Here is a 72,089-nt window from a genome sequence, read left to right on the forward strand (position 1 = left end):
TAGGAGATAAATGCAAAGCTCGTAGGATGTTTTAAATTTAGGATATGAGTAAGCGTGCACTTTGTGAAACATAGGCAGAATTGTGTTAAATATATGTAGTAAGTTAGTAAACTATAAGACATGCCAAAATTAAAATAAATAGAAAATATGATAGAACAGAGGGTCACTTGCAGTCAAAAACAGAATAGAAAACTGTTATGGAAAATCTTGGTAAGTCTAAACTGACAATTTTGTCAGCCTTTATTCAGTCACACTTTTGGAGATACCTAAAATAATCTCCTATGCTCTCTACCCAGTGCCAAGTGGGTTGCCCCTCTTCAAGTTGTTGGCCAGTCCAGGTCTTATAGACTTCCAAAACAACACAGCCATTTGGAATTAAGGGTGCAGTAAAACCACAGAACTGGACCAGTCTATAGATTAAAAAGAAGGGCTTATTGGTGATCACACTGACAAGGCTATTGGGGAAGGCGGAGCAACTAGAGTAAGGAATCTTTGAGCTGATGTAGGCTGTTCAGCTTCGATGGGAACTAGATACTCTTGCCCAAGGTAGTTGATGTTTGGGGCAGGGTAAGGGTGGCTCCTGAAGGATTGAAGGAGGTTCCTTGTTAAACAAAAACCTGCCTTTAGGCTTCTATGAACCTGGCCGGAGTCCTCCTGTTGAGGAAATTGTAACCAGCACTACCATATTGAGAGCCACTTTGGACCTAACAGGGAGGATCCCATGAAGTCCCACTCTTAGTTAAGGAGCTTTTGGTACTTGATGGCTACTGGGGAAGAAAGAGTCAGTTTTCTTCTGGAATGCAACTCCCAATAGTCTTCCATGAATGGTCCCACATGGCAAATACTGACAGCACTGATTGGGAGAAATGGTGAGAGGATTAGGGAGAAATTGGAGGGAAGGGCGTGGAATCTATGTCTTGGGGGCAGATATGTCCATGCTCCCTAAATCCAATGGGGCTGGTCAGACTGATTAGGAGACCTCTAGTGGGAAGGCAGATTCAGCTTAAGATAATGTGTTTTTCCTTCCCAGATTTCCAAACCCCTTGTGCAGCCCCTAAGAGCGGAGCCTTGGTTATGTTTGGCTGATCTGGTTTGTTCTGACCAACTTGCTGATGCCTGACTCTAAACTGCACAACTTTACTTTTCTTCCATCTGTGTTCAAATGCTGGCCAGAGATCCTTGGTTTAGCTTTGGACTCCCTTACTCTTTTTCCAAAGCTCTAGTCTTCCTCCCCAAGGCTGCCTGCCACGTTTATCTTCTCCATATTCTTGCTTGGGGCAACTTTGAGATTAACAATGTACCTGCCCTGGGTTTTTCCTTTTAAACTCTAGTAAGTTATCCTTGAGTTTCTGTTTGAGTCTATTCTTTATTCTTTTTTTAATAAAACTAAGATTCCCAGGAAGGGACCCAATTTCCCAGGAAATATGTTGACTGCAGGCACACCCTAAAACTTCTGGTACCGCTCTCCTCCCTTTTAATTCTTTAACTGGCAAAGGGAACAAACCCATTCATGAACGCCTAGAAGGCACCGAGGCATGTATCAGAATCTTAAATTACTCGTTCACAGGCGCATGGAGGCCCTGCAGAGTTCTAGGCTCCAGCCTCAACTATCTGGCTCAAAAAAACAAAAACAGAACAAACAAAAACCCACCGGACACCTCAAAACACAACGATAAAGTTTTACTTTCTTCCTTCTAACATTGTAAAGGTAATTCCTGGGGGGCCTACCTTTTACTCAAAGAACTAGCTATGTTTATAATGCATAATAAAAGCGATGGGTTTTAGGTGAAGCAACAGAATAAAATAAAATAATAAAATAAAATATGAGACTTTAAATAAAGGGTCCATCCCTAAGCTGCTTTTAAGTGACTCCCCTCCAGGATGAGGTGTATCTGTCTAGGTGCAGGAGTCTGGTATCCTGCTCAACAGATTTGCAAACCAAGCAAGGGAAACGTGTTCGCTAAGAGCCTCCCAATTCCCCAACCTCACAGGAGGCCCCGAACGCTCCAGGGCGAGCAACTGCAGATCTGCAAACCAAGCAAGGGAAAGTTGTGGTCGCTGAGGGCCTCCAAAAGCCTCCCAATTCCCCAACCTCAAGAGAGGCCCCGATCGCCCCAGGGTGAACACCTGAGGCAACTCTTGCTTTGGATTGAATCATCCCCTCTCGCCTTGCACGCAGCCCTTCCGCCTCCGGGGGCGCCCGCGCTGGCGTCTACTCTAGGCGGCTTCCGGCCGATCTTTATGGTACCCCCGGTTCCTCTAGCCGCACGCGCCGTCCTCTCGGTGTCGGCGCGGGGTAGGCGGTAGTGTGGAAAGCCGAGCTGGGCCTGGGGAGGTACCGCGCTTCCGGAGCGCCGGGGAGACCGGGGTGGCGGTTCATGCGGACCGGGCCGCACGGCTGTGAGTGGGAGGCCGCCGAGGACCGGAGGAGGCTTGGGAAAGGAGGTCTGCACGGCGGCGGGGTCTTGGGGTTCGCAGCAGCTGTGCCCAGAGCACGGTGGGGCCGCCACCGCTTCTGGGGCACAGCCTGCAGGGTTGGTTTTTTTTTTTTTTTTTTTTTTTTAGTTTGCAATAGAAGGATTGAACCCAGGACCTCGCGCTTCTGGGGCACAGCCTGCAGGGTTGGTTTTTTTTTTTTTTTTTTTTTTTTTTAGTTTGCAATAGAAGGATTGAACCCAGGACCTCGCGCAAGCTTCAAGGCTCCTCTGCTGAGCTGGATCCCCAGCTTCTTCAGATTGGGGGTCCCTAAGCGATCTTCCAATTCAGCACCCCCTTGAGTAGCTCAGATTACGGACATGAGTAACCAGGCTTAACTCTTTTAAGTTTTTTCGGTTTGGGTTGGGTGGGTTGGTTAGTTGGTTGGTTTTCCAAGGAAGTTTCTCTGTGTAGTCTGGACTGTTCTGTAATTCTCTGTGTAGCCGAGGCTGGACTCGAACTCACAGAGACCTGCCTGCCTCTGCGTCCTAAGTGCTGGGATTAAAGGCGTGCGCCACTTCGCCCGACTTTGAAAACAGTTTTTAAATTACTTAATTTTATATGTATGATTATTTTGCCTGAATGTATGTCTGTGCACCAGTGCCGGCCTGATACCCAGAGAGACCAGAACAGGGCGTCTGATCCCCTTGGACCTGGAGTTACAGGAGGTTATGATCCACTGTGTGGATGCTGGGAAATTGAATGCAGGTTTTCTGGAAGAGCATCAGCCGAATCACCTCTTAATCAGTCCCCTCTGTGAAATTCACAATCGTCTCAGCCCTGTCATTTGGTTAATCACTTTGGTGGATTGGAGTGTGTGTGTTTGAATTTTTCTACCCCAGTACCATGTGTGTAGTAGGCCTTTGTACCTGTCTGATGATTTGAGTCATACTGGTGTGGCTGTGAGTAGGGGCCTTAATGCCTGCATCCCGTAAAGTACTGGGGTGGGGATCGTTTGCAGAGAAGTGGGATCTGGTCACGTTGATTTCCAGGAGAGTGTGCCTACTTAGTTTGGGCTTCTGAACGGATGCTCATTCAAAAACAGTTCATAAGAGTAAAGTGCCGGGATTTGCTAATGAGAGAAGCCATGACTTCAGAGATCGGGTAGTTCCTTGCCTTTGGAGCTTCATATATAATAGAGATTAGCAAGCAGCGAAGTGTGTGATGTTTCTGTGAAGCAGAAAGATGTGAAGTTGTTCTTTTACATGGGTTGGTGGGAGACATGCTGTGTAGTGCCTGCCTTCACCCTGTGAGGTGAGGGAAGTGTTAGTGATGTTAGGAAAAACTGATGAGCAGTGGAATGTACAGATGTTTGGGTCAGATGGTAGCTGGAGAGCCCCGTAACCCCAGAGGCAGTATACTCTGAGGAAGTTTTGCTGAGATGGCCAAGCTTGATGGATCTAGAGACAGTGGGACTTAAACTTGGGTTAAGAAGTATTTTGTTCCAGTTGATCAGTGGGCATGAGCAGATCAGTAAATTATTCATAAATGGGTAAACAAACTAAATACTAGAAACTGAAGTCCCCAGGAATTCAGTTAATGGCTGGAAAGGAAAAAAAAAAAACAAAAAAACATGGAACAAGTTCTTTAGTTAAATAATTGTCAGAGGTATTTTTGCTGTTTGGAAAACAAAATCAATACATACAGTTAAGCACATATCCAAGAAGAGCTACATACCCACTGATCCATTCAGGAATTAATGTATAATGCATTACACATTAATTATCTCAGAACTTGTCAGTGAGCTTAGTATTTGTCAATAAGAATGTCTAGGTATGATTTTTGAAAGTATATGAACACTTGGCATTTTTTAGAACTGTTGGAAATGTTCCTTAAGTTTAGGGAATGTTAGTTCAAATCCATGAGATCCAAGTTAGCCAAAAGTTTTAGGGGAATGGGGTTTGTTACAGACTTGTATTGAAAACTGTATTTTTCTTGCATTGGGAATTCTATATGTTTATACCGATCAGAAAGAATGTCTGGAACATACTGGTTGGTCTTGTACGTTTTTATTTTTTGAGATAGTATCTCATAATGCAGTCCTGGAACTCACTGTGTAGACCAGGCTGGCCTGGAATTCAGAGATCTGACTTCGTCTGCCTCCAGTGGACTGGGATTGAAGGTGTGGGCCTTCAATCTTTTTTATTCACAAAATGGAAAAGCTAGTAAATTATTAGTGCCACACAAGTATATGTGATAAGTGTTTGCATTTATCAGCCAGGTAACTGGTTAGAAATCAATTTAAATGAAAAGGTGTTTTCACCGGTAAGTTCATGGTGAAATAAAGGTATAAATGGAGGCCGAACTGGCAGAATCTACAGTGAGTTAGGGAAGTCCACTGAATGCCATGGCCTGTTTACTGCATTTTTCATCAGAGGCTGTGGTTCTGGTGTCTGCTAGGTCTAGACCCCGGCAGTAAATGGTATATTTCTGTGTTGTCTTTGTGGTGCACGCCTTTAATCCCAGCCCTTGGGAGGCAGAGGCAGGTGGATTTCTGAGTTCCGGGACAGCCAGAGCTAGACAGTGAGACCCTGTTTGAGGGAACGAGGAAGGTTGTTTCTTACTGTTAGTTAAGGGAGGAGTTGCATCAACATAGCAGAAGAGCAGCTCCGTAGGTAAAGGGAGCAGCCTGAAGCTTTGGGGAAATGATCTAGTTGTCCATGTTCCCAGCATGCAAACCAGATGAGCAGAGAAGCAATTGCTGGGAAATCAGATGGAAAGGGCTGGGTAGACCATCTTGGAGGAGGGCAGAAGGAGCTAGCAGGGCCTGTGGGGATGGAGCAGAGAAGGACGTGTGAGCATCCGGAGGCAGAATGTGACCATACAAGATGGATGACTGCTTAAACGTCTGTGCCACCTGACTCTGGACAGTGCATGAGCAGACTGCCCAATCAGACAGCTCAGCTAGCCCCTGTGGCATTTCCTTGACTGCCAGACGTGTGCACTTGTACATACATGGTTCACCTAAGTGAATGGTATTGGCAGGTCACTGACTTTCAATGTTTGTGAATTTCAATTCTATTGCAACAGTTTGTGTTTTATCAGATTGTGTGTTTGTGTTTTCTTGAACTTTTACTCTTTCATGCAGGCCAACTTTTAAACCCCCACAAGATGGGGGAGAATTTTCAATTGCCTTTTGATTGAAATAACACTGAATTTATAGAATTCTGTAACAGTCCTTTGTATATTTTGTAACATTTGTATGTTATGTAAAGCAAACAGTGTTTTGGTTTCCAGTATCCTTATTAAATCCTACTAAGTCTGAGCAGTTTGTTGAATCTCTAATATTTCTCATATGAATGTTTCTTGCTTTTTCTGTTTCTCTCCATAAACAATGGGATGTGATCTTAAAGTTGTAGCTGTGATAACAAGGATTCTGGTATAGTGCTGACCGGGCAAGGACTGTTTCCCACATTCCGTGATTAAATACATTCTTACTTTTTGTAGGCTTTTAGTATCTCCTACTATTCCATGTTTGCTGTATTGTGCTTTTGTTTTCTAAAGAAGCTAGATTTTACTATATTCTGAGGTTTTCCAAATCAGAGTTTTCAATGCAAATCTTTCTTTACTGTTTTCTCTAGGTTGACCTACCAAAGATTTCTAGACAAAATAAAACAGGGGAAATGTGCTAGACTCAAGGATGATGGATCCGTGTTCAGTTGGAGTCCAGCTTCGTACCACCCATGACTGCCATAAAACCTTTTATACTCGGCACACAGGTTTTAAGACTTTGCAAGAATTGTCATCCAATGACATGCTTTTGCTTCAGCTTAGGACTGGAATGACACTTTCTGGGAATAATACAATTTGTTTCCATCATGTAAAAATTTATATTGACAGATTTGAGGATTTGCAGAAGTCATGCTGTGACCCATTTAACATACACAAAAAGCTAGCCAAAAAGAATCTGCATGTAATCGACTTAGATGATGCCACTTTTCTGAGTGCAAAGTTTGGAAGACAGCTTGTACCTGGTTGGAAGCTTTGCCCAAAATGTACCCAGATCATCAATGGAAGTGTGGATGTTGATCCAGAAGACCGCCAGAGACGGAAGCCTGAGTCAGATGTATGTATAGATGACATTGTGCTTTCTATAGTGTGGGACTTTAGCTGTACAGAGTAAGGAGTTCTCTTTACATTTTTATCACATTCATTAGCACATAACAGATTTAAAGTTGAGGCAAAATAAAATGATGCTGTGAAATGTTTCTGTGCACTCAAGGTCAAGAATGAGCAGAAACAAGGGCTTAGAAGAAAGAACATGATGTACCCAACTCCAGTGCTACAACTTCTATTCTTAGACCTTAGGAAGGAGAGTTTAGGCCTTTAGCACATTGGCAAAGGCTAACTTAGGGAACTTGGATCCTTTTCTGATGTTGAAGTAGCTAAATGGTATGTCACCTACTGGAGACTACACACCAGGAAGGATGTCTCTTTTACTACAGGACTAAAGCACTGCTTTAAAAAAGAATCAAAGAAGTAGCTTGTCATTGATTTTTATTTTGGTTTTGAGGTGGGGGCTTACTGTGTAGCAAATGGGCCAGGAACTCTAGCTAGTCAAGGCCAGACTTATTCTCATGACAGTGACTGCCCATCAGCCTCCCAGGAACTACAATTCCAGGCATGAGTCTCAGTGCCCAGGAGTCACAGAGTGTAACTTCTATTGTTTTGTTTTGTTTTTTTCCCCCTTTGAAAATATTCTTGTTTGAGATTTTTAAACATTTGTGACTTTTCATAATGCTTCTGCCTCCAAATTCTGAATAGAGTTAAGGTTAAATTTAGAGCTCCCTGTGCTCAAAGAACATGACTTTACACTGTGAAGTATGAAATGCTTGATACCGCTTCCCTGTAGACAAGCCTGTATACAGGTCATTTAACTATCAGGAGGATTGAGAGTCACTGTCTCACTTTCAAGAGCACTTGACAGAGTTTCTCTCTTTAAGCATTTTGTAATTCTTGCTGCCGGCATATTTTCTGTTTTCCTTTTTGTTGTGTTAATGAGCGAAATTAACATTTTAAGTTGTGTGTACCATGTTCCTCTCAGGCTTATCTCTAGGACCCAGCATCATGCGAAGCTCCTCATAGATACCTGAGGTTTCTAGCTCTCCACGTCCTCAGTACGCACCGCTCCATTGTCCTTCCATGACTACTTTCCTTATCACCTAATCTTGACTTTGGGTGTAGAAAAACATTTTGAAAGACTTAGTCTTACCTCCCCAAATAACAGACTTAAACCCTTATGAACCACAATTTTGTCAGAGCCAATATATTATATATATAATATATATAATATAATATATAAAGTATTAATATATAAATATGTAAGTACATATATAATGTATATTATATATATATTATATCAGAACATGGAGCCACATTACTTCTCATAAAGTTAGACATTCTGAAGGACTGTTAATTGTGTGGAACCTTTCTTCTATGCTGTCATTTCATATGACAGTTTTGCTGCCTTCTCTACTTTGGTGACAGACATTTCTGTCCTCAGTGTGCCAGGCTCCTGGACCTGCTGTCTAAGAGACTAAAGTAACGAAAAAAGTACAGATGTTTGAATATAGACTAGAAGAGTGTGGATTTTCCCACATTCCTTTCTGTATGTGCCCCAAATTGCCTTCTAGATTAGGGGAGGGGTTGGTACCCTGAGCTAATGCTAAGAAAAGTCCTATTGTTGGATGTTAAGGTTTCAATTTATAGTTTTCTTACTTTCCTTCAGGGAAGAACTGCTAAAGCTCTGAGGTCACTACAGTTTACAAACCCAGGAAAGCAAACTGAATTTGCACCAGAAACTGGCAAAAGGGAGAAAAGGAAGCTAACCAAAAATTCCAGCGGTGGTTCTGACAGGTAGGCTGCTGGTTCTGAAGCTGTAGGTTATTTGTTAAATTACTGGTTCACGTCTGCACTATCCCTTTTTTTCCCCCTATGTTCTTAACTTTCAATTTTCTTAACTGCTATTTTAAATTACATTCCAAATTAGTCTGGAAACCTTAACTGTTACTCATAGACAAGTAAAGCATCCACCGGAACACTAGAAGCTTCTTTCTGAGAAGGTAGCATGAAGTAAACAAGGTAATGTTTTGGAATAAGAGTTAAAATGGGGGCTGGAGAGATGGCTTAGCCATTAAGAGAACTGGCTGTTCTTCCAGAGATCCTGAGTTCAAGTCTCAGCAACTGCACGGTGGCTCACAATCATCTACAATGTGATTGATACCCTCTTCTGGCGTGCGTGCATTCATACACATTTATTAAATAACTCTTTAAAAAGAAAAAAAGTTAACTTGGACATGGTGGCGCATGTCTGTAATCACAGCACTGTGGGAGGCAGAGGCAGGTGGATCTATGGGAGTTCGAGGCCAGCCTGGTCTACAAAGTCCAGGACAGCCAGGGCTAAGCCCTGTCTCGAAAAAGCAACAAAGTTAAAATGGTTGAAGAAACACCTTAGGATTGTCCAAGATACTGTTTGCAAAGTTTGATATTGATGTTCTCTTCCTGGTTTATCTAATTTCTGGATGTCAGCTGACTGAAGCCATTGCACTTACGAGAACCCAAGAGTGCTTTCTGTTGTGCAGGTCCAAATTAGACACACGGCTTTAGTACACTCAACAGAAAAAAGAACTAAGTCATTTAAAATATGTCCTTACATTGAGTGTCTAAAAGATTTTGACAAATTTATAACAGGTTGAACTGTTTTCTTACTGGAATCAACATTTTTACCTTTACTCCATCGATTAAGTTTTCCATTGAGTGATTTGAAATATTTTCAGAACAGGTTTACCAGAAGTCATTAAGAAACAGGAAACAGATTGACTAGAGTGTAAGACCTGTAGAGGGTATGTCCTGAGTTTGCCCGCAGTGTCGGTTGCCAACTAATGGAGCACATCACTTCCAGCTACTCCTTCCTCTGTTAGTTTGTGTAAAGCTGTTTGCAAGGACATTTCTTTATTCTTTTAAGATCTATTCTTTGTTTGCACATCTGAATCTGTACGCGTGCGGATGCTTACACGTGGCTGGAGGTCAGGGGAAAACTGAGTGTTTGCATTGGGGTCAGGGATCCCTCAGTCATCAGGCTTGTTCCAAGCACGGCAGCCATCTGAGCCACCTCTCCAGCTGAAGTTAGCTTCTTTGTGGACTTGAGCGGCCATTTTTGGGTCTTGTCTAACTTTCAGCACTTAGAGTTGGGCCACCTCCTATCTGGAATTCTTCTGCAGAGTATAAATCAGGCCCCGAGCCTGGTAAATGATGTGCCACTTAAGCAGTGCTTCATCTCTACACAAAAATATATTTTTTAATTGATGTTTTTATTTTTTCACTTTACATCCCAGTTGCAGACCCCTCCCTCCTCTCCTTGTCCCGCCCTCCCACCGTCTTCATAAAGATTTTTATCTCCATTTTCTGTTATCTTATTTTCAACTAAGTATTCAGAACTACTAGGTGTAATCGCTGTTTTCGCCTGCAGACAGATGATCCCCGCTAACAGCAGAGTGTATGACGGCCAGGGCCTGCTGATCTTCAGCGGCATGGACCTCTGTGACTGCCTGGATGAGGACTGCCTGGGGTGCTTCTACGCCTGTCCCACCTGTGGCTCCACCAAGTGCGGGGTCGAATGCCGCTGCGACCGCAAGTGGCTGTACGAGCAGATAGAAATTGAAGGAGGAGAGATAATCCATAATAAACATGCTGGGTAATTGATAGTGTCAAACTCTGGGGTCTCTACAACTCCTCTCTCTCTCTTCCTAAAATTCTATTGCTTTGAGGGGCAGTTACAGCCTAGTTGTTGAAAACTAACCCCAGAACACCTCAGGATGAAGTTGCTTGCATTTGGGGTGCATTACAATTTTTTTTTTTTTTTTGGATGTAAATTTAGATGGTTTGTTTTTTCCAAAGTTGCTTTAAGCCTGTTGGGGCCAGTCCAACAAGTGAAGGTAGTTTGCAGTTTTTAGAGTTCCCGTATTCACAAATTTCAGTAATGATGATTCAGCTGAATCTTACTCATCTAATAGCAGCCTAGCAGAGATTGGAGTTTACCTCAGTGCATCGTTAGCTGCTCAGAGTTTTAGCTCTCCAGTGCGGAAGTAAGGGTGTGCTTAGTTCTAAGGATATGCTTAGCAGCTGTGCTCTATCTGCTCTGCGCCAATCATGAGCTGCTTCTACTTTCTGCCAGTGGTTGCTCTCTGTACACCTGTTATTTAATTTACTTACAGCAAAGCATATGGTCTGTTATCTCCCTGTCACCCATATGATATTTTACAAAAGTGATCACCCAAATAATTGACCAGCAAAGATGAAAATGCAGCAAGGAAATGAGCAGTGGCAGTTCTGGAAGTGAAATTTGGATCAGTCGTAAATGGAACGCTAGATGTCATCACTGGTCGTGGGAGTGTTGATGCCATTGCTGTTCTGGAGACCCATGTGCATCACAGGAACTGGTGATGGAGAGTCAACCACATTGCTGAGAAATGTGGCTGTGATGATCAGGACTGTCTGAGAGAAACATGGGAAACACTTCACATTAAAAAAGCTATTCATTGTAAATAACTATTTCACAGCATTGAAATGGTCAGAAAGATTTCTGTTTAATATGTTATTAACAGGCAAAACACTGTTGAGACTACTTTTGGGCAATGAAATAAAATTCTCAATACATAAACTTTTAATTTTCTTGTTCATTTATAGCTACGAGTTTTTAATGTCCTCTTTCCTTTGATTATTAGCATTTCTTTGGTGGCTGGCCCCATACTACTGTGCAAATAGGCCTGGTCCTCAGCTGGGAACAGGGCCTGTGATGCACATTGATCTCCATGCCACAGAGTAAGTGGATGTTAAACTTTTGAAAATAACCTAGATACTTAAGTGCTAAGATGCAGTTGTCCTTCCAGCCAGAGATGAACACATGCTCGTTAGGCTATCAGCTTTTTTGTTTTTCAGTCTATGCATTCTTGGTAAAAATTTGTTCCTGAAGAAAAATTCATTCCTCTCTTTACATATAAAACGTGTTTGTACACTGCATAAATGATTGCAAATTTGTCTTAGTCACTGTTGTATTGGTGTGAAGAGACACTACGACCAAGGCAACTCTTAACAAAAAAAGAAAGCATGTAAGTGCTTATAGTTTCAGAGGCTTAGTCCATCCTCATGGCAGGGACTGAGGCTGATGCAGACAGATGCTGGAGCAGTGTCTGAGACCTTTACATCCTGATGACAGGCAAAGAGAGACCGGACCTGGCATGGGCTTTTGAAACCTCCAAAGCTCACCAGCAGTGACACTTCTCCAACAAGGCCATACTTCCTAATTGTTATTAAACAGTGTCGCTCGCTCCCTGGTGACCAAACATTCAAATGTGTGAGCCTATGGGGCCCTTCTAACTTGAATCACCACAGCATTATTTAGGTGCTGTTAAAACTGTGTGTAAAAATGAGGACTGAGACTTCCGAAAATATCCTTGAAGCTAGTGATGAAAAAAAAATGAACCTTGAACATGTGGAGCAGAAGTAAATTTTCTGGACATTGATTAAACCTTGGTGAGAAATCTGAATGGGTGTGGGGCAAGGGATGTGTTTCCAGCACTTCCTACTAACCAAAGCCTTTTGAAGGCCCTGACACTTAGGGGATAGCCATCAAGCCAAGGTTCTGTCCCTGAATCCATTGTCTCCATCAAACTATTAGCAGCCTGAAATATTTTATGGCGTTGATGCTAAATGTGTATAGCCAGTTTGAGTTGACCATTTTTGTTCACTTCGTTATCTCTACACTTGCCGGCTTTTCTGTGATAAAATGCCATTTTCAACCTGGAATTAAGTGTACTTTCAGTTAGTATTTGTCTTTGGCCCAAGTGTCAGAAGCCCAGTGAGCTGACCAATTCTTGGAGCTGGATGCCAGTCAAGTGGTATCAAAACAGGTCTTAACCATATTTAACCACAATTAACAGAATTGTTTACCATTTCTGATCTAAGAAAATATTTTGCAGGGACATAGGTAGACTCACGTTTTATCTGAATCCTTACAATCATTTGGTTTTAGTCATTTTTTTTTTTATTGTTTGTATTTTCTCTAAAATGTGAGTTAGGACTGTACATTGCTTAGGCTCATCAGAGAAAATTTGTGTGCTTTTGTTTCCTGTTTTCCTTGCAGCAGGGCTTTGCTGTGTAGCCTGAGCCGGACCTGGAACTCTGCAGCCTTCTTACCACAGCTTTCTTCGTGCTGAGGTGACATTCATGTGTCACCACATTGCTAAAATTAAAGTTTTAGGTGTTTGTTTTTGCTTACAATGGAAGTATATTTCTGATAGAAAAAAGATTTTATAACTTTCTGTAAAAATGGCTGTATTTGAGCATTCCTTAGGACAGCTCTGTTCCTTTTGTAAAGGTAGAAATAGCTTTTTCCAGAGAGGAAGTTCTTGAGCAGCTTTGCTGTTTGTTCTCAGAGTCCATCCGGGGACCAATTCAACAATATGATTGTTGAATCATATTGCAGTGTTTATACACAAAAGTATATCTGATCTTGAGTAAACTAATAAAGACTATTTTAGAAATAAACAGTGCAGGTTTGGTGTTTATTTGCGTATGTGTGTGTTCACACAAATGCATGTGTGCAGGTCTCTGAGCATTTCTGGGCACATGTGCAGTGTGCGTGCATGGGGTTGGGGAAGCCCAAGGTTGACTTGGATCTCTCTTCAACTGCTTTTTGTTTTATTTGCTGAGGTTGAGTGACTCGCTCGCCCTGGAGCTTGCAGATTGGAATATTCTAGCTAGCCAGCTTGCATGGGGGTGACCAAGTGAGGCACCACACCCACAAGCTTGTATTGGGTGCTGGGGATGCAGACCCATATTCACTTGAGCAGGGAGTGTTCTACTGAACCATCTTGCCCCTGAAGAGTCTTGTGTGTTATTGGGTATAGGTTTTTGTTTGTTGGTTCTTTAACAAGAACATTGAGTATCTGAAAAAGTTTTATTGCCCGTAAATCTTTATTCCAGTCTCTGCTCACACCCCTCCCTCTCACCTCCAAAAGGATAATTAAAGGTCAGTTGGCAGTGTAGAGCAAAGGGATGTGTCCTATCCAGACTGACCTTTCTTGTTAAACTTCCAGCTTGAATTTTGGTCACTTATAAAAAAGCTTACAGTGCTTATAGGAAATTTCCTGTGACACCTTGGTTTTTGCTGACATCTGCTGGTATCTCTATGAAAATAAACACAGACCCCACAGCTTATGAACCTGGGCGACAAATAACCCTTTAAATCTCCAAGTTGATTGTATTAGGTATTGTCGGGGTGATGGAAAACAAACTAGTCTTTAGAAATTAAACAAATGTATTACTTATTACTTTGTGTGTAAGTGCCATGGCATGGAGGTCACAGGACACCTGGGTCCAGTTCTCTCCCTCCACCTTTACACGGATCCTGGGCATCTAACCTCCTTCACCAGGCTTGTGCAGATGAGCCATCCTCTGCTCTTTTCTTTTTTCTGATTGGTGTTGCCAGAATCTTTCTGGAATAAGCCCTCCAACACCGAAGAGGGGAGGTGAGTAGATGTTGCCAGTGGGTGGTTAGCCAGGGTTGCGCCTGAGAGGCTTTGGTATTGGGTCCAGTGTGCATTGCTCTAACACCACAGGTGGGGCGGGCAAGCAAGAGTGGACAGAAACAAGTAGCAGTCAGCTGGTTAAGGGCAACAGCCGATTGTTTCAGCTTTTTCTCCAGGTCATTCTGTTTTAGGTAGCAAGGGAAGTCATGCTTGTTAAATAGGCAGTAGAAACAATGCTATACATCAATAAGTCAACATCTGATAATTGGTCTTTGCTGCCTTATTCTACCTCAGTAAGAGTTACTAACATTTATGTTGGGACATCTAGTTAATGCCTAGTTAATGTGTTATATAATCCTGTCTAGATTATATAAAACATATAACCCAATTGAATCTGTTTCTCTAACAGCTGATAGAGTAACCCAATTAACTTCTATACCAAAATAGCTCCCAGAAAGACCCTGGCTTTAAATCTAAGTAAAAATAAATCCTTCACTAGATTTTCTTTTATACAGTTATGTAGGAAGCACAGCCTCGAGTAAGCTTTGGAGGAACCAGAATTGTTAAGCTCACAGGCCTGCTTTCTTCAATGGAAGGAAGAATGATCCTGGGCACTTGGAAGCTGCAGTGGAGGTGGTCACACAGCCTGTGATCCGTAGCTATTTCTGTTAGAAGCCAGACTCCACCTGAACTCCCCCAAATCCTGAGAATTATCTGGGCCCTAATCCTGGGCTTTGTCTCTCAGAGAACAAAACATCCTTAAGAGGTCCATGCACTTTGCATCCTCCATCAATAGCATCCTTATGCTTTTTACAAAGTCATCTTCTCTAGATCCCAGCACTGTTTCCCAGTCAGCAGAGCTCATTCTTATGGTAAAGGTCTCGGGTTCTTTGCTCTAGTGGGGTACTTTGCAAGGGGATTTCCATGTAGCCATATCTGAAGCTTTGTTAGGAGAAATGTCACACGGAGACTTTCCCCAAAGTTACTGTGTTTAAATTTGTAAGAAAACTAAACCGTGGGATCATACCGTCCAGAACAGTGGTTTTCAACCTGCCTAATGCTGCGACCCTTTAATACAGTCCCTTATGTTGTGGTGACCCCCACCAACCATAAGATTATTTTTGTTGCTATTTCTTAACTAATTTTGTTACTGGGATGAATCGTAATGTAAGTATCTGCTGTGCAACTCCAGGAGGTCAAGTTGAGAACCGCTGCTCTACAAGTTGTAGTCCAGTCCAACTAGGTCCGGCTGTGCCGTGTTTTCATTCCCTTCAAGTTTATCTCCGCAGACTGAGATATCTGTCTGACCACCGTCCCCGCCCCCCACCCACCCCCAACACAACTGTATCTGGCTTTATGAAATGGAGACAATTCTCTTATATTAAGAACGGGTTGCTAGGCAGGAAGTCAGGGATCAGGGATTTCAGCCTAGTCCCTGTATCACACTGGAAAAACTCCCTGGTCAAAAAAGAAAGGCTTGACCCACATGCCCGCCTTTAAAAAAAAAAAAAAAAAAACCACTCGTGAGACTGTGCAATTTCTGAAAATGCCCATCAGATGGCGCTGGAGCAGTGGCTCCGTGCATAAGAACCCTGGTGATTCTTCCAGAGGACCAGGGCTAGGTTTCCATCACCCACATGGCGACTCACAGAAGAGGGTATCAGATCTTTAGGAAGTGGAGTTACAAGTTAGTTTGAGCCGACATGTGGGTGTGGAAATCCTGGCTCTCTGAAAGAACAACCAATGCTCTAACTGCTGAGCCGAGCCGTCGCTCCGGCCCCCATCTCGTGGGCTTTTTTACATGGGTTCTAGGGACTGAACTCCGCTCTCTTCCGCCCCTTTTTGTTTCACTTTATTTTGAGCACATCACCTGCAGTTCAGTAGTGGTTTCCAGGCCCAGGGTCAGTTCCCGCTCCCCATTTTAGCACTATGAGCTATTTTAGCACATAGCTTCTCGGCCTGAGAAGCCGTGGTTCCACTCTGATCCCACTTGGTTCAGATCGGTTCACTTTGGTGATTCTGGGATGCTTTGCAAGGCCTGGCCTTGGAGGATGTAACACCAAACACAACTTGAAGCCATCGTGAATGTGCTAAAGGTGAGCACGTGGCCACTCAGAGCCAATGAATTGTCCGTCTTCTGGCTGTGACGAGAATAAGACAGATGCTTTGCCAATGAGAATTGTTCAGCTTCCGTAAGACTGGGCGTCAACATTGGCTAAGCTTCAGTTCTACGTCAGATGGGCAGAGACGGTTTAAATAGCTCAGGCCGCCTGAATTAGCTTCTCTGGCAATTAAAAGTATGTCATTTACACCAGTTTGTGACCTATAACACAGTGCTAGAAAATTACATTTAAGTAGGCACAGATCATGTTCTGACCTCTGCCCTGGCCAGGTCTCCTTGAAACACAGATGAAAGCAGTGGACACAGACCAATCTAGGCAAGGGTTGAATGGATCCCGTTGTCTGAAGTTAAAACCTAGCATTGTTGTGTGGCTCATTCAATTGGCTCCGTTTGCACCTTGTCCATCTGGCAGCTGAATCCAAGGTACTAACAGATGGAAAGTCAGTTCTGAGAATTCCAACCAACAAGTGTAGAGGGGCCTGTCTAGAACCCATGCCCTTCGGGAGCGTTCATATATTTTAGGAAAGGGAAGCGGACAGCTGTGACCCACGCCCAGGTCTTCATTCTTATCCTAAATCTTGGCCAAATCTTCTCTAGTTCACATGAGTCTTAGTCTGGCTGCCTTTATGCAAAATGTAGCATTACCTGGAGTCATTTGCTCTGAGTGACTAAAATGTTACAACAATATTAAGATGCCTGTAATAAAGCTATTTATTTTCAGTATTTTTGTTGGCCTTGCATCTAAAGCACTGGGCATATTTGAAATTGTTTGAATACTTGTAGCATTCTCTTCATAACCCGGTGATTCACAGCTAAGGCTCAGTCCTAAGCCAAATGAGCAAGAATATGTAATGGCTCAGTCTGAATTAATTAACTTCTCAGGGAATTAAACTTATATCATTGACTCAAGTTTGTGATTTATAATCCAAGGCCAGCAAAAATGAATCTTGGCACCATCACCTCACATTCCTCTTGCCACTGTCCCTACAGATGCTTACATCTGTGACATTGACAAAGGGGATATGAAGATGTGGGTCCCAGCAAGCCACAGGGAAGTGCAAAGTACCATATTTTATAAGTCATTTCAATAATAATAGTGCCAAAACGTCAGATGCATAGTTGACGGTGTCTCAGAAAGCGGGCCATGCTTAATGTCCATGGTAGAGGGCCTTACTAGTATACTGATGTGCTTTTGAGTCCCCTTTCAGTTTTGAGAGTAAAGCGACAACATAAACACAATTCTCATCCCAAAGGGAGTAAGAGATGATTTATTCTCAAGCCAAGAATGAGTGACCACGAGTTCTATTTGGATTACCTCAAATACTGGGTTCATTATATATATATATATGAACTTTGTGAAACTATATACTTTCACAAAGTTTTTATGGGTTGGACAAAGAAAATAATAAAGCAAGATGCTTTTCAAATACATTGGTAGCAACAGCAGGTAAGTCAGTGCAGCGGGGGTAGGGGGGAAGTGGCTTCCCAGGCTTCAGATGACATTCCTAGCCTCTGGGTAGCGAGGGATCTGTTTGTTCATTCCAGCAGGACTTACCTAATGCTGACAGGGATATTCGGTCACACACGCCCTACATAGGTAGGCAATAAATCACTAAGGGGCTAAGAAAGCCTAGGACAGTTTGGCTCCAGTCCAGCAACAAGCCACCCTTTCCAACCTCTCGGCGGTCTCTGACTCCAGTCTGTCAGTCAGCATGGAGAGTGTTTAATGGGAGCAGGGCTCTTCAGGAGCTAACAGTTAACAGTTAACAGTGTAGCTTGCCTTCAGCAAGAATTCCACAATTTCCCGTAGATCTGCAGTTTCTGTTTTAAAACATCTTTGTGATTTCATTAAAAACATGTCGCTTTAAAATTCTGATGAACTTAAAGAAATCTTCTGTTTGTTATAGCTTTGCAATAGTGGAAAACAGGAGAGCTTGGAAATAAAATGTCTTAGACTATCTAGGCTAGACACCTCCTGATGATGTCATAGGGGATCAGGCTTCAACACATGCATTTAGGGTGGTCATGACATTCAACCCATGGTGCTTCCACAGCATAACTCTTATGCTTCAAAATTTGTTTAGTTCTGGTAGATAGCTCGTAATAAAGTACCATTTCATATATACTAATTTAGCCACAAGCTACCTTTCATAAACATTGTTTTCATTTATTTGGGTTGCTATAACCAAAGCAAAAGTTTACACCAAAGACTGCGCTGCTTATAAATAACTGAAGTTGTAACTGAAATCACCGTTCTGGAGCTTGAGGTGTCCAGGATGAAAGTACCGGCAGATGTTGGGTCCAATGAAGATCCTACTTGTCTGTGTATGTCATTTGTTGCTTCTTACTGCCTATGAGGGGCGGGGGGAAGGAGGAGAGAAGATTCTGCCCCTCATCCCTTCACCTACCTACTCAGTACCTACTTTCACGGTTACTAATTTTCAGATAAGGAAACCAAGGCACACAGGATCTAGAGAGGACTGAAAAGTCAATGTAAACATTGCCATGTGAACACGAGGACCTGAATTTGATACACAGACCCCACATTAAACAAAGCAAAACAAAACAGTGTAGGATTGCATACTAATCCCAGCACTGGGGAGGAGACAGAGATCTTGGAGCTGCTCCCAGCCAGCCCAGCCTGTTTGGTGAGTTCCAAGCCGAGCAAGAGGCCATATGTCAAAACCAACATAGATGGCATCCGAGGAATGAGAGCTGAGGTCGATCTCTGGTCTCCATTTTCTCTCTCTCTCTCTCTCTCTCTCTCATATTAGATAACTCACCAAGGGCCACCTGGTTTACAATTTTAAAAGAAGGCAATCAAATGAGGTTTATTTTACTCCAGAGCACCATTGCTCAGCAGCAAAGACTGTGTTCTGTCTTCATTCAACCTGTACTTTTGTGAAGTTCTTTGTATTTGTTGTTGAGGCTGTTTCATTCTGATGACTTAGGTATTCCTGAGGTAGGATTACTTCCAGAGTGCCCTAGAGTCCACACTGCTTGTTTCATCCTCTTCCTTTAGCGACCGCTACTAAAGCAAGTGGGAAGCCATCAATTTCTCTGCTTTTATTCTGAGGAGCCACACTGAGGAGTACATGATAGCAGTTATTCAGAATGGAACTGGACACCTAATAGAATTTACTTTTGTTCTGCTTTAAATCTATCACCGTTGCAGAATACCAGTCTTTCCAGTAGAGGGCAATGGTTTGCTACAAACCCACACTGCTTTGGCAAAGTATAGATTTAGAAAATTTGTTTCTTGTGGTGAGTTGGAGTGTAATTTCCATTAAATGCTTTAGAGGGAAAAAGCGTTCCTTCTAAATATTTTGTAGAAAGAAGGCGAGGCCTCTTTCTTGCCTACATCTATTTATACATGCATTAGTTTTTCAACTGGAAAAACCAAATATTGAACTGAAACCATTGTTTATGTAGTAAGCGTCTGGAGCACAAGTTCTCAGCCTGTGGGTCGCGACCCTCTTGGCAACCCTTTAGCTCCAAAAAAAATATTTACATTATGATTCATAACGGCAACAAAATTCTAGTTAGGAAGCAGCAAAAAAATAATTTTATAGCTGAGGGTCACCACAACGTGAAGACTATATTAAAGAGTTGCAGCTTTAAGACGGTTGAGAACTACCGCTCTAGAGAACAGAGCCTGGACCTTGGCATCAATGAGCCTGAATATAATTACTGTGTCTACGACTCCAGGCTTTGACTTCAGAAAACTTGCTAGGTTTCCAGAGGTTTCAAATTTCTTGCTTGCAAAACATAACTAGCAATAGCTTCACTGCAGAGACAGGGTATAGGGAAAATGTGTGCCGTTGGGGAACAAAAACAGACACTCAGGAAACTGCAAATCCTTGTTCAATAGAAAGAAAATTTTCAGGTAAAACACAGGAGACTCAGTTAGATGTGAATTCAGATAAATAACGACTTTTAAGTATGTCTCAAGCAATATTGAGATTCACATACAATTACAAAGACAAAAGATACGTTTATCTGGAATTCAAATTGAACTGGGAATTAGGTTTCCGAAACTGAGGACCTTAGACAGAGAACTTAAGCAGAAAGGGGGCAAAATCACTCATAAAACTTTCAAAACTCTTTTAAAAACCTGGAGACTCACTCCCGGCATTTAGAATGCTGATAGTTAAGGATTTAGTGTCTCTGTTATCTGGGAAAATTCATATAGGCGATATTTTAAAGTTTTGACTACACAGCCATCCTAAGCAAACTTAAATAACAAGTGAATCTTGGTCTCTTCACTGTCCACTACGGTAAACATAATGTTGGCCATGTAAGTATGTGTATAACACATTTTGTTGAGTGAAAATCTTTAAATGTGTCAAACTAGTCAGATTTAAGAGAGGGAAAAAAGTGACGTCAGAGATGAAACTAAACAGTTCAGTTTAATGGGCAAGTTTTTATATTTCCAGCTCTCTTTCTTTTCTCCCTTGTCTCTAAGAAAAGAAGCTGACCCCTTCCTCTGGGTGGGAAAAGTGGGTTCGACCGAATGTGAATGAGGTTTGGGGAAACAAAGAAAATAAAAGTAAGTGTCTTTGGTGCTCTCTTTTGCAGTCTCCATTAAGCGGGAAGTCTGCCGCTATGGTAAGATGCAGCCTTAGGAAGGGCAGTGTCCCTTGCAGTCTGGGCCCTGCATGGCTTCTGAGGCAGAAGGCAAAGTGGGTGTATCTGTGCAACCAAGGCAGCTTTCCTTAGAAGTGGAGTACAGCGCATGCCTTCTTTCTGCTCCGTACTGCCCCGCTGCCTGAAAGGGAGAGGAGGCTGAGCGTTGTAAAGAAGCCGGTCCTTTCCAAAGAGGAACATCTGTGATGCTCCATGCCTCTCACTTTGCTGCCTGTTACCTTTGGTTTGACACCCACACATCAGGCCCAGCTGACACGGCCCGAAGAACCAGGTACTATTTAGCAGATTAGTTGGGCACTCTCAGGAATTGTATAAAAAAAATATTTCTAAAAAGGCTCAAAATATGAAGACGTCTATAAGATTTGCCTTAAATCTAAAACTGGGAGTAAAAATAAACGTTTATGATAATATGTGTGTATATAATAATCATCTTTGCATTGCCTAGGAGTCAGGTGCTTCTTCAGCACTCTGGCTGACATTCAGCAGGTGTTTGGTAAATGTCTGTTGAGTGAGAGAATGAAATCAGGTAGTGTGCAGAGACCACACCCACACTTTTGTACACACATGTGCCCAGATTTAGGTGGGAATAAGCAGGTGACATCCGGGCAGCCTGATTCCTGAGCCTGAGCTTTCTACCTCCAATCACCCATTTGCCATCGACTGGGAGAGGAAACCTGACCCTGCTGGCAGAGGTGCTGTTCTGTGGAACACTTAAATGGCATGTCCTTGCGAATAGTGACATGGATGCTGTCCCAGAGCCAATGTCAAAACAGGATCGACTCTCCGAAGATCCACTGGATTAGGAATCAGGTTACTTTGCTGTCAAAAGCTAAACATGTCTCTATAAGTCCCTGGGGTTCTGTCATATTGAAGGAAAAATTGGCATCTACTTACCCCCAATCCCTGGAGACGAGCCACTTTTTTTTAGAGGGCCCTCAGCAGTTGTTCAAGGACTCTGACAGTCTCTTAGAGAAAGGCACCTGAAGAGGTAGGTACCCTTTAAGAAATTATCAAGATTAGGTCTTGAGAAATTAAGTGTGATTTCTGCACTGCCTCAGCCCTGCCTCTTCAAAGGGAGGCAGGTGCTGTCAGTTCTCCATGTGATAAGAGCCAGCACGTTGTGTTGGGTAAAAAGTCTTCCTGGCTGATGGACTTGGAAGGCATGATGGACAACTTCGCCTTGGGCAGCTGGAGGCTGTAATGGGGATTCTGCCTTCACTGGTGGTCGGCATGGGATGGTACCAAAGGAGCAGGAGGCTCTCAGCTCATAGGTAGCATGGAGTGGCACTCTGGCTCTGCCACTTAAAGGGCAGGTGACCCACAGCAAAGAGCACCCAGTCTGTCTATAGTCCGTTTGTCATCAGAATAATGACAAGAGCCATACCTCCCCTTCAGAAGGTTTTTGGAAGGACCTGAGGAGGCAGTGAAGATTGTCTGGTAAGGCCTCCATGCAAGGGTTGGAATAAGCAGTAGTAATGGCCCAGTCACTGTCAGTACTGAACAGGCGTTAAGACTCAGGGGTGAGCAAGGACTACCCGAAGTTACTATGATTTTTCAAAACCTCTTGAAGAATAAGTGCACAAGTCACTAAACTGCTGTTTTAGAATGAGCTTCACAATAAATGTTCCTCTGCTTCCATGACAAGTAGTCTAGTTAAAGAGCCTGGTCTACCTGCAGACAGGTCCTAGGTCAGCCGTGTAACTTTGGGGAGGGGACTAAATCTGTGCTCTGGTTTTCCATTGTGAAGTCTTGTGCATATCCTGTGGCAATGCAGGCAGAGTCAGGTACAATGTTCGCCATCAGCATCTTTCTTGGATTCTCAGGGACCCTTTTGTCTGGAAGGATGGAACATAACACCTATGAACAGGGCTCAAGACAGGACATAGTGAGTGTTACAGGAAATGAAGATAGTCAGTTCATGGGGACCAAAGGCTATCAAAGTCATACTTACTTGGAGGTTCAGGAAAGGTTGCATAATGAACAGACGGCGGTTTGTTGTTTTTTTTTTCAAAGACAAAATGTTCTGGAGGGGGGCAATAAGACCAGGAATGAGTTTGAAAGTGAGACTTGGTTGGAATTATGCAACAGAAGTCTGCATTTATAGACTGAGGGGAGAATAGAGGCTGAATTAAGGAAGGCAGGTTGGGGCCATGATGTGATGGGCCTGGAGTACACAGATCAGGACTTGGCAGGCTGTGGGCAGATGTGTACTAGGAAGTACAGAGGCAGGAGGAGAGCCTGAGGCTGAAGGAAACATAGCTGGAAACTCTAAGGAGGTGGGTGGTTTTGGTCCCACTTACTCTCCTCCTGGCCCCCCTGCACCTTGCTGGCACAGATTGTTTGGGTGCCACTGCCAGCAACACTAGGATGGGCATCATGTTCCCACATCAGAAGAGGGAACTGTCAGTGTGCAGCATCCCTTTCTTCCCCTGCCCATGTCAGTATCTCATGGTATTTCCATTCCATCCTGTCATATGGCACTAGCTCCCCTCCCTGGCCACTCCTCTGCTCTCCTAGTATCGCAGCAAAGGGAGGAGAAGGGCTTGGCTGGTACACCCCTTGTTCCATATCCTCTTGTGGGAACTGAGAGCTGTTACACTTCCCTTTGGCCACCTTCTGGGGTGTGCCTTCTTTGAGACACACTATGTTTCCATGCTTTATATCTGGCACTGTAGTTTTATCCCCAGCCAAAGAGAAAGCTACGTTGGCACCCAAAAAACTGCACAACTTAGGGCATGACTACAGAGACCAATTTTGAGGGCTCCTCTATGGAAGGCAGTTGCCATGTCCCCAGAGGGGTCTTGGCTTCAGCTGTTCTGTGAACTGGCATCTAAGCTAACTTAGACCACTTAACATTGCTCCTTGGAATGTTCAGATCTAAAACTGAGCAGGGGGCCTACCGGTTAGGAGGAATGATAAATCCCTAAAATGGGATCACACAGAGGCTAAGTTCCCTGCATGGAGAGGAAAATGGTCTCTGGGTGAAGCAAGGAGCCTTAGTTGTTGTTCTCATTACAGTGACAAAATAGTTGACACTGGCAACTGAGTGGAGGAGGTAGGGCTTTCTGGGGCTCCTAGTTTCAGAGAAAAGAGTCCGTCATTGTAGGGAGGCATGGCGACAGGGGTGTGGGACGAGAACATGGCACATGTTGTTGCTCCTCCCATCATGGCGCATCAAGAAGCAGACCATCGGGCCAGAAGATAACATTTTTAAATCCTGCCTTCATGTTCCGTTGCTGCTAGTAGTTCCAAAGTTTATAGAACCTCCCAAAATAGGGCCGCTGGCTGAGAACTAAATGTTCCGACATGTGAGCCTCTTAGGGAAATTTTGCATCCCAACTGTAACAGATGCCGCAGTGAATCTGACTCCTTGCTCTCTTCTCTGAAGACCTGCACCACCCTTGCTCTAGTGGAATTCATGTGAGATGTTCCCATATTCCTTTTGCTTTCTCCTAAGCTGCTACATGCTGAATTTCAGTCCTTGGGCCCCATGTTCTCGCTTGAACTCAACCATTCAAGCGTGCTCAGCCTGCCCCCTTTTCCTCATTATCTTGGATTTGAACAGTCTCATCTCTACTCACTACTGCAGTCAGTACATACAATCTGCTGTTCTGTTTTCAAAATATTTTTTCATCTCCATTTTTTATTTATTTCAGCTTATTTACTCTATATACCAAGGTTGCCCCCTCCCTCCTCTCTTCCTAGTCACCCCTTCCTCACCAGAAAAGGGACCCCCCCATATCAACCTTCCCCAGCACATCAAGTCACATCAGGACTGAGCATATCCTTATTCCCTGAGGCCAGGCAAGGCAGCCCTGCCAGGGGGAAGTGAGCCAACAGCAGGCAATAGAGTCCGTGCTAGAAATAGCCCCCCTCCCACACACACACACTCGCCAGGCACCCTATATGAAGACCAAGCTGCCCGTCAGCCACATAAGTGTAGAGGGCCTAGGTCCAGACCATGCATGCTCCTTAGTTGATGTCTCAGTCTCTGTAAGCCCCCATGGGAACTGGGTTAGTTGTCTCTGTTGGTCTTCTTTGAGGTTCCTGTCCTCTCCAGGTCCTTCCATCTTTTCCCCAACACTTCCGTAGGACCCCCAGAGCTCTGCCCTATGCTTGGCTGCAAGTCCCAGCACCTGTCTTGATCAGCTCCTGGCTGGAGCTTCCCAGACCATAATCAAGTTAGGCTCCTGTCTGTAAGCAGCAGACCATCATTAACATCGTCAGGAGCTAGCTCTCTACCATGGGGTGGGTCTCAGGTTGGGCCAGTTATTAGTTGGACATTCCCTCGATCTTTGTTCCCTCTTTATCCCCGAACTTCCTGTAGACAGGGTAATTTTTGGATCATAGGTTTTTGAGGATGAATTGTTGTTCCCCTCCTTCCACCAGTCCTGCCTGGCTAGGAGGTGGTCACTTCAGTCTTCACGTGCCCTTCCCCCACGTTAGTAGTCTCAGCTAGAGTCACACCCATATCCTCCCAGGAGCCTACCCTGTCACAGGCCTCCAGCTTGATGTTCCTCCCTCAGCTTCCCTTCTTGTCCCCAGCCCTTTCATCTCCTAACCCCATTCTTCCCATGCTGATCCCCGCCATTGTTTCCCTCACTATTCCCTCTCCTGCCCAGTTCTCTCTCTCCATCCATTTCTGCTGTATGTTCTATTTCCCCTTCTGAGTGACATTCCAGCACCCTCCCTTGGACCCTCCTTGTTTCTTAGCTCCTTTGGGTCTGTGGATTGTAGTATGATTATCCTGTACTAAAGGTCTACTATCTGCTTATAAGTGAGTACATACCATGTGTGTTCTTTCTGGGTCTGGGATGATCTTTTCTAGTTACATCCGTTTGCCAGCAAATTTCATGATTTCCTTGTTTTTAATTGCTGAGCAGTATTCCATTGTGTAAATGTACCACAACTTCTGTATCCATTCTTCAGTTGAGGGACAGCTAGGTTGTTTCCAATTTCTGGCTATTAAGAATAAAGCCACTATGATCATAGTTAAGCAAATGTGTTTGCTGCATCATGGAGCATCTTTTGGGTATATGCCCAGGAGTAGTATAGCTGGGTCTTGAGGTAGAACTATTCCCAATTTTCTAAGAAAGTGCTGTTGTGGATATAAATATGTTTTTGTTTTGGTCCCAGGTGTGGGATGTGGGACTGATTCAGATGGTCCACAGCAGCAAACTATTTGCCTTATGTGGACTCTGAGAGGAGCTCTTTGCCAGCTGCAGACAGTTTAAATCTGAAGACTCTAGAGAGAGAATAAACATCAGAGCCCAGAGAGTGTATAGGAGAAAGAACAAAGCTGCTCCTGCTTCCCTCTTGCTGCTCCTGGTTACTGCTGTGAGAGAAGAAGTTGGAGATCTCCTGAAATGAGGGTTAGACTGGATCCAAGGGACCCAATGACCCTAACCATCAGGAAGCAGCTAAGAAAGAAAAAACTATGCCCTCTCTACCACTAACTTTTTCTCTCTCCTACCTGGTATAGGGGTGTTGAAAGGGATTGTGGTGGAGTAGGAAGAAAAAGATAAGAAACATAAATGAAAGTTTAAATAAAAGTACACCTACAAAGTGCCAGATTGATTTCCAGAGGGTTGTACAAGTTTGCACTCCCACCAGCAATGGAGGAATTTTTCCCTTTCTTCACATCCTCTCCTGCACGTGTTGTCATTTGAGTTTTTTATCTTAGCCATTCTGATTTAGCGTTGTTTTGATTTGCATTTCTCTGATGGCTAAGGACATTGAGCATTTCTTAAACACTTCTCAGCAATTCAAGATTCCTCTGTTGTGAAGTCTTGGTTTAGCTCTGTACCCCGTCTAAATTGGATTATTCGATTTGTTGATGTTTAATTTCTTAAGTTCTTTGTATATTTTAGATATTAACCTTCTGTCTCATATAAGTTTGGTGAAGATCTTTTCCCAATCTGTAGACTACCCTTTTGTTCTATTGACAGTGTCCTTTGACTTACAGAAGCTTTTTAGTTTCATGAGATCAAATTTATTAATTGTTGTTGATCTCAGAGCCTGTTGGTGTTCTGTTCAGAAAGTTGGCTCTTCTATGCCCGTGAGTTCCAGACTTTTCCCTTTGTCTTCTAATAAATTTAGAGTCTATGTTTTTATGTCCAGGTCTTTGATCCACTTGGAATTAAGTTTTGTGCAGGGTGATAATTCAAGTCTATTTGCATTTTTCTACATACACACATCCAGTTAGACCAGCACCATTTGTTGAAGATGCTTTCTTTTTTCCATTGTATGGTTTTGGCTTCTTTTTTTGAAAATTAAGTGCCTGTAGAAGTGTGGGATTATTTCTGATTTCAGTTAGGTTCCATTGATCAACCTGTCTGTTTCAATCCAATACCATCCAGTTTTTATTCGCTGTCGCTCTGTAGTATATTTTGAATCAGAGATGTTCATACTGCCAGTTCTTTCATTACACATAATTGTTTAGGATATCCTTCGTTTTTTATTTTTCCATATAAAATTAATGGTTGGTCTTTCCAGTTCTGTAAAGAATTGTATTGGAATTTTGATGGAAATTGCATTGAATCTATAGATGGCCTTTGACAGGATGGCCATTTTTACTATGATAATCCTACTGATCCATTGATCACCATTTTGAATGATCCATATCAAAAGGCAAGATAGAAAACTTTGATCCAGATCACTTAATTTGACCAAATACCTTTAGATATTTTCTGCCAAAGCCTGGGTTTCAACTGACACTGCTTTTAAATTCTGTGCTCTTTTTCTGATACCTCCTTGCATTGGGAAGAAATCTAGTGCTTATACTGTGGGATACTGAAAAGGACAGTATGGAAGATTATGTGGTCAAGGGTCCTTCATAGGGTTCTCAGAACTCTGGCTTCATCTCATGATGAAGAGCACCATTCTTATGTTTGCTGACATTAGTGGCCAAAGCTACAGTTTGTAGGTGAGGTGCTAAGGGATAGACAAAGCAAGGAGAAATTTCTACTCAATAAAGTATAAGGCTTGCCTTAGCAGCAAAATCTGGCTATAGTTGAAACATGCATACTCCAGGTATGTGTGACATACTTCAAGAAGTTAAGACATTTCTTCTAGACTATATTGGATGAGAAATCTGATGACAAACAGGTCCTTGTGGTCCATTCTGTGAGGTCTGGCATCTAGACATCATTACTCCCACACCTCTGCTCAGGGCCTTCATGTATAATTGATTTCATTGACTAGTCATGCTTTTAAGAAGCTTATATTTTTGCTTTCACTCAGACATGAAAATTTCCTTAAAAGCAGACTCAGGTGAAAGAAAATTTCTGTTGGAAACCCAGTAAAACCTAATCACATAGAAAAAATGATAAATAAAAAATAGGTAGATAAACAAACAAATGAAAAACAATGTTTTGAAATCAAAAGCAGATCCTGGAGATGATCCATTTCATGTTGGATTTCTGTCACTTTTGACCAAAGGTCCCAATTACTGTACCCTCACTCCTAGGCCACTCTCATCAATCAAAACATATCCATCCTGTTTCCATTCCTTTTGGTGTCTAAAGGTTTATTGGATCAGAAAATAGAAACTGATGGGATTGGAGTAGCTTTCTCAAGGTCATATAGCTCAGCGTAAAGAAGCCCAGCTTAGACTGCAGCTTTTACAGACACTTACTGCTTACTCCGCCTCGCACAGTGACCTACACTGAAACAAACACATTTCTGTGCCAGTTATGAAGAACTTTTCACACTAATTATTTCATAGACATCTGGAACTTTGGCCATTTGTGAGTACTTTTGCATCCATTACTTTAATATTCACTCATTAAAGTCATGAGTAGATTGCATATATCATTGAGATAAAAAAAAATTTGAGGCATAGAAAATTGAGTAAATTGTATCGATAGACAAGAAAATTTAGGCCTAGAAAAGCTGGGTCTTACATGAGGAAACATACTAACGATGAGCATAGTGCATTGTTTTTATTTCTTCTCTCATGAGAATGCTTTCTAGACCATAATATTCAGATTAAAAGAAGCACCCAGGAAGCTAACGATAATAGCTCAAACCTTCCTGCTGAATTTCACTGCCTGGGATACAGAACTGATTTTCAACATTTAAGCAATAAATGAAAGTTTGACTAAATCATATTATCAAGGACTGGTAAATTTGGGGCCAACCACTCGGGTCAAATGAATAATACAAATTTATAAATCTCTGCCATTAGGTATACATAAGAATAAAGAAAAATAAGATTTTGCTTCTACTGTTCCTGTTTCGCCCCACTGTCTTAGTTAGGCTTTCACTGCTGAGACAAGACACCATGACTACAGCAACTCTTATAAAGTGAAACATTTAATTGGGGCTGGCTTACAGTTTCAGAGGTTTAGTCCATTATCATCCCAGAGGGAAGCTTAGCAGTGTGCAGGCAGACATGGGGCTGGAGGGGGCAAGAGTTCTCCATCTTGATCTACAAGAGGCAGAAGGAGACTGAGTGCCACACTGAATGCAGCTTGAATATGGGAGACAGCAAAGCCTGCCGCCACAGTAACACGCTTCTTCCAACATGATGCCTCCTCCAATCAGGCCACACCTCCTAACAGTGCCACCCCCTGTGGGGCAAGCATTCAAACACATGAGTCTATGGGAGCCATTCCTATTCAAACCACACACCTACCAACTAGCATGTCAAGACAAATACATCTAGACTTAGCTCTCTGTCCTTGTATTGTTGATCTATCACTACTAACAAATCACCTCAAGACTTAGTAGCTCTAAGCAGCATTCATTTATTTTCTCGGGTTTTGGGTTTGGGGACCCCAGGTGCTGCTTGGCTGGGTGCCACTGACTTAAGAGTTCTCATGGGGTTCCAGTCAGAAATCCACTGAGTCTGTGGGCTCATCTGAAGGTCCAGCTAAGGGATGGTTACTTCCACAGTGTCAGCAAGATCATGAGTTTGTGTACTGAGAGCTTTCATCCTTCCTTGGGTGTTGGAAAGAAACCTCCCTCAATGACTGCATGGTCTTCACCACAGACCATCTCCCAACATGGCAGCAGCTTCCCGAACAGCAAGCCTGTGAGAGAGACAGACAGGGAAGCAAGCAGCAGGAAAGCCACGGTACTTTGTGTAACCTAATCTTCGAAGTGACACGCCATTACTTTTGCCATGTTCTATTCATTAGAAGCGAGTCAAAAGGTCCAGTCCACAATCAGAGGGATGTGATTGCAGGCGGGTGCAGCGGTAGATGGTCGTAGCAGTAGATGGGTGTAGCAGGAACCGGGAATCAGAGGAGTCTCTTACAGGGCTGCCTAATACATGCTCCAGATTAAAATCTCACCTTCCAGATGCCGAAACAGAGTTGAGTTTGTGATCTTTCCCTTTTGAAGGAAAAACATTTTTATTGAAAACACAAGGAGATGTTCATCCAAAAATTAGAGCTGGCAGCTGACTTGATACTTTGAAGCCATTGTGCAAAGTGGACATACATCCCAAAGGGATAGATTCTGAGATTCGACATCCATCTCTCCCTTCTCTCAGAGCATGCTAATTTCACAGTTTGATTTTTTTTTTCTTTCTATCTGAACTGAAGGCCTTGGCTTCCAGACAACGCCAGTGAATGACGCTGCCTGCATGTCAGAAATTGCTACTGACATTTCAATTTTGCTTAATTTTTTTTCTTTCTTTGATAGTATTATGGAGAAAATTTACATTTGAATAAAAAGCAAATAGTGCATGTCAGAGTAAGCATCAGGGAATGTCAAATTGTTTTTTTCCAATTACAACTCTATTTCAAATAGGGTAATGCAATTAAAGGATAATTACTAGAAGCACAAAGCCAAGGTTACGATCAGAAATGGTTACCCTTTCGCTTTAAGTCCTGTCTTGCTAAATAAAATATTCCTGAGGGGCAAGTTAGTGTTTGAAAATAGAATACATTCATCCAGGAGCAACCAAACACTTGGCAGTGTGGACCATAACAAGTATTGTGCATAAATACAAGTGCTTAAATGAGATGAAGAGACACTAAAGGTGAGCTGCGTTTTCTGTAGCTTTATCACTCTGATTAATTATGTGATAAATTAGCTGTAGGATACAATATTAATTAACAGTATATTAGTTGCATTTTATTGCCAATAACATAACAAGCCCTGAAATAGTAGCTGGGCTAACTTGCTGACTTGCGCTTTTCTGCAAACTGAGCCATAGTTTGATTTCTCATTTGTCCACGGGAAGCATCAGCAACTGAGTAAAACCAATTACCTCAACCCACCAAGCCCTCGGCAGCAACTAAGTACAGCCAAGCTTTGCCCAAATGTTATTACTTTCAAATTAGAGCTTGGTCTGAGATGTGGCATTAAAGAATTTCTACTGTTGAAAATAATTCAACATGGCAGTCCAGTGGTTGTAACATTTTGCAGGGCCAAAGAAAAGGCAAAGCCCCTGACAGACTCTGAGAAGTGGCTCATCGCTGTCACTCCAGGGAGGTAATGCTGGGAGAGCCCAGGGAGGTGTGAGAACTGGGGCTTTGGACTTCTTCGAGTCAACGTGTTATAAGATTTCCAGAAGGTTGCCTTGACTTCTGAGATGGAGTCCTTGGTTTCAGATGGAAGGCATGCTTTAGGGGAAACAGAACAAGTGGTCAGATCGGGAAGGGGCTAAAGACTCGCCTATTGGAAACTATCCTATTTTGTTGTGTAGTAAGAAACTGCCTAGCATGAGTATTGGGTATGCTTCACACACATTGTATGTTCGTAAGACAGTGCCTTCCTGTAAACCCTCTACTGTGCGTGTTTGAATGGAAAATCATCTGAAAAAAAAAAAAAAGGACATAAGTTGTATGTGTTTTCTAGAAAAGTGAGTAAATACAGAAAAAAACCTTTCAGTAAATTGGGAGGGGTGTTGGATAATGACATGGCTGGAAGGATTAAAACAAAGTAGAAGGAGTGCTGGGTATTTGGATAGGTGCTGGCATAATCCCTGTGTCGGTTCTTTATACATTGTGGGTACAAATACCTGGCAAAAAGCAACGCAAAAGAATGCTCACGGTTTGAGGCTATGGTGGTGCATCACGGCGGCGGGGATGTCACGGTGGCGGAATCACGGGGCAGTCTTTGCATTAACACGAAGAGATAAGAATGCTTCGTTTCTCCGTTTCACTCACTCTGAGATCTGAGCCCGCAGTTTGCTGCTGCCCACGTTTAGAGGGGGTCTCCCGACCTCGATGAACCTAATCAAGATAATCCCTCACAGACAGGCCCACCTATTTGTTTCCATGGTAATTCTAAATACCATCAAGGTGAAAATCAAAATGAAACATCATTACTAAGTGTTTTGCGACACAAATAGAGGCCAGATCAGACTGGATTAAAAGCAGGTAAATGCATGTTTATTGGCGGGCCTCCGAGCAGGTTCACCAGTCTCAAAGAATGGGGCTTAAGGAAGTTGCAAGGTTGGGACTAAGGCAAAGGAGTTTTATAGATCTTAAACAGTGTAAGCCAGGCGGTGGGACTGTGCCCAAGTATGGCCAAAAGCTGAGCACCTGGGTGGGCACATGAGCGAGCTGGTCATATCAGAACGGTGAGTTGCGCCTCCTGTCAGGAATGCGAAACTGAGCTTTTGACACCAGTCCTTGGTTCTGAGTTTTCTCAGTGCTGGCGGGCAGGGTTGGGGAAGGAGGGCAGACAGGGTTTTCCAGCTTGGGCAGGGGCGGTCAGGGTCAAGCAGGGGATCCCAACCAAGCATCCAGACCTCTTCGGGTATATGGGCTCAGGTTCAGGTCGGGCTACTCCCTGCTGGCATGGGACTACTTGGGGACGGGAAGTTGGGTATTGGTGGGCTAGTTCTCAAAGGGAGGTGCGAGTATAGGGGCGTTTGATTAACTGCCACTCTGGACGCCTTGTGAACCCGTTCCCAGGGAAAGCGGAGAAGACAATGGGTTAGAAGAAAAAAAAATGTAGAAAAATGAGAATAATGGATCCCATAATAGGAGTGAGCCAGGCAAAAAGGGAGGACCGCCACCAGAGTGAGGTAGAAGGGGGTTGGTTACAGCTGTCTGGGGTCCTCCCCCGTTTTCTGGAATGACTAGATCAGGGCCTCCACCAGGCCAGACACTTTGATGTAGCAGCAGCACTCTCCCAGGAACATGCAGGTGCCCCCGTTTGTCTGCTGTGAGGAGGTCCAGCGCTCTGCGATTTTACAACGGAACCTGAGCCACTGAGGTGATCTGGCACTGGAGAGAGGCCAAGGACTCCGCTAAGTCCCCAGTGGACTTCTGGAGTGGTTCAGATAATCCCCTACTCGCATTAACCAAGTGTGCTAGAGCGCCTGAGCCTAAGCCAAATGCCGTCAGGGCTGAGGCTAAGGAGATGCTCACTACTGCCAGGAGAAAGGCTGTGTAGCATGTCCGGCCCAAGTCAGGCTCAAAAGAGGAAGGGAAAATCATGGCTAACACTAGAAGGCATAGGGAGGTAGAGAGATAGTGGATGAGAGCTTTTTAAATTATTATTATTATTATTTATTTTTGATAGGGTTCCATTACACCACAAGAACCCTCTCTGGGGTGCCTAGATGACTGTTGATGAATCGGTGATATTGCAGAGTTGGGGGGAGGGGTGAATCTGGGTAACAGAAGAACTGAATGTCTAAGGGGTCCTGAAAAAGGGAAATCTCCTGGATTAGGGAACGCTGAGCTGGTGGAGGAGCTGAAGGAGGAAGGGCCACGGAAAGGGTTGGCAAGGGTATGGCAGCACAGGGAGGATGGCACAAGGGAAGCAGTGGCTCAGGTCTCCTCCTGATCCAGGCCCAGCAAGGAGAAGTGTGGGGGTCATGGTCCACCAGAGACCAGGAGTACTGCTCTACTTGGGACGGGACAGGAGGAACTCCTCCTGCTGCTGCAAATTGAGTTTCTGTTTCATAAGCTGTTAGAAGATTGTTGGAGTTACCTGGCTATAGATCCTCCAGAATCTGAGGGTTCCACGTGGGTGGGGGTCCCGATAATCCCGACAGAGTTTGCCTTCTGCTCCCACCTCCCAACCATTGTGTCATGGGTCTGGGATTCTAGTATATCCCCACCCTAGCGTGCCATTGAAGGTGAGAGCCACTTGGTTTGGCTTATGGATAGTTTTCAGTCTTTGAGGTGGCTCTTACAGGGGCTCCAGGGACAATCCACATATTCCTTTACCCATTGGGTATGACAGGAGTGGTCCCACTGATCACAGGTGACACATAGAGGAGGATTTGACCAGGGTTGTGGGGAGCAATGGAAGCATGGGAAAAGGATCGTGAGAGGAGCCTGACATCCGTAAGGAGGATAGTCAGCTTGGCCCACACACATGTGCTTAACTTGGCTGTTCTTGTCAGTCCAGACTTCTTGGATGTAAAAGCACTAGGGGAAGACTGGGGGGTGGCGGTTAGGCTACTTACCCCCAGGAAGCCTAAGAATATCATCAGCAGGAGGGTTTTTTGAGTACCATAGGGTGGTGGGGCCCAGCTGGTGAACATACCAGTCACCCTCGTGATGTGCCCTTTTAAGCCTGGAGAGGTGGTACCAACCTTAGTGTCCCAAAAGCTTGGCCGCTGAAATGGTGGTGAGGATTATGGAATGGGGCCCCATCTACCGAGGCTCCAAAGACTTAAGAGAGAGTTGCTTAAGAAACACCTCATTTTTCCCCTGCCCCTAGGGAAAGAAGGACAGGTTCAGCCGCGACTGTGTCTGCCTATATGTTGGGGCAGGGAAGAAACTGTTAGCATGTGAATAGAGGAGGGACCAGAAAAGAGAGAGTAGGAAAGGGAACAGGCCAGTGGGGGAGTCTGAACCAGCAGGTGGTAGCTGAAAAGGACCAGTCAGGCTGAGGCCTGATGGGAGAGGGGGTTGGGGAGGTCCGGAGTGCAGAGGTTCTGTCATGTGTTTTGCTCCTCTGGAGTGAGGAGGCCATGGTGATGGCATGGTCTAGAAGGCTGGAGTCAGTGCCAGATGCCACTGCCACTGCTTGTTTGGTTGGGGCTCTCTCTCGGCGGCTCCTCATGGAGGAGGAGGAGAAAGAAGGTAGATAAAGCAGTGAAGGTGGATTATGAGGCAGAGCCTGTGATGGAAAAGTAGAAGAGGGCCAGTGGAAGGAGAGCGACGGAAAGGAAGAGACGGGTAGGGAGGAGACTAGTTTTCAACTTTGTCTTGGAAGAAGGAAGAAGGGATGGGTAAAAGAGATGAGGTTGATTACATGGAGAAGTAGGAGGAGAAGGGGTAAGGGAGGCTGGGGGAAGGGGTAGAACTTCAAGCAGCTCCATCAGGGCTGGAGGCTCAAGGTCCAAGTCCCAGGATGAAAGTGCATCTGAAGGAGCCACATGGTGGCCAACAAATCCTAGGCCATAGAACATAGCGACAGAGGGAGGGAAGGGAGCGCAAAAGCCCAAAAGCCCTGGACATAAGGAAATTCTGACCATTTGTCAGTATGCCAACAGATGTTTTCAAGATCATGTTAATTTTTGTTCGTTTGGTTGGCTGGTTTGGTTGGTTTTTTTTTTTTTTTTTTTTTTTTTTTTTGAGATAGGGTCTCTCTGTGTAGCCTTAAAATCAAGAGTGCCCCTCCGGTGGCCAGTTAAACTGGTTACCCAGAGTGTACTGAGGCCAGGCCACAGAACAAAAGAAAATCAGGCGTTTTGGTGCTAGGTCTGAGACAACCCCAATTTGGATAAATTTTGCAGCAGGCACTCCAGGAGCAATTGAGGATCAGATTTAAACCCAGCACAGCCCATTTGCAATCCTGTGCCAGAGGCTGGAGACAAGGTTGCAATGTCCCACATGATAGCCTGGGATCAAGCAGTGGGAGTGGTGTAGCCTTGAGAAGGATCTCTCTGAACCCCAAGGCTCCTCAGAACAGAGACCATCTCTGCTCCCGAAAGGGCTAGCCTTGGAAGGGCCATGGTTTGGCAGGGGACACGGGGTCCTGAACCCAGAAGAAGCATGGTACCTCTTAGGTGGTGACTGGAAAATGAGCGACTTACTCTGAATAGAAAGTCAATGGCTTCCAGCAGAGAGAAAGAGAGAGGGAAAGAAGCAGTCCCCATGCAGCCAGGGGAACCAGTATACCCAGCTAGGGATTCAACTCCTCCCTGGTTTTGGCACAAAGATATTAGGTATTTTTTCTCTCTTGGTGACACAAATATAGGCCAGATCAGACCAGATTAAAAGCAGATAAGCACAGGTTTATTGGGTGCTGCTCCTGAGTGGGTTCATCAGTCTCAAAGAACTAGGCTGAGGAAGCTGCCTGTTTAGGCTAAGGCAAAAGAGTTTTATAGATCTTAGGTCTAGGAGGAGAGTGACATGTAAGCTAGAAGCTGGGACTGTGACCAAGTATGGCCAAAAGCTGAGCACCTGTGTGGGCACTTGGGTGAGCTGGTCATATCAGAACAGCAAGATGCATCGCCTGCCAGATATTTGGAACTGAGATTTTGGCACCATTCCTTTGTTTGGAGTTTTCTTGGTGCCAGAGGACAGGGTTAAGAAAGGAGGGCAGACAGGGTTTCCCAGCTTGCGCAGGCATGAGCAGGGGATCCCAAACAAACAATTATCTCCATTCCTATTCATTTATTTACTTGTCTCTCTTACTTCTTCCACCACCCACCTCTCTCATCTCATCCATCTCACTGTACAAAAATCATATTTTAGGAAATTGCCCCGTCTCTTAACCTATTTTCTCTCTGTTATCCCCACTCAGTTATAAACTCTGCAAAGTTATGGCTGTGTTGAGCATGGTGAAACACTTTCTGGCATACAATAGGCAAAAGCGATGGGCAAATCCATTCGCAGACCTTGCTTTACCAACACAACGAATTCAAAGATAAAACAAGTCCGAACTACTGTTCATTCAGGGGACTATGAAAAGCTAAAAGGTTTGCATATAGTAAACCTTTTATGAAAATATTCTTTATTTCAATATCTCAACACATAGCCCTCCCCAAAAAAAAGCATCTCTCTCTCTCTCCTTCTTTCTTTTCTCTTCCCTCTTCTTTCCTTCCTTTCCTTTTGCACTTACGGTGAAATATTCAGAGACTGAATGGAAAGTCACAGACACAGACGCATGAGCCACACAAGCCCTCACACAGACCCACAAGGCCCACGGTTTAGGTATGAAGCCACTTTGCCACAAAGGATCCTCTTCATCTTCAAAGCTCAGTGGGAAAATCTGACACCCAACCCTGGACAAATGGAGACTAGACATTTGCCCTCCTGGGAAGTACAGGAATGTGCTCCCTCCTGGCAGTAGGTGGGGGCGGGGTGGGAGAGGACTGGGTGTCCCGCTCTGGTCCTTCAGCTAAAGTCAGATTGTTACATGTAGAGTTTTGCTGCAGCAGCATAGAGTCTCACAGCCCCTGTTCCAGGTCCACCCACGGGCCTAGCAGCTGTCAGGGATCCGATTTCCTTTTTTATAAAGCTAACAAATGAACAATAAATAAATGATGAGTCTTCTGCCTCAGAGAATCCAGCAAGGGCAGGACCCAGACAGGTACATGGAAAGCTGAACTCTAGTCAGCATTCATAAATGAATTCTAAACAGCCAACACCAAACCCCAAGTTCTTCCAGACTATGAAGTTTCTATATATTTCATGCATTATAAAACTATTTCTCTCTCCACTCTTCTAGAGTAAAAGAAAATTCCTGTGCCTACCTCTTCCATGAATTAAAATTTGAAGAAAAAAAAAGTTTCAAAAGGTCTTGTCATTTACAATGCTACTTGTGTCCTTTGACCAGGAAGAGTTGGAGAAAAACTTGAGGATTGATCTGAGGGCCACAGAGCCCAGGTTCCATTAAAGTGTATTAATGCCAAGGTCTGTGCAATTAGTGAAAAGTCCATTCCCATTACTAGTTAACACTATTGAATATCTGCTTTCTTTAATAAAAAGCCATGTCCAGTACAAAGAGAATAAATCAATAGGTTGGCTACATTTAGATCTATTCTACCTTCCGCTAAAACGTGCAGAGAGCTCCCTGTCAGGGCTGCCCTAGCTGTCTGCCAAGCTGAGTCTGTGAACTGGCAGCTCGCCCTGACTTCTTTGCCTGGAATCCTTCATTAGTGTTCAAGCTGAGCTCTCGGTCCTCACGTCCAGAAGGTTAAGTTTTACTCTGTGGCTAAAGTCCCTCCAATTGAGGTTAATCCTGATTTGTCTCTGCTTTACTCAGAAAACAAGCGCCCAACCTAACACAGACATACTTCTGAACTCAGGCTGTGCCAGCCAGGTATCAGGCTTCATAGACAGAGAGTGCCAGGGATAAAACTGCTGTGGCCTGAAAGGGCCTACCTTCCAGAAACACTCTTTGCACTTTTTGAAGCTGATTACTCTTCTTGATAGAGGATGTGGAGGCAGCTGGGATATTCCAGACTCTCCAAAACTCACAATACACCCAAGCGGTGAGATCTTCAAGCGTCCAGTTCCCAGCATGAAAATACCATGCCCCTCCTTACCACGGAGGCAGTGCCTTGTCATCTAAGCCGAGCTATTGCCTTCCACAAACGGGAAAGCACTCTTCAGGCAGTTTCCCTCATACACTGCTCGGCTGATCGAAGCGTAAAAGGCTCATGTGGATACATGTTACTTTGGAAAATGGTATTCCTGCTAAAGTAAGTTACTTTCTTCAAATCATTGTATTTATAAGAATGTCCCATCTTTCACGGAAAGAAAAAAAAAGAACACTAATGTAATTTTACCTTGTTTACTGTTCAGAATTAGATGGTGGTCTTTTGTACTCCTCTGGACTGTCTGTGGCCCATCGTCTTGCTCATCATACTGCCCTGAGAGCATACTTGGTAGGCTGGGCCACGGTGTCTGAGGAGTGGGAGAATCTAATTGTATTCCTGTTCAAATTTAGTAAATTGGTATAGATTTTTCTAATGTTTTTTTTTTTTTTCAATCATTTCAGGTCTAATATTTTTCCTTCCAAGAAGGTATACATTTAAGCAAACAATGCTAAACCCATTTCTACTTATGGCCCTTTCTGGATCTTTCCATGCCACGTTCCATGTCTGTGTTCCTAGTTGTAACTGGACACGATTACAAAGTACGTCTGGCACCGTGAAGCCAACACGTGGTTCCTGCTCTGTTGTGGATGCTTCCCAGAGCCATCTAGATCATCGACTGTGTCTTCAGAACAGGGGAAGGGAATCTGTTAGCCCCAGTTTACCAAGCTGCCAAAAGCTGCCACTAAATTCCTGGTTAGAAATGGAGCTCACAAAATAAAGGGCTCCCACATTCAAGAAGTGAGAAGCACAATGAAGAATTCCAGGAAATAAATAAACACGGCCTCAAACAATCTGCCTGTGGGATGTTTACATAGAGAAACTGCCTTTGAGGGGGTTGATGGTTGCCTGTGGTCTTTTAACAAATCCTGCTGTGTAACTCTGAAATGAATAGCAGGAGGCAGAAATGGATGAATCATATTTTCAAAACATAAAGAGGTGTTTTGAAACCTTGAAATTAAAAAAAAAATCATTTCAAAAGCTGCAAATCTTAAACACCACTGCAGCCACTCCCTCTCACCTTTCGAGATTGCTCTGGGAAATTTTCCACTGAAGGAGCTACAGAGAAACCAAGCTTTTCAAGAGAGTTGAGTTGCCAAATAGGAGCCAGTGGAACAGAATGCATTGCACCCTCATCTTTGAATTCAAGTGCACAGTGAGATTTTGATATAAAATTGAATCTGAGCTTAGGGAGGAAAACACTCAAACATGTGTTTATACTTGCTGACAAGCTTACCAGGTACACCTGAAAGCTGAGTCATCAACTACTATCAAAGACTGTTTAGAAACAGCTGTCATTGATAGAGCCTCATCAAAGACAGGCAACATTGTGATTTCCCGTAAGAGAAAGCAACTTGGGTTGGTGAATTCTCTAATCTCTCTCTAGTTATTGGAATACGAGATAAGAGGAAGCATTCAAACCTGCTGGTACTTCTTTTCTTCTTAGTAATTATCTTAGTTTCTCTCCCTCTAGTAGTTCATTTTTCCAGTCATTCAAAGGAGGAAAGATAAAGGTCACACCTTGCATGGGTTCTTTACAAGTTCACTGCTGGTCCAGAAAAAGGAGAGGGGCTTGATTTCAATGTCTGTAAAGAGTGCAGCAGTTTGAATAGAAATGACCCCCCACAGGCTCATATATTTGAATATGATCATTATGGGGTGGTGCTACTTGATAGGGTTTAGGATATGTGGAGGAAGCCTGTCAATGGGGGTGGGCTTTGAGGTTGCAAATGCTCAAGCCACGAACGTCTCTCTATTCTTGTGGATCCAGATGTAGAACTCGGAGCTCCTTCTCCAGCACCATGTCTGCCTGTGTGCCACCATCCTTTCTGCCATGCTTATGATGCATCAAACCTCTGAAACTGTAAGAAAGCTCCAGTTAGATGTTTTCCTTTATAAGAGTTACTGAGGTCCTGGTGTCTCTTCAAAGCAATAGAACATTGACCAAGACAATGGGTTGTATTTAGGAATATAAATACGAATACATATGTGCATGCAAAAACAACTGATAAGAAAAAAATTGAAGGTGAGTGGAGAGGTTTTGGAGGGAGGAAAGAGAAGGGAAAATATAATTAAAATACAGTCTCAAAAAGAAACAAACAAATGCCATGAGTAGAACAAAAAGTGGTGCAGAGGTGATAATGAATGGCATGCATGCAAAGAAGGGAATAAATTCTCTTTCTTTCTCCGTGTGTGTATAGATCTCTGTGTCTCTGTCTTTCTCTGTCTCTGTCTTTCTTCCCCGTCTATTAAACCTGAACCTTTACCCTCAAGCTATATCAGATTTCTCATTGGGAAATCGATTCTCAAATGAGAATGATTTGGAGTTAGGTGAAACAGCCCTAGGCAGTGACCAGAAACTCTGAGATAGACACTGCTAGTTACTTTTCTATTGTTGTGATAAGACACTATGACCAAGGCAACTCATAAATGAAAACATTTCATTTGGTGCTCATGTTTCCAGAGGGTTAGAGTCAATGACCATCATGGCAGGGAGCATGCAGCAGGCAGATAGGCAGGCACAGCAATGGAGCAGTAGCTGAGAGCTTATGTCTTGATCCACAAACATGAGGCAGAGAAAGGGCTAACTGGGAATAGCATGGGCTTTTAAGATGGCTGTCAGTGACACACCTCCTCCAACCAGGCTACACCCAATTCTCCTCCAAACAGTTCTAACAACTGGGGACCAAGCATTCAAACACAGGAACCTATAGGAAGAGGGCTGAGGTATTTTGATTCAAACCAACACACCTACCCTTCTGTGTTCCATCACCAAAAATCACTTTAAAATTAGCATAATGATTATGTCTGATGCCTTCCCTTCTCATTCAAAGCAAAGGTATACCGTCTACAAGGACTCTTCTCACTGGGGAAGCAGCCAAACCCTTATCTACTGCTTTATCCTTCTCCAGCCTCTTCTAGACACAGTGGCCTACTGCTCCTTCCTCAAATATTCCAGGTGCACTCCTTTTTCAAGACCCTTGCATCTGCTCTCTGAATTGCTATTTCTGTAGTACCTGCATGGAAATACTACATCCTGGAGTCACTTTCGTCATAGATTTCCTGAGATAACTTACTAAAGTTTGGCCTCTACCACCCCCCAAACTTCCCTTTGCTAGCATATATAATTTACAATGCAGCTATAACTCACTGTGTCTCCCCATTCAAATGTAAATTCCACTAAGATGGTCTTCTACCCAGTGACACTTCCATACTGCCTAGGAATATGCAGTTAGGATTCCATAAATAATTAACCATATAAATGGATGATGACAATGGTTTATCAGTTCTGTGCCTTCCTCATTTATATCCAAAAGCCACGGCCCCTTGAGGTTGCTAGAAACATTGCCACCATGGTGGTTTGAATAAAAAAATGGTTCCCGTAAGCCCATGTGATGGTCAGCTTCTTCTCTAGCACCATGTCTGCTTTCATGCCACCATGCTTCCAGTCATACACATAATGGAAAAAATCTCTGAACTGTAAGCCAGACCCAATTAAATTTTTTTTTATAAGAGTTGCCATGGTCATGGTGTGTGGTTCCATGCTCCTCTTCCTCCTTAGGGGCATCCAGGAACCACTGCACATTGGGATGGGAAGGATGAAAATAGAGCTGGAACAGGTAGGTTATCTGTGTTATTCCTGGTCTGGCTGGGAGTATGACAGGGAGAAGGCCTTTTTCTGAGGATTCTAGTTCTCCCAGTGAAATAGCAGTTCTTAGATGATAGTCAGTGAAATAGCTTGTGTGTGTTTATTTGGGATGAACAAAGGCTATATGAACCTTGGGCAGTGGGAAGGAGTTTTCAGGGAAGGTGCATATCATTGGCTGGGGCTGAGATGCTGAGAATCTTTTGTTTTAATGAAGAGAAATTCCAGGTGATAGGCTACGTTACTACCTCGAGAATTGCAGAGGTAGCAGACTACGTGTGCCAGGGCATGCAAGCACAAAGCAGAGAGGGAGCTATCCTTACTCCTGCTGGTCTCAAGATTGAGATTTTCAGGGTTTGCACATGTCTCAACATTGCCCTAGCTCCATGCCAGTCCAAGCACCCACAATGGTGTCTCTTTACACAACAAAACCCTAACTAAGACAGAAGTTGGTACCAGGAATGGGTCATTTTTGTGATAGGCCTGACCATTGTTTTGCTTAGAGGAATGTGGGCTTTGGATTAGAAAAACAGTTGAATTCTTTAAGTGGCCTTAATGGGTCATACTAGTAGGAGCATGGAAGACAGTGGTGCTGAGAGTGATTTAAACTGTGGGGCTTAGGTCAAGAGCTTTCAGAGGAGAACAATATTTGTATGTGGCCCAGAGACTGTTCTTGTGATGTTTTGGCTAGGAATGTGGCTGTTTTTTGCCCTTGTATGAAAAAAAAAATCTGCTGGAGGCTAAATTGCAGAATTTTGGATTAATTGGTTTGGCAGAGAAAATCTAAAAACAGCCTAGTGTTGATGCTGTCTTGTGGTTATTAATGGTGAGTCTTATGCAGCTCTATAATGAAAAGGAACAAGCTAAGCAAGGAAAAATACAAAATGTGCAATTTGAGAAGAAAAGGGGCAACAGGAGGTGGAATGGATCTAAGTAACAAAAGTTACACACTAAGGAGGCATGAAGCAGAATCACTGAACTATGGGCAATATGAGAGAACTAATCATAATACATTTCTTTTTTTAATTTTTCAGAAGCTCCAAACTTCCCTGTAACGGTGACATGCTTGTTTTACTTTTTTTCTCTTATGAGAAGAAAGAAGGCAAATGTAAGCAAGGCCCTGGTTTTTATCCCCAGCACTGTAGAAGCAAGGAAAGAAGGAAGAAAGAAAGAGAAGAAAGAAACGAGGGAAAGGGAGAGGGAGGGAGAAAGAGAAAATTCAAAGGAGTAAGAGTCTTTAAAGTGAATCTTAGACACATAGTGGAGTATTTGTGGTGATGCATTAACTAGGTTTAATTTGTTTATCATGATCCCTGGAAAGCCACTGTCTTTTTTTTTTTTTTTTACAGGAAACACAAAACTGTTAGCTACACCATGGTAGCTGGAGCTAGCCCCATCTTTGCAAGTTTACAGTAATTATGAAGGACATTTTACATCCCCAGCTTAAATATTTTTTATAATGCTTTACAAGCCTTTGGTTCTGTTAGAACAAAGCATTCTCCTACTGAAAACTTGGTACCAGGGTCAGAGAGCATGCGATGATTAACCTCGCTGTAACAATCTTTTGCTGGGTCTTTTTTATCTAGTGACTGAAACAGTGGGCTATGGACTCACACAGTCCTTGGTTTACACCACACTTCCACTTCCATAATGTCCTTGAGGGACTTTCTCCCGCTTGGTGCCTTCTCTGAATCCTAAGCCCAAGTTTTAAATCAGCATGTCAGTGCCTAAGGGATACCAGGAACTATGGATTCTTGTCATGAGAACAGGCTAAATAAAGGAAGCCTGACTACAACCAAACCATACTTCACCCCACTTTCTAGATTTCCCTATTTCAGGCAAACTTAAGGTTTGCTCACAAAAGTTGTGATGCCCCCCCCCCTCTCTCTCTCTCTCAGCATTGTCTGACATGTCCTATCTTCTGACTTTGTTTTTAAATTAAACTCGTCACTCCCTCTGGGCTGATTGGGCAAGTGAGAAAGACTTGGCTTTCTGGTCAACCTTCAGTGCAGCCTAGCGCAGAAAGTAACCACCTCATCTTCACTCAGGCAAATAGTGCCTGAGAAATGGAAGAACAGCAAACTGCTGATTTAATTAACCCTCAGAGTCTCTGAAATGTAAACATTTTCTCTGTAAAGCTCTGAGACCTCTCCTGTGTCCAACCAGCAGGTCTTTATTTCTGCCGCTTCTTCTGTTTCTGCCCCTGTAATACATTGTTAGATGACTTGTTTGCACAGAGGGACCCCCCCTCCAATTCTGGAGGTGTTAGAAATGCTTCCCCTTATCAATTTTCCACGGACTGGTTCTCTATTCCCTAATGGCACTACATTGGTACACACCACAGACATTGGCTGTGAAACAAAAGGAAAAGCAAGGAGATAGAGATACAGCCACCCCTCCCTGTCTATTCCTGGTGTGTCCTACTGACAATGCTGTGTGGAAGGGAAATTGTTCTATCAGTGACTGTGTTAGATTCATGACCCCACCACAACCTTGAATTGGCCTTTAGTTGTCGCTGATGGGAACTGAAGAACAGTGCCTGTCGACATGATCGCCACTCTCCAATGAATCAGAACATACGGGGCGAGGAACAGCACATTAAAACAGCGACAGAAATATATCACTGTGCTTTTATATAGATGTATTGCTTTTGCCTGGGCATATAAATGATTGGGCCAGGGCTTATTTTTTCCAGTGACTATAAATTAAAAATAAGCTAAGGGTTTTTAAATTATGTTCAGCTTAAAAAAAAATCAAGGCAGCCCTTTGAAGGCAACAGTCAAATATTTAAACATCATCTTATATGGATATTTCAGCTGTTGCAATTAGAGGAGCATGGTTCTTGCCACCTGAGGGTCGTGTGGCTTAACACATGGACATGTGATTTATCCTAGGTTGCCATTTGTTAATTAATCTTTTTTTTTTGTCCAAATGGGCTGTTTTTCACTCTTGTCTGCTTAACAAAGAGAATATAATTCACAAAGTTAAGTTGAAATTTAAATGGCCAGAGTATTACATAGCCCAGGATGTGATGCTGGGAAAAGCAGGTTGTTCTGGGAAAGATAAAAGCAAGGATCAATGATTCTTAAATCTGTAAGTTCTAGGACCCCCTGGAGAACATGTTGAAGTAGTTGGGCCCCTGCCTCAGGAGCACACATACATACCAGCCTCTATTAGAAAGATTTTCCTTTTCACTTCAAGGATTCACAGATTCTCTGAAGCCCCATCATGGAGCCCACAGGAAGGTCCCTTCTTTTTAAAGTTCTTTTTTATAACACCATTGAACTGAGAGTCTTGGTTTCTTTAAAAAAGCAGTTAAGTTGTATAAATTTGTTTTTTGTTTTAATTCAAGGTGTAGAATAAAACACACCTGGGGCTGCTTCAGTTTGGCTACAGCCTTTAACTATGGTTGTCTCCTACAGGGAGGAGACATCCTGCAGGGGCAGGATCTTTGCCAGCTGCAGATAGTTTAATTCTGGGGATTGTGGAAAGGGGATAAACAGGGGGCATTTGGAAGAAGAAGGTGTTTGCTGTTCTCTTCCATGGCTCCTGGTTGCTATTGCAATTTGATGAGGAGTTGGAAATATCCTGGTGACAGAGATTGGCCTTGCCCCAAGGAACTCTATGCTCCAAATCATCAGGAAGCAGTCTATACAAGTCTACACACTTTCCCCCTCTAAGCTTTCTCTACTTTCTAGTGTTGGGGAGTTGGGAGGGATTAGGGTGTAATAAAGGTTGGAAGGGAGGAAGAGGTATAGGAACCCAAATAGACTAGATTAAACAAAATAGTGCCTGCAACACTATAAAGTTGTATCACATTGGGATGTGGTTAGCCACTAATGGACATATCTAATGAATGATTACTAATAATAGGTGGCCTGTGGATGTCTTCAAGTGTTTTACTCTTCAGATGTATGTATATCTGGACAGCTTCAAAGGATTCCACTTACAGCCTTACTCCCAGACTATCTGTGGCCTGGACTCTGCCTACTTCCTTGACTTATAACCTCTTCCTCTTTTTCTTCTCCTTCTTCTCCTTCTTCTTCTCCTTCTCCTCCTCCTCCTCTTCCTCCTCCTCCTCCTCCTTCTTCTTCTTCCCATTTTCTTTTTACTGTTTTTCCCCATTTGGCAGTTACAATGACATGGCCCCATTTCTGCTTTCCAACCCACTGGCACTTCCTGCCTCAAGCTATTTACAGTACAAGGTGATGTTCTAGGCATAGTTTTGTGACAGAATTATGATAGAACAAGGTTGGGCTTGAGTCTGAATGGCAGCCCCTTTTGAGAAATTTCAGCTGAATAAAATATCTGTATATATCTATTCTATCTATCTATCTATCTATTTATTAAAATGTCATATAAACATATACAATTATGTTACTTAAAAATTGTTAAATCTAAAATGAAAATGTTAACTACCTTGGTTTGATCATTCACATTGCACAGTGACGTCACACAATTACTTCATAGATATGTATAAGACAAACAATATTTGACAAAGGGAAGAAATGGCTGCATGCCAAAAGAAGGCATCTTCTGGCAAACGGCAGTGAGTGCAGATGCCCTGAGGCCAACTGGAACTTGGCAGGTTGGAGGGTCAGAAGTAAGCAACCTGGCATCTAGCGCACTCTCTCAGAGAGAAACCTAAATTATCCATGCAGCTGTCCAACATACTGATATGCTTTGAGCAATGGTGAAGATTACAAATTAAATGTTTTGTTTCCCTGCAATAATTTTGACTTTTTGTCAAAATCTAGGCATACACATAAAATAATTCAAGACTTGGGATTTGCAGGAGACCCAGAGAGGTAGAGGTAGTTTGCCAAAGAATCCACCGCTAGTTAATAAGTTAGCATAGTAGAGACACCAGAGGAAAAGACTGCCTCTGTTGAGTGATATGCTTACACTATGCCTCCTCCCCATTCTCTTCCAAAAGCCAACAAATGTCACTTTGATTTGAAAACCAGTCTGGTGTCAGGTTTCGTATAGAATTATGGCCCAGAGACTTAATATCATTACATTGTTTCCAACTTTTAGGAGTTTTTTGATGAAACACTAGCTGAGGTCTCTGAGTTTCCTCAGACATTGACATAGCTACAGGTCAACTAAGAGTTCCTTTATTCCCCATGGAAATCCAGAGATAACCTTGGAGTCAAGCATGGAGGTCTGGGAGACTGTTATTGCTCCTATTTTACCATTTCTGATGATGCCGGCAGTTGGAAACATGGATGTCTCTGTGAAGAAAGAGGACCTTGCCACCTCAGGTTGATCCAGTTTTTACAGCCTTCTGGTCCCTAAACTTAAAGAATAGCAGACAATAACTGACCGATTATGGGAATTCTTTGATCTAAACAGATCTAGTGTTTAAACTTTAGGGAAAAATTTAAGGTGCTTGAATGCAATACTTTTAGCAAGACAGTGAATTCTAGCCACTACTATACAACTGTCACTTAACTCTGTCATCACTGGACCAGTATTGAACTCTCTCATAGAAAATTCTAAGAAAAGGCTAGGCACAGTAAGTACTACACACCTGAAATCCCATGCTCAGGGAGGCAGAAGCAGGTAGATCACTCTGAGTTCAAGACCAGCCTGATCTACAAATCGAGTCCAGGACAGCCTGTCTTAAAAAAAAAAAAAAAAAAAAAAAAAAAAAAAAAAAAAAAAAAACCAAAAAGAAAAAAATCTAAGAAAAAAAGATTCTGGTCTAGCCTCATATCTCATATCGAAATTTTTCCTTAATAAACATGTTCAGGAAGATGAACATAGCCTGTTCTCTACCACCTCTGACAAAATATACAATGGGCAGTCCTCTCACAGCGGGCAATCTCAGGGGCCATTGATCTTTCCTTTCATGCCTCACTAGTGACAATGTTAATGAGTAATTCCTTCATGGCCACATATTGACTATTGAGTATCCAGGAACTCTAAAAACTCAGGGGTCTTTGAACAGCAATTATACTTCTAAAATGTGACTATTAGGAAATAAAATATTTGCAACGGTGAAGCCAGACAGTCACATGATTTTAAATATTGAAAATGCTCTAAGAAAAGATGAAATCCTCAAAATGCATCCTGTAGAAGCTAGTCTCATAATATTCTTTAAACACACACACACTTGATGACAGGTTTGAATCATCAAATAAGTTTGGGATACAGAAGCTCAGACTGAAATGACATGATTAGTTTTTCATGCATACGGCAGAACACTAGACGGTAGAGTAGAGATGAATAGATAGATGCATATGTATTTATCAGTGTGTGTGTGTGTGTGTTTGTGTGGGGAGAGAGAGAGAGAGAGAGAGAGAGAGAGAGAGAGAGAGAGGAGCTTTTATAGATTTCCTAGCTCTGTGCACTGAGAAAGCCTTGAACCACAATCCTTTAATAGCAAGGAACACACAAAACCTGGTGCCCAATAATATGTTTTATGGGCAAGGCTGTGGAGAGACAACCATTTTCCCATGATGCTAATGAGACTTTAAGACCTTACCTGGTACACCACTTGGAAATGTAATTTGGAGATGGTTAACCAAATGTAATTTGGACATGGTTATATATATACACACATATATAGTTTTGTATATATGGTTTGATACATATGGAAATATATATCTACATACACAGAGAGGTGTGTGTGTGTGTGTGTGTGTGTTTGCATGCCAGTGTGCATGCATACTTTTTTGTTGACCATGGAATTCCACTTTTCTTCTGAAAAATCTGCACAGGAGGCAAATATCCAAATATATATATATTTGGATATTCATATATATATATATTTATATATAATCACATGCAAAAGATTATTTCAGTATTTCAGCACTTGAAGCAATTACTAAATATTAGAAAGAACTTAAATGTTCATACATAGGGCTCTCGTTGAATAAGCCATGGCACAGTCACTTAGTAGTGTACTAGGTCACTGTTAAAAGAGCAGCAGAAATGTCTGGTATATGCTGTTCTATGAAAAACTAGAGCTCAATGTGGCCAATAGTGTGATGTCATATATGCAAAAAGAAGATAAGAGGAAATATACCAGTGTCCCCTCATCTATACAAAAGAAATAAGGAAAGATAAAGTAGAACTCCTGGCAATAGTTACTGCATGGGGAGGAAGGGAGTTGTGGAGAATGAGGAATGGGAATAAGGTGTCAGGATGAGGGGCAGTGAAGCTTTACTGAGTTGACCAGTTTAAGTGTATGGCCCCATGCCGAGCAGTGGTACATGCGGAGCAGTGATGGGACAAGGGCTTTAATCCCAGCTCTTTGGGAGGTAGAGGCAGGTGGATATCTGTGAGTTCGAGGCCAGCCTGATCTACAGAGTGAGGTTCAGGACAGCCATGGCCATACACAGAGAAACCCTATCTCAAAAACAAAACAAAAAAAGTATATGGCCCCAGTTTTTACAGTATTTAGCATCCTTCCAAACTTCACTTTAGAAGTTAGCATTGACCAGTGTGTGAAGAGATTCTTAATTGAATATAAGCAATAAGAGTGAACCTTACTCTAGGACAAATACATGATATAAATACATCAAAATGAGAGGAGAAGCCCATGCAATTGGGGAGACAATAATTTTACTGTATGTTACTAGGTTATAGTGAAGCAATTCTACACAGATACTATATTTAAGTCAGCAAATTAAATGTGTTTTTCACAAGGTGTGGACCGGCAAATCTGAAACTCTGTGTGTGTTCTGAAATTGAATATATGAGTAAAGATATGGCTGCTAATGAAATCCAGGTCTCCAGCTGTGGAAGCAAAATGTTGCTGGTGAGAAAAGGGGGATGGCAAATGTGAACAGTGCAGTTTGGCTGTAATCATAGGCCATCAACATGAAGTCATCGTTCTGCCTGGCTGGCTACCTGGCTGGCTGTGCGGATGGACAGACAGACATACAGAGAGCATACAGAGAGATAGACTGATGGACAGACTGGTAGAAAGAGGGATGAGTAGAGTAATGGATGTTTTTTCAGGTCAACTTGACTAAGCCGTCGCTGCCTAGATATTTGTGTATGCCTTCATAGAGCATGTACAAAAGGGTGTGTCTGGATGAGAGAAGTAGCTGAAGAAATGGTTTACTTTACGTTTACCTGATAATGTTTGACAAGTTAAAACTATTTTATATGGTGATATTTGTGTGTGTGTGTGTGTGTGTGTGTGAGTGTGCGCGCGCACTGTTCATGTATTTAAAACTTTTATTAAAATTCCAGTCCAATTTGTTGACTTCTTTTTTTAAATAAGAAGACTGTCCCTCTGCCTATGGCATACACTGCAAATATCTTCCCTTAATTACCTTTCAATGTTTTTTTAAATGCTGTTTCTTATCCTAAACATTATATATATACATATATACATATACATATAATATATACATATATAGGTCAACATATTCAAACTTTCTTTTGCTTCTGAATTTTATTTATATTTTTGAACATGTGCTTATCACTATCCTCCAAAGACTCAAAGACTTAGAAAGTAACAAAAAGAACTAACTTACTTAATGATAATTTTAGCCAGATAGACAGACAGAGAAGAGAGAGACTCTAGGAAGTGCTCTGTCGTTAGGTGCATTCTATCCCCACCTTGATTCAGCCACTTCCTTTACCTGTGAGCCACTTTGCCAAAGCACTTAGCCTCCAGCAGCTGAGCTCCTCCCATCTATGAAGCAGGAGGATAAAGCCTGACGGGCCCTCCTATGAGGAGCAGACATGTTTCTTTCAGTCTTGGCACTAACAAGATATTTATTGTTGTATTCATAATGACTGCTAAGTGGTAACTCGGTGGAAACCATGAAATGGACCAGTTTCTTTTTCTTTATTAATACCTCACCAACACATGACCACTTCCTTACCTGCAGAGACTCGGAGCTTTTCGCCTGTTCATCTGGGTGTTCTTCAAAAACCCTTTGCCCATTAAAACTTTGTCTTTTAACATATTTTCAGGTCTCAGTTCTAAAATGAATTCAGAGAAGAATGAGGAGGGTGAAGGAGTTAACATCCATCGCTACACTGAGCTGGCTGAAGGGAGCATCAAAAGTGCATTCCAGAATTGCCCTACTCTATTACCTTCTCTTTCTCAGGCTCTTTTCTTCCCTCAGGCCCAAGCTCAAAGTCTTGTAGAGATTCTCAAGGGAAATAGTTTCTTTGAGTATGGAATCTTTCACCAGCACTGGCTTTTCTCAGGGGTACATGGGTACTCATAGGAATCCCTGTGGCCCAGAATGTTCTTTTTGCTAAAGGCAACCCCTTTCTGGTTTTCCAATAACACAAAGAAAATCCTATAAGAAGCCTGATATTACTTTTATTTTCAATGCCATCTTAAACACAACCAAAACTATTCCCTTAATCTTTTTGAAGCTGCTTTGAAATTATTTGGACATGATGAAACTCCTATCTACCAATAAGTTAATTTAATGTCTCACTGATATTGGTTTTTCTCATTGATTTATCCTTCAATGACATGGAAATAGATGCTCTTTTTTCCTGTGACAGGTTACACTTTAATAAAACTTTTCATATGTATAAATTGAAAATGCATTTTGCACTCCTAATCAAATGATCATCTTTTCTGAAAAAAATGTGTAAAGCTATTTTTGTTGTTTATTGTAAAAAATGATGTTCTAGTTTGCTTTCTATAGCGGTAATAAAACATCAAGACCAAAAGAGACTTGGGAAGGAAAAAGCTTATTTGCCTTACACATCCATCATTTAGCCAAGTCAAGGCTGGGATTTAAGGAGAAACCGAGAAGCAGGAACTGAAATAGAGGCAATGGAGGAATGCTGCTGGCTTGCTCTTCATGGCTTGCTCAGCCGGCTTTCTTATACAACTCATGATCACCCGAGCTAGCCCCTTCCATATCAAACACTAATCAAGAAAATGCCCAGCAAACTTGCCTCCAGGCCAATTTAATATGGGGATTTTCTCAAGTGAGGTTGTCTCTTTATAGGTGACTCCAGCTTGTATCAACTTGACAAAACAAACAAACAAAAACCAAAAACCAATACGCTTAGGGACTTAGGAGATGGCTCAGCAGTTAAGAGCGTCTGCTGCTTTCTTAGAAGATGCAAATTTGGTTCATGATGGACCACTCATGATTCATCGCCTATAACTGTAGATCCAGGATATCTGATACCCTGTCTTGCCTCCATTGTGTTCCTACAGCCACTGGTCCAAGATACAGACAGACACATACACATACATAAAAAAATTAAAGTATAAAAATAAAATGAAGATAAAACATTACTAGCATTTAGGGGGTGTTATTGTATAATAAAAAAAAAATAGTATTTGTGCCCAATTTCCTGACAGAACTTCTGACACTCTTGAAATCTTATGTGTGCAAACTAAGTTTGGGAAACTAATCAGATGATTTGTGTGGTGAGGGGGGCTAGATAGACTAGGTGCTCAGGAAGATCAAAATTATTTCATTGATTCTGCCTCAACTTTCTATGGAAACCCCTTAGCTGTGAGGTCTGGACAGTTTTCTTTGTTGGCATGTTTCCTCAGAGAAGGCATGGGGGTTCCACATTCCTTAAGATTCTCTTCCATTATACCAAAGACAAAAGGGCCAAGAAAGAAATCAGGGAAACAGCACCCTTCATAATAGCCACTAATAACATAAAGTACCTTGGGGTGACACTAACCAAGCAACTGAAAGGGCTCTTTGAGAAAAACTTCAAGTCTCTGAAAAAGAAATTGAAGAAGATATCAGAAGATGGAAAGATCTTCCATGCTCATGGATTCAGAGGATTAACATTGTGAAAATGGCCATCTTGCCAAAAGCAATCTACAGATTCAATGCAATTCCCATCAAAATACCAACTCAATTCTTTACAGACCTTGAAAAAAAGATTCTCAGCTTGATATGAAGAAACAAAAAACCCAGAATCTCCAAAACAATCCTGTACAACAACAGATCCTCTGGAGGTATCTCCATCCCTGATCTCAAGTTGTACTACAGAGCACTAGTAATAAAAACTGCATGGTATTGGCATAGAAACAGAAAGGAGGATCAATGGAACCGAATAGAAGACCCAGATAAACCCACACACCTATGAATACTTGATTTTTGACAAAGAAGCCAAAACCATTCAGTGGAAAACAGACAGCATCTTCAACAAAAGGTGCTGGTTCAACTGGATGTCTACATGCAGAAAAATGAAAATAGATCCATATTTATCACCCTGCACAAAACTAAAGTCCAAGTGGATCAAAGATATCAACATAAAACCAGATACTCTAAATTGGTTAGAAGAAAAAGGGGGAACAGCCTAGAACTCATTGGCACAGGAGAGAACTTCCTGAACAGAACACCAACAGCACAGGCTCTAAGAGTAACAATCAATAAATGGGACCTCATGAAACTGAAAATCTGTAAAGCAAAAGACAGTGTCATCAGAACAAAACGACAGCCTACAGACTGGGAAAAGATCTACACCAACCCTATATCTGACAGAGGGCTGATATCCAGCATATATAAAGAACTAAAGAAGTTAAAAAGCAATAAATAAAGTAATCCAATTAAAAACGGGGTACGGAGCTAAACAAAGAATTCTCTGTAGAGGAATATAGAATGGCAGAGAAATACTTAAAGAAATGCTCAACATCCTTAGCCATCAGGGAGATGCAAATCAAAACAACCCTGAGATTTCATCTTACACCCATCAAAATGGCTAAGATCAAAAACTCAAGTGACAACACATGCTGGAGAGGTTGTGGAGAAAGGGGAACCCTCCTCCATTGCTGGTGGGAATGTAAACTGGTACAACCACTTTGGAAGTCAAACTGGCACTTTCTCAGACAATTAGGAATAGTGCTTCTTCAAGATCCAGCTATACCACTGATAGGTATATACCCAAAACTTGCTCAAGTACACAACAAGGACATTTGCTCAACCATGTTTGTAGCAGCTTTATTTGTAATAGCCAGAACCTGGAAACAACCCAGATGTCCATCAACGGAGGAATGGCTACAGAAATTGTGGTATTTTTACACAATGGAATACTACTCAGCAATCAAAAATGAGGAAATCATGAAATTTGCAGGCAAATGGTGGGATCTAGAAAAGATCATTCTGAGTGAAGTATCCCAGTAGGAGAAAGACAAACATCGTATATACTCACTTATATAGACCTACAAGATATGATAAACATAATGAAATCTATCCACCTAAAGAAGATAAACAAGAAAGCAGATGTGGGGTAACATGATCAATCCTCAGTTAGAAAGACAAATGGGATGGGCATTGGACATAGGACAGGAGCCTACCGCAGAAGACCTCTGAGAGACTCTAGCTAGTAGTGTATCAAAGCAGATACTAAGACTCATAACAAAACCTTGGGCAGAGTGCAGGGAATCATATGAAAGAAGGGGAGTTAGTGTGACCTGGAGAGGACAGGAGCTCCACAAGGACAAAATATATCTGGGCACAGGGTTCTTTTATGAGACTGACACTCCACCAAGGACCATGTATGGATATAACCTAGAACCTCTGCTCTAGATGTAGCCCATGGTAGCTCAGTAACCAATTGGTTTCCCATAGTAAGGGGAACAGGGACTATTTCTGACAGGAACTCAATGGCAGGCTCTTTGACCTCCCCACCCCCCAAGGGAGGAGCAGTCCTGCTAGGCCACAGAGAAGGACTTTGCAGCCAGTCCTGAAGATACCTGATAAAACAAGGTCTGATGAAAGGGAAGGAGGTCCTCCCCAAACAGTGGACTTGGATAGGGGCAGGAAGGAGACAAGGAAGGGAGGGTGGGATTGGGAGGGAATAAGGGAGTGGGATACAGCTGGGATACAGAATTAATAAAGTGTAACTAATAATAAAAATAAATAAAATTAAAAAAAAGATTCTCTTCCATGAGATTCCTAAGCCCTTACTTGTGATCTTATGCTTTAAGGGGCCAAGGGCTTTAATGTTATCTTTCTCTTCTTTCTCTTTTCTTCCCTCTAGCCTCCTAGCTTTTCCTATGTCTATTTTTCTCTTACTTTTTTTCCCAAGGTCTGGTCACCTATTTGTTAGTCTTCCAGACTTATTTTTGGACTTAGAAGTAGAAGCTCTCAGTGAGGGCAGCCTACATCTCTTGACAGTCTTTCCCTGGCAGTTTTCTGTGGCTTCCTTCATTCTCTTGGCCAAAGGTTTACCATATTCTGCAGCCTCCTCATTTTTCTTAGTATTTCTAAAAAACATATCAGAATTTGTGTTGCAGAATACATGTTGTAACGGGCCACCAAATCTTGGGTGCTTTGTTCTCAGGCTTCTTACCTTCTTTGTTTTAAGGCCTTTTGACAACACATTAGTGGAAATCATCTTTACAGAGTCTGAAAAGCTTTCAAATTCTGCTAGCTCTTTTGGACTCCAATCACAGAGGGACAGCTGTATCTCTCAGCCCAGGAATACCTCCCCTCCCCCACTTTTATACAAGAACCAGTTGAGAGCACTAAGATTGGCATCTGCATTGCATCCCTGAACAGGCTCATGATTCCTTCTGAGGCAGGGTCTCATAGCGCCCAAGCTGGCTTTTAATTCATTATCCAACTGGAGAAGACCTTGAACTTATGATCCTCTTGCCTTCCACTTCCTGAATGTTAGGATTCCAGGCATTCACCCTCATACCTGTTCTGTGCTGCTTTAAGGATCCAACCCAGGACTGTGGGCATACTAGGCAAGCATTTTAGCACCAGAGCTATCTTCTTGGTACCACAAGTAAATATTTGTACTTATCTGAGCCTGGAACCAGAAATTCTTTTACTTACGAAATATACTTTACATTTATTGTTGTAATAAATAAAAATGAGTATTGGGCTATATAATGTTTATTGTCAGCTCTAAGATTATCATGGTGGTGTTATTCATATTCTCTGTGCTACTTTGGTTGCTAATACAATGCTGTTTTGGTCTATATTTTATACTGTCTTGTACATGGAGAAAAATGTAGGTGCAAACTCCAGACTACTTTCTTACAGCATGTTGTGTAGTTGCCTCCAAGCATTTAAAAACTATTATGCTGCTTTTTATTTTATATCTTCTTTAAATAATACAGAGGCATTGTGATGATTTTATATTATATGTACTTATAGGTTATATTATTTGCAAATTTTATTTCTGAACAATAAAAAGTTTAAGTATTAGCAAAATAATAACCACTTGTTTCTAAAGGTTTGAGCTCCACTGTATTATTTCATCAGCACCTCATTATGACTTTAAGGGGAATTTTTATGAACCCGATTTTATAAATTCAGGAACTGTAGCCTCTTGTGAGTACATTTGTTCCCAAAACTCATATAGCTGGTAAGTAGGAAAGGCAAGGTTTAAAGTTATGTTTCCAAAGAACTGAACTTGATAGAAATAAGACAATAAAAGATGGAAGATTATATTAAGCAAAAGGACAAATAAAGGAGCTCGATGAGAACAGTGTAAAAAGAAGCCATTAGTCTGTTTTCCAGTAAATGCTTATTGTAGCACTCATAAACCACAGCCACCACAGGGCAAGTGGGTAGCCTCCTGAGCTCATTCAATGTTGATGTTTTGTCACTTCTCCCTGGACCCAGATCACATCTTCAGGGAAACCAGAGCCTGGCACAATGAGGCAAGGTGTTTTCCTCTGAGGATTCACAGGTGAAGTTCAAGGTTCTGAGAATCTCATTTACACAGATGATCTCATCTTCACCATGAAGAACAATGCTGACAGTAGGTAGACATGGGCACTGATTTGGAGATTTGCAAAAGACCAGCATTGTGATGGACATGGGTTAAGACCACTGTTTCTTTCCCCACCAGTTCTGTTTCCCCCATGTGTCAGGGAAATTAAGGTGGTCCTAGGTTTGGTCAATACCAGCTAAATAGAACTTGAGTTAGGAATAGTTTTAGTTTGAGTGAAGTAGGATATATTTGTGAGGTTTGCATCCATTTTTGTAGAGTTGAGGATGTCTAGCTATCTTGGGGTAAAAATGGCTTCCAGGAATATTTTTTTGTCTCTGGATGTGCCACCTCATCTGTCATGGATCATGTCTTGAAGAAAAAGGTGAGAGCTGTGTGTACAGTAAGTGTCATGTGATAGTTGACATCAGTGGTTTGTGGGTAACGTAGACAAACAACATGTGAAATGTTTTAGGGATAGGCAGTTTTTTCTAAAGAAAATTCATCCAAAGTTTAGAGCTCATTAAAGAAAAAAAAAAACTTTAAAAGGCTTCACCAAATTTCACAAAAACCCTAATAATAATTTATTGATATTACCTATCAGAACTGGTATAGTCAGTAAGTAACTTTAAAAATTTAAAAAGTAAAAGGTGAATTTGGATATAAAGCGAAGATGAAGGTAAAGCAAGGTAACTCAGAGGATTAAAAAGCACTGTCAAGAAGTTTGAGCACCCTCAGGTTGAGGAGAACACCAACTCCCAAAAGTTGTCCTCTAAACCCCACATGCCTACCGAGGCAGATGCATGCATGGACCCCTCTGCCAACACACAAGTCAGTAAATCAATAAATTATCTTTAAAATGAATGAATTATTTTTCTATTTTTCTTAGAAAAAAAACATAATAACAAATCATTTTCAAGTAAAAGTTTTGATCCAAAGGTTGTAGGAGATTAAAAAGTAATAAAAGACACATTCTGGACCATTTTTTCATAAAATGAATGCTGTTGTAGATTTTGTGATGTTTGGATTGTCAGCATTTTAAAAATGTTTGCTTTATTGTAATTTATTTTCTTAGCCAGATTTTGCTTTCGAGGTTAAGTTTGATTTTTGGATTTAGTATCATTTTCTTTTAAAGGCCCTCTCAAGTTCTATGATCTTAGTCTCTATAGAACTTGAATTCATTTCACTGGGGGAGGCAGTTTTGTGGAGAGGTGGTTAGGTTTGTTTCCCGTGGAACCAGAAGACTACAGCTATAACAGGAGAAATTGCAGAATGACAGTTTTCAGGTCAATTAAAAAAAAAAAACATATTCTGAGCCTTTCAAATAAAAAGAAGTCATGGTGAACAGTGAGATCCAGGCTAGTGGAACCATTACAGTAAAAGCTGGAGGGGCACACGGCCAGTCATCGGTGTGTGGCCCTAGTGAGCAAGGCGAAGGTGGTATAAAGAGCTATGTCTAGTGCTGTGATGTAGTCTCTGCTTGTCTCTGTGTGGTCAGACTCGAAATCTCCTCCTTAGCTCTTCAACCCCACTCCTGAAGTAGAAACGAAGGGAGGGGCTTGAAAGGAATAGGAATAATAAGGACAGAAAGCAAGGACAGTCGACTTTTTATGGAGAGGAACTGAGGACTCAGAACTGAGAGGTTAGTTTCCCGACATCCTCTTCAGTGAAGCATTCCCACAGCAGACACTGACTAGAAACACCTCCACACACTTCCCAAAGACCTAATCACGGCCCGAGGCTCAGCCTCCACTAATGCTTCCATATTAACCTTTCCAGGGGTCACTTCCACACGATAAGCCCAACACGCCACCCGGAAAATGTAACCGAGCATCAGTTTTACTCTTGCCTAACTGTTTTAAATGTCCTTGAGCTGCATTTTCTCCACCACGCGTAATTTTATGGATTGTGGATTACATTTACTGCTCAGCACTTCTTGCCCAAGCCCAGACAATTGCAGACCTACTGAGTTGTTAACTCACGTGGTCAGCATTAATGTCTGCGACTTGCTGCAGCCAGTGACCGTAGCATACCGCGTGATTAACACCTGCCCTCAAAGCCAAATCAGCACTCTGCTCCTGCTTTCCCCCCAGCAAAACCCCAGGAGGAATGGAGAGATAATGACTTGTGCTAACTGAGCCTGTCTTTGAAACAGTTCACTTTGCTATCCCAATATGACTACCTCCCTTTGTCAACTCGACATAAACTGGAGTCATGGGGGGTCGAGGGGGGGAGCCTCAGTTGAGACAGTGTCTCCGTTAAGATCTGTCTGCAGGCAAGCCTGTAGCGCGTTTTCTTAGTGATCGATGTGAGAGGGCCAAGTTTGTCTGTAGGGACACCTCCCCCCCTCCCCCAGGGCTGGTAGTCCCAGTTTCTATAAAATAAAAAATAAAGCAGGCTGAACAAGCCCTGAGGGCAGGCCACTAAGCTGCACCCCTCCACGGCCTCTGCCGCCGTGGTAGCTCCTGCCTCCAGTGGCCCGCCCTGTTTCAGTCCCTCGCTTCCTTCAGTGATGTGGACGCTTAAACCAAACAAACCCTCTCTTCCCCAAGACATCCTCACCTTGAGAAACTGTGTGTGGAAGCTGTAGGCGGCTGCATTCTCACCGTACAGGCCGGTTGCAGAAACCTGGAGCAGGTCTGTGGCCTCTTCAAAGTCACACACTGCATCAATACGTTAACCCCCTCTGTCTCATGATTTTACTTTTTTTTTTTTTTCACTAAAAAAAATTGCAGTAGGAGGTATAAAAGGCTTTACATTCTTAGGCATCTTAAAGCTGCAAGGTACCTTAAAATCCACTTATCTCCATAGCTATCCCTTGAACAGCGTCTCAAAATAAAGTTGATCACATCCTGCCATAAACACGACCACTGAAGACACCTTTCTCGTGGTAGTGTACACGGCATCAGTGTCACATAACGAACCCTGGAAAGGGAACTCCACAATGATAGCCAGTCTCGAAAGGGCACGCATTCCACCCTGAGAGGGTTAGCAAATGTGTCACCATTACACAGACTGTTTCCTTATTGCATTTAACCCCACTCAGTGTGTATCGCTGGGCCGTGAGAGCCGGGTGTGCGTTGGGCTGCTCGGGTTTAGGATGTCATTGACTCTACCTGGGAGGAAGCCGACTGGGGAGAGGGTCTGACATGTTCTCAACTGACCCACTCAGCCGTCTCTCCCACTGCTCCAGTGAACCGGAAGGGAGGTTGACAAATTCCCAATATCAAAACCAGCTGTCAGAACAACATAGGGTAATAGCTGTCCTTGTCAAATGCACCAATTAATTCACCCGACTGTCAATGCTGGGATAATTGATAGACTCTGCAATCTGGCTGACTAATGAAAGCTGAAGGCATTACTCTGTCCCCTTCACCTCCTAGCATGTCTCCTAATGTGGAACCGAGGCTGTCAGAGCTGGACAATGTCAATAACCTCTGCCAAAATTAACACTTGATTTTAAAAAGTGTGTGTGTGTGTGTGTGTGTGTGTGTGTAGGCAGGAGGAGGAAATGTCCCCCAGATATCATTGTCTGTTATTATGACTACTTATTTTCCCAGGGTGTCATGAGCGAATGCTCAGAAGAAAATGGCAGGGAATTAAACATTCGGGGGCTTACTGAAGGCTTGTCTGCACGCAGACACAAACCATCACCAATGTGGGGATGCCATTTAAGATGCCAATAGCCCAGATCTTTCTACTGTATTTATTTATTATCTAAGAGAGGGGTGAGTTAACCAAGTGGAGCCAAAAGATTTGCTAGGGAAAGGTTTTCATTTCCATGACAGAATTCTCCAAGGAGTGCCAGGTGATGAGAATTTCCCCATGGCTAGCGCTGTTCACTAACAAGAGTTCTATGCAAACATGGCGGGTTCCGGGGAGAGGAGTATAATGAGATCGTGTTGCCTGTGAGTACCAGGGCAGTAAAGAGCCTGGGAGCCTCCTTAGGAAAGCAAGGGTCATTTCCATGGAGGTCAGCTAGCAGCATAAGGCCCCAATAGGTGCAACAGGTCTAGGTAGATAAGCTGTGAAATATAAGGGTCTTAAGATCTATGCTGATAAAAAAAAAAAGTAACCTTTTGTCTGCTCTAGTTTTCTGCCGGTTTATAAGCCTCACTGAGCATGCATCTTCAAGCTAACGGTAATACACAAAATTTACTATATTCACAGTTTTAGTAAATTGTAGGTGTTACACATTCGGTTCTCACCACAGTCTGTCTTATGGAGCTGATACAAGAACAATCATTTTCACTGCTCACAGAACTGTCTAGCTCAACAGAGCAACACCTGTAATAACTAATTTTCCCTCATATTCCTTTTCCTCAAGTGGAAAAAAAAAATCTTTCCTCGCTGTAAGAGGCACTCTGCGCGAGTGTGGTGATCTGATTAGTCAACTACTGATGGAGAGAAGCGGAGCCTGAAGACGGACACTGTTGTGATGGCGGGAGAGCCTGGAGGATCAGTTTTGATTTTCAAGAGTATTTGGAGAAAGGCTGGAGACAGTGCAGGCGCTAAATGAGTGGGTGGAGAAAAAGTGAAAACTGATTAAATATTTCTGTGAGTATCAATCCTGAGGATGTCTTTAAGCAAGGCCAGTAGAAACTGGGATGCATTTTGAACAACATCTGGGCTGTTGAATCAGGACTTGTTATGTGTGACATTGTTCTGAAATGGAGCCACGTGATCTCTGAGATCATTAACATCCACCAAAAGACAGAGATATTAGAACTCGGAAATAAAATAACTTACCCCAAGCTTTCAGCACACTTGCAAAACTGTGAATTAGCTTTGGGGAGGGAGCTCTTTATTTTTACAAGACATTCTGGAGCAGTCCCATTTTCCATGGCTCTTTTCTTAGTCCCGTGGTAGTAATAATGGCAAACACTGGGCATTTGCTCTGGCCAAATACTTGCCTTGTGACTCCTCCTTTCACCTCTGTGTAATCTCCGGGTAGGTGTTGTGATCTTCAGCTCTAGAAGCAAAAACGAGGAGGCTTAAGCAGATGGTTTCCATTGCTACTCTGCATGGGTGGCCCAAGTCAACATCTTGACCTGGCTCTGCTTAACACCGAGTCTCTGCCTGTATCCATTTTCTCCTGTAGGGCCATGTGTGCCATGACCACGCTCTAGGTAAATGGAAAGTTTAGAAAGGCACAGATGTCCTTCTGGCCTCTGTCTGTTTTTGTTGTTGTTGTTTGTTTGTTTGTTTGTTTGTTTTTTTTTTTTTTGTTGTTGTTGTTTTCTGATTGGCTGGCTTGCCTGACCTATGAAAGGGCCACACCATCGAATCAAATCATCCATGTGCTTAGAGGAGATAAATACTGAGCAAAGGCAGGAGTAGTGGGGGCTGGGGAGGCCAGGCCAGGGCATCTGGTTTCTGCTCTCAGCAGCATGAAACTAGGATTTGTCTAGTCTTCCGTTTGGATGCCAGGATCAGGAACAATTGCTTCCTTCTGTAGTAATGTGAAGCCTGGGTAAGCATATTATAAGGTTCCTTCACCTTTGTTATGATCTTAACAATCAGGACTGTATCCTCGAGCTATCCACTTACGTGAACACAGCAGAGTTTTGTATAGTGTCTCAGAGAATCAGTTTTTGAAAAGCAAAACAGTTTTTTCTTCTTTTCTGCCCTTCATTGTGAGATATTCATGATGATACTTTTTTTTTTTTTTAAGAAAAAGACAATGAAAAAAATGAAGAAATCCTGTCCCAACTTTTGCTTTGAGGATGCCCTAACTACACAAAGGTCCTTGCATGGTGTCGATGGTTACCCAGTGCCCGGTTAGGTTACCCCATTCCTTCTCCTAAAATGACTCAGTCCAAAAGCCATTGTTTTACTTCACTTCATTTTATTTTTGCATTGCGCAGTGGAAGCTGTCATGAACAGGAGCTAGCTGCGCTGTCCTGCATGGGTATCACATCCATCAATTAGTGCTTCTGCCTTCTGTGCTAAAGGAATTAGCTCCAAGTGCATCTTGATGGGTTATTTTCTGTCCTCATCACCCAAGCTAGAGACAGCAGAGACTTTTCATGTTTAATGGTGGCCGCCTCGCACATATTACAATTCTTTTCAGTGCATGCAGCTCTGCACTGAGGCCCACAATGCCCACTGAGTAATTTCACATTTAAAAACACTTAAATTACAACAGTCTGAAAGCCCCTTGTAAAATAAAATCAGATAGTATGTATGTGGCTTTTGTGAAATGGAAGCTGTTGAATAGATTTTCAATACATGATTCAAGAGTGGAACTTATTTGTAACTCTCTCTCTCTCTCTCTCTCTCTCTCTCTCTCTCTCCATACACACACACATATACTATATACCATTGTAATGTGATTATTCTTACTTTTTTCTTATCTGTCTCCATGGTAACAAGATGGACATTAATAATGAACAGTTTTCTTCATAAGTTTTATTGCTTACCATAGCCCTTATATTTTGGACTACAATGAACTTTCCTTCTCATTTAAGAGACAGTCTCTTGTAACCCAGGCTGGCCTCAAACTCACTATGTATCCTCGGGTAATCTCAAACTTTTTATTTTCTTATCTCTATCTCTCAAATGAAGCAATTACAAGTATGTACACCTCCAGGCACAGTTTAAAAGCACATTTAAATTTATTCATTGTTTTCTTAGATGGACTTATATGGCTTTACTGAAATTCTGTTATGATTCCTGAAGTCATTTTCTATTGTAATTATGTGCAAATATTTCAGGATATCCCAATTGAACGTAAATTAGTCCCAGTACTCCGTTGGCAGAGGCAAGCAAGTATCTGTGAGTTCAAGGCCAGCTTGGTCTACAAAGCAGATTTCAGGGCTACACAGAGAAATCTTTTCTCAAACAACAACAACAACAACAACAAACCCCCCAACACAACCAACCAAAAACAACAAAAAAGAAAGGCCTCTCTATATATAACCTGCCTCTTTCTACCTGATATATAGTATATGCTTAGTGAATACTTGTGAACAAACACATAACAATTTATTCTAAATAGGTTTCTTTTCTGGTCAATTGACAGAAATTATTGTTGCACTGTATAACCTTGGCTGTTCTGGACTTGTGTTGTAGACCAGACCGGGCTGGAACTCATGGAGATCCACCTGCCTCTGCTTCCTGGGATTACAGGCGTATACCATAGCATCCTCCTTGCCTTCTTAAATAGGTCCTTAGGACCTAGCTCTCTCTTCAAAGTGGAAGTCATCAGTGTGTCATCAGTTTAATGTCTATTTTATTACTACAATTTTGAAATTTTCAGCAGATCCGATTCTTTTTCTGCCCTAACTGATTTAGACATTCCTTGAATTCTGCTTGAATCTTTGAGTTTTCTACCTTTAAGGAAAACAGGGATAATTAATAGCATCGGTTTTATTTCCATCAAACATCAACTTCGAGTGCTTATAATGTAGATGTCACTATGATTACACAAACACACACTCTCCTTTCTCAAGGACAATGAAATCTCATTTCTTTGGTGTTAGTGCACAGAAACTCTTACCATTTCAAACATTTCTAAAACGTTTCATTATGAGCTCGGGGAGTTATTTACTTTTGAAATAAGGTATCCCTGCATAGCCCTGGCCTTCCTTGAACTCATCCTCCTGCCTCAGTCTTTCCAATACTGGCATGATAGATGTGATGGAATCTAAAATCACAGACATGCGTGTGGGGTGGGGTTTGACTGGGCTAGCTGAGGTATGAAGACTCACCCTTCCACCCTTCCACAGAGCAGGGCTCTGCACCGTTTAAAAAGAAGAAAAGGAACTGAACGGAAGTTGTTCTCTGCTTCCTGACTTCAAAGTAGTGTCTAGCTATGTACTGTTCCAGTTGCCTCGTTTCCCCATCATGAAGGACTATGCCCCCTTGAACAATAAGCCCAACTAAACCCTTTCACATTTAAGTTATTCTTGTCAGGTGTTTTGTTCCAGCAGCAATGAGCTACTATAATAAACAAGCATCACCATACCTGTTTCAAAAGACTTCATTCTGCACCGTGAGCAGCTTTTTATGAGAACTGGAAAGTACCCAACCTGACACCAGTTTGATTTTCAACCATGGGAGGTGTTACAAAGTGCACATATGAGCAAATAAAACTTAATCCAGAAAAAAAATTAAACATCCTCAGAGTTTGTGTTACTACTTAGAATTGGTACAAGAATTCTAAAACTTCACATTTCCTGATGGCTGGTTTTCTGTACTTCCCACCATAACATAGGCTGACAAGAGTGTGTCACACAATAACAAGACATATATGTGAACCAGGTGTATCTTCTGCATATGACTCCTAATAGTTTTGCAAAGTAGAGAAGACATGTTATTTATCTTCTTCCCTATTAAGCAGGTTTCCTGTGTGAATTTTAAAACCAAATTCTCTAAGACAAGGTGCTGAGCTGAAGTTTGTAAAAGAGCAGCAGACATGCAGACATGGCAGCAAATTCAAATGATCGTCAGATATAACCTCTTGCTGTTTTAAAGATTTTACAGCTGTCCTTGGCATCATTTCAGGAGCCTGAAGGTCTCAAGCTGGTAGAGAATGCAGTGTTGATATAGCCTCAATTCAGTGTGAGCGTGTCCTCCAACAAATGATCCTCCCTGGCTTCTTGTTTATAGTGTATCAGTGTTTGGGATCTGGTCCTTTGTGGCTTGAGTGTCCTACTGTTTTGGCTTCCTAAACTGTTTTGATGACTAACGGAATTTCTGTTGATGGATTTGGTAATGCCCTTCATGCAAATACAATGCTGTGAATGCAGCAGCCCTGTGGCCCTTCCCGACAAGCAGATTGTACTATGATTCAATGAATGCAAACGTCTTTCTGTCTTCCCAGTACATGAGGATATGATGGAGAGTCTGCCCAGACGCTCTTCCCCTCTGCTGCTTTGCTTCCACCATACTGGCCTTTTGGCTGCTTCTCAGCCTGCAAGCTGTGCACATTCTGCTCCTCGGCCTGCACCTTCCGGAGGGGGCCTTGCCCTCATCAGTTAGGTCTTCTTTCATACAGTTTTCTGTCAGAGTCTGTCTTTAGTCTTTGTCCTTGCTTTTATTCTGTGTTCTTTCACCAATCAATTTATATCCTATTAATTGGATTATTTTCTTCATCACGTGCCTTAAAATTTTAAATCATATTTTTTAATAACCTGGTTTCCATTTCCTGTTCTTCTTTCTTTTTCCAATAGAATTTGAGTTCTAGAAAATCAAGGGCTTTACAATTATTGTACTCTGTTCTCTTAGCACTTAGAACACTGCCTACCTACCTCTGTGCCCACCTATTTGGGCATTAAGTAAATAGACAGAATTCAAATAAAACAAACTTTGATAATTTGTGCTGTTGTTTCTGTTCCTAATTCTGCCCTCAAGTTCATTCGCAAGAGAAAGCATTCTGATTGAGTGTGGCAGATTTACAGTCCATAATAATCTCCTGATTACACTGGGATTGTTATGTGAGCCATACTAATAAATGTGTTTACATGTCACAAATAATAACAGTAGAGCCCAATAATAATGACAAAAGTGGCAACCGATATTTGCTGAGTACCTGCCAAATGTTGACCATTCACTTGCCTGCCCCCCCCCCATTTAATTCTAACCCTCACCACAGCCATAAAAAGTAGGTGCTAGATGCTACGTGTTGGGGGTGGGGTGGGGAGCTAACAACTTAGAGTCAATGAGACAAATTTAAACCCTAGCACGTTTAACTCGTGCGGGGCACACACACACTTGTACACAGAAATTTCATAGTCATCTTTTTCTCAATACAGGTTGATTTTGCCTTACTCAAAATGCTTGAGACCAGAAAAATTTCAGATTCAGACTTTGGGATATTTTCATATGCACGCACATTTAGTACACATGAGACGTGTTGGGGATGATAGTCAAATTGAAACACATAATTCTTTTATGTTTCATATAAATCTTATATTCGTAGCCTGGAGGTTTTTATTGTTTTGTATTGTTTTTGTTTTTGAGACAGGGTTTCCCTGTGTAGCCTTGGCTGTCCTGGACTCGATTTGTAGACCAGGTTGGCCACGAACTCACAGGGATCCGCCTGCCTCTGCCTCCCTGAGTGCTAGTATTATAGGCATGTGCCACTGTGCCCCACCCTTTCTGATAATTTAATAAGAGAGTTCAATACTGATCCAGATGAGAGAGTTAAGTGACAGTTGTATAGTAATAGCTAGAATTCACTGTCTTGCTGAAAGTATTGCTTTTATCCACTTTTAATTTTCCTCTAAAGTTTAAAACACCAGAGTCCTTTAGATCAAAGAATTCTCACTGTGCCCAGCCTGAAGAGAATTTTTTTTTTTACAATAATTGTGTCCAGTTTGATGGCCACCAATCACACGAGGTCAAACTTCCACCATATGACATCAGATCTACCTATGGCCTTGTCAGTGTTCAAAAAATGTAGAGCATTTCAACTTTCATATCTTCATACTTTTTTGTTTTTGTTTTATTGTTGTTGTGTTGTTTTCAAGACAGGGACTTCTCTATGTAGGCCTGGTTGTCTTGGAATTCGCTCTGTAGACTAGGCTGGCCTTGAACTCACAAAGATCTGCCTGCCTCTGTCTCCTGAGTTCTGGGATTAGAGGTTTGTGCCACCACTGCCCAGCATCTTTAGACTATGAATGCTCAGACCATGTTATGGTTTGATTTGAGCAGCTAAGACATGCTATCTTTCATGCTATATGTTAAAAAAAATACATATTTTTAAATTTTTATTTATTTATTTATTTATTTGTGTGTGGGGTGTACACATGTTCATGAGATTTACATGTGTGATAATCAGAAGATAACTTGTGGGAGTCAGTGTTCTCCTTCTGCATGTGGGCCCTGGGGATCAAAGTCAGTCATGAGGCTTGTCTTCTTTATCCACAGAGACCTCTCGCCAGCCCTGTGCTAACGTTTTAGTAAATGACACACAGGCACAAAGACCAAGCCTGTTTCCGGACAGCTCTTATCATAGCATCAAGGTGCCCGAAGTGGGAACTTTGTAATAATTCCATGGCAAGTTTCCCTAAACTCAGCACCGCACACAAGTGCTATGTGTATGTCAGAATCCACCAAAATTCAATGTGCAGAACATACTATTTGAAACATTCATTAAGCCGGAAGCGTATTTGTAAATCCCCCGGGTTCGTAGTATGCTCTTCAACGCTTACTAATAAACTCTTCTGCAAAGATCTTCTGACGGAGAATGGGGATCAACAGCCCCTTAGAGAGGGAGAGACCCGAACGTACTTCGGTGCTGCCACCACAGGACACTGCCTAGAAAAGCAACTAAACAGCAGGGTCAGGGAGAGACAGCCGGAGTGACCCTCGCCCCGACACTCCAGGGTTAATGAGCCTCCGGTCTGGGGACACATCCACCAGAACTTCCTAAGCTTACAGTTTTGGGGGGTTTCTGCCGTGTACAACCCGGTCTGTGCCATCCTGTATAATCCCCTGTTTACAGTGAAACAGTTCCAGCAGAGTGCCGTTTGCAAAGGGAATTTACCGTGGCCCCTTCTCCAAAGCCCTCTAGTCATCTACACTCCCCAAACAGTGACAGTGACAACCTTCAAAACAAGTGAATTCCCAGGCCTGGCCCTTTCAGGGCTCAGAGGTAGGGACCAGCAGGGGAGAGGCAGCAAAATAGTGCCCTTGACAGATGCCCCGGGGATGTCAATGACCTGGACTGGCTTTGTGGGAAGAAGGTAGGGTCTGGGGTGTGCCCAGCTGGAAGCCGCCTGTAATTTAACACTCGCAGATGGAGACTGAGGGGGATATGATACCCCCAGCTGTCTCCCACTGCCCCCCTCTGCTGCGTGGGACTCTGGATGCCTTGGGAAGGGCCTGCTGCGGGAGGGGGCGGTCTAATAAAGCAGCTGGTCTATTAGAAGATAAGCTTTGTGGAGAATCATACAATCATCCCGAATCCCCCTAATCCCAAACTTTATTGCCCTAGATAATAAGCTTTGGTGGCGATGCTCCACTGCAATATGGAATTGTCTGCAGGCGGGCAGCACCTGCTGTGTCACTCAGCTCCCAGACTGCAACTGCGGCACACAATTCAGGGGGCAGGTGCAGAAGGCCCGCCTGGACTTTGGAAAGAAAGGGGACAGACAAGGGGGACCGGCCATTCTCCCACGGAAGAGTCCAAACAGCCTGGGAGAAGAGGGCGTGGCTTAGGTCTGAGAAGGTTCTGTAGGAGGCTGTCTGAGGAGTTGAGAGAGAAAGGGTAGAGGGGAACTTTTGTTAGTAGAGCAGGACACGAGGCTTAGAGAAGAGCCAACCGGCACAGGCTGCTCTCTCTTCCGGTTTCCTTTTCTGCTTTCTTACCTGGAGGTGCACATGTCTTTAACTCTCTTCCGCTGCATCTCGCCAATGACGGGGCGCTCTCCTTCCTGCATCTCCTATTTCCTGGCTCACAGCAGGTTCTTGCAGCTCCTATGCTAATGAGCAAACCAACAGTTGTTTCTACTTCACTGATGACTCTAAGGCACCTGGGAGCAAGAATTATCTGATTGTGTCCTTGGTCCTCTTGTCCTCAGCCCCTTCGAAAAGCGCAAAAGGCTTATTTAAAAAAAAAAAAAAAAAAGACAAAAAACCAACCAACCAAACAAAGTCTGGAAGCAGCATAAATTCACGTAAGATGGACTTTGGTGGAACTGAAAACAGAAGGCTGATCTAGAGAGATTCAGAGAATGAGATCTAAGGCGCAGGGGAAGTGGAAATAACGTAAAGTTACACTGTCTGGAATGCCACCTTAGAAGACAGTTCTGGTCCAAGGTAATCGCCTTCTGGAAAGGTCTCCGGGAAGGTGCTGGGTACACTGGAAGGCTGGGAAATGTATTTCACATTTTATAACTGTTTTTTAAACATCTGCCAGCACTGCATCTTACAGGACTATTTTCTATGTTTTTAAAATGTTTATCTTTGAGTTACGTGCTTATATTTCTGCCATAGTGTGGATTTGTGTGCTGCAGGTACAGGGGCCTGCACAGTCCAGAAGAGACCATCCGATCCCTTGGAGCTGGAGTTACAGGTGAATGTGAGCCTCCCCAGCCTGGATGCTGAGAACTGAATGGGGTTTTCTGCAAAAGCAGTAAGCCTCTCAACCACTGAACCATCACTTGACCCCCAAATATTGTATTTTTAAAGTGTGGAAACAAATACCCTTAGTGGGCATAGATTAACAGTTCACACTCTCCATTGTTCTTTTTGTCTTTGCCCAGATGCTGTCTGAAACACCTGGGTGTATCCGCTCAAAGGCATTTGGAACAGAGAGAACAAAGGCTTGTCAGGAGTTTCCAGAGACGGACAAACATTTTAGGCTCAGGTAGGGCTCTGAGAGTTGCTAGCATCGGGCGAGAAATTTGGAGGGTGTCATGCCGGGGAATCACTGCCCGATTCATATGACCGACTAGAATGCAAGAAGCTAAAATGGCATTTAATAAACCTCTGCGTTAAGAGCATTAACTGTGACAGAAAACATCTATTTAAAAAGATCAGTGTTCATTACTGTTAGGACAAAAATGTTCCAATTCCACTGCTTTCTTTCTTCTCCTCCCTGCGTCTCTTCGCTCCCCCGTTCTACCATTATACAGAGCTCCTTCTGGAAGCCCTGCCTTCCTTAAGATGAACATAACTTAAATTGTCTCTCTGATGGTGTATTGATTACTTCTCCATCCCCATAAACAACCCCTTGGCACCTCTCCAGAGAACCGACTACACTAGATTAAATTAAGAGCAATCTTGGCTCTTAACGGAGCTCTTCCACCAAGCAGTTGCCTGAAAGAAGTGATTCATGGGTTTAGTTTATGATCCTCATGACCTCCCGTCAGGAAAGCTGACCCTTTTCTTCAACATAACCCTTGAACAACTTACACTAGCTTCAGGGAAAAGTTAATTGAGATTAGGTATACTCCCAAATCAACAAACATACTTGACAGGCATCCAGAAAACCAAACAAAGAGATCCACCCCGGCAGACATGACCAATATTCACAATTGAAAATGGTGAACTAGGGATGGCCTGTTCCCCTGAGGTTAATGTGGAATGAGACTTCATGGGGTCTTCTGCTAAGCCTCTATGCCAAATTTCCTGCTCCAGTTTCATCAAATGGGCAGGCTGTATTTGTTAGTCTACCACGCAGAAATTCTTCCTTTCTTCAGATGAGATTTGGGCTAAAAATAAGTCTCAAAAGTAAATAATAGTGATTCTCAGTTAGCCAGTGAATGCTTCAATAGTCCTCACAGATCTCCTTCACGTATTTCATTGTGTACTGGTGTTCCCATAGTTCCCTGCTTCTCTAGAACACACTCTATTTACTGTCCATGGCTTCTCTGCTGAAACTAGCTGCCTTTACTCTGGCTTATGGAACTTCTGGCAGGTTTGAGGTAAACGCTTGGGTATCAGAGTAAAACTTAATTGGCCAAACAAAAAATTCTTAGGTTCTTTAGTATCCATAGTGCCCAGAGCCACTGAATGTCATCTTCATGGACCTTATATCACCGCCTGTGTCATTTACTCAGCGTAACAGTTCTTTTCAAACATATTTTGCATAAAAGTGTTGAAATGCAGTCAATTAGTTAGGATGCTACATTTCACAAATGTTCAAATATATATATATATATATATATATATATATATATACATAATTTGGATCTTTAGGTTGCTTTTAAATTTTCTGTTCTTACCTAGTGTGTGTCCACATGTGTGCATTTATTGTGTAGTTCAGAGAATGATCTATGATAGCCATATTTTGAGTTTTGAATAGGTGAACTGATTAAGTATCTAGCAAGTCAAAATAAAAGAATAAGCAAGACGTGGATGGGTAGGTGGCAAAATGTCATCAGACCATGCATCCAGCCGAAATCCACTGGGGAAGCCTCCTTAAGGCTGTTGGAATTCCCAATAGAGAGAGTGCTGGGTGAGAGTCTTCAGAGTTCCCCCGGATGAGCCTTCCAAATAAAAGAACAAGTAGCAATGGGCTGAAATAACATGGTCACATAAGGCTCTCACAACAGTGAATACAAATCAACTGAGCAAGGTGAGGCGGTCAGCTGGAGTTCCCAATGAAGTTCCTTCCCATGGCTGAAAGTCCCATAGGTAAACTTCTGGCTTCTCTTCCCCCTCTGAAGGTCCTTTTCTTTCATGGAACAAGCATAGTAACAGCTGTTGGAAATAGTTTGCTTTCTAGCTCTTGTCATGGCCACAGTGGTTTTACTCTTGGGCTGTATTGTCCTCCGTTCCAGAGTTAGGGGCATAGAGCATCCCCAGATGAGACAAACACACTTGGTCTGGAAACGGAAATGGAGATGAAGCCCTGCTTTCAGAGCCTGTTTCTTGGATGAGCTCCAACAACACATGACAATTCAACTACAAAATGATGTACATTGCAGCGCTCATGTATGCAAGTGGGCATAGAGGCCAGGCGTCTTCCTCAAGCACTCTCCACATGAACTTTTTGAACCAGCAGCTGAGCTCACTGATTCTGCTAGACAGCCATCCAGTGAGCCTCACAGGTCCTCCTATCTCCATTTCTCTAGTCCTAAGATCACAGCCGTGTACCATCGTGCT

The 72,089-nt window shown here is 42.7% G+C and overlaps 1 protein-coding gene and 1 long non-coding RNA gene across 4 annotated transcripts; one reads left to right on the forward strand and one right to left on the reverse strand.

Annotated features, from left to right (window-relative positions):
* The first annotated feature begins 2,246 nt into the window (after positions 1-2,246).
* On the forward strand, positions 2,247-11,134 carry Arl14ep (ADP ribosylation factor like GTPase 14 effector protein). 3 transcript variants are annotated; one of them, XM_021651474.2, is made up of 5 exons: positions 2,247-2,400; positions 6,057-6,541; positions 8,204-8,331; positions 9,944-10,168; positions 10,689-11,134. In XM_021651474.2, exons 2-5 carry the CDS (start codon positions 6,116-6,118, stop codon positions 10,741-10,743), a joined length of 834 nt encoding a protein of 277 aa, XP_021507149.1. In that variant the 5' UTR covers positions 2,247-2,400; positions 6,057-6,115; the 3' UTR covers positions 10,744-11,134. The 3 variants fall into 3 exon arrangements, with proteins under 3 accessions (XP_021507149.1, XP_021507147.1, XP_060228136.1); XM_021651472.2 differs by having other exon boundaries at positions 2,258-2,445; XM_060372153.1 differs by lacking the exon at positions 2,247-2,400 and adding an exon at positions 2,503-2,621.
* Positions 11,135-39,514: 28,380 nt separating this feature from the next.
* Positions 39,515-59,211, reverse strand: LOC132649083 (uncharacterized). The gene is made up of 3 exons (XR_009587508.1): positions 59,091-59,211; positions 50,741-50,840; positions 39,515-40,107 (listed from the first exon to the last, which is right to left on the reverse strand). It is a non-coding gene; the product is annotated as an uncharacterized LOC132649083 (long non-coding RNA).
* Between the last annotated feature and the right edge of the window lie 12,878 nt (positions 59,212-72,089).

The sequence above is a fragment of the Meriones unguiculatus genome, chromosome 18, assembly GCF_030254825.1.
Source record: "Meriones unguiculatus strain TT.TT164.6M chromosome 18, Bangor_MerUng_6.1, whole genome shotgun sequence".
NCBI lineage: Eukaryota > Metazoa > Chordata > Mammalia > Rodentia > Muridae > Meriones > Meriones unguiculatus.

Excerpts from the sequence above, each read along its gene's own strand:
- Arl14ep (XM_021651474.2), top strand. The coding sequence starts at position 6,116 with ATGATGGATCCGTGTTCAGTTGGAGTCCAGCTTCGTACCACCCATGAC. Across the intron at positions 8,332-9,943 it reads TCCAGCGGTGGTTCTGACAG|ACAGATGATCCCCGCTAACA; the intron begins GTAGGCTGCTGG and ends TTTCGCCTGCAG. Across the intron at positions 10,169-10,688 it reads ATCCATAATAAACATGCTGG|CAAAGCATATGGTCTGTTAT; the intron begins GTAATTGATAGT and ends ATTTACTTACAG.